We start from the raw sequence: 53,677 nt of genomic DNA on the forward strand, positions 1-53,677 counted from the left end.
CCTCTGGCTGAGTGTTGGCACAAACACCCAGCTCCTGGTCCTGGGACACTCAGGAAGCCTCTGCCCTGGGCATCTTCCCCTCGGCCACCCTCCTGATGGGGACTGTTCCTCTTCTCCTGTATCAGCCTCTTGTGGCTTGGCAGGAGCTTTGTCAGCACTTGCTGTGACCTGAAACTGGTCACACCAGCAGCGAGGTGCTCAGTTCTCTGCAGACGAGTTGCTGCAGTGTGGCTTGGCAGAGGGAGAGCTCTCTGCTCGCAGTCATAGCCTGGCGTGTCATTTCTTGCACAGCCATTTTATCTCCTACTCTTGCTAAATGTCCTCTTTTCCTCCCTGCTACCCTAAGTTGCATGCAAAGATTGCCCCGATTGTGCCCCAATTTCTTCATAGGCCCGTCCCTCAGACAAGTGGGACACCCTTTAGGGAGAGGTCCTTGACTCTCCAGGGCACTTCATCAGGATCCTCCCTGACCCCTAGAGCCGGTGTTCTGCAGGAATCCTGCATTCCTGGGCTCAGAGGGGTGGATTTGCAACCTGTGCAGGTAGAGCTGGGATCTGGAATGGGTGCTGTGGGCAGTGTTGCTCCTACAGGCAGGGCCACCTCTTGCCACTGTGACACGGGGTTGGTGCAGTTTGGACTGAGGGAAAGACTGGAACCCAAGAGGAGCCGTGTGGGAGATGCCCCAGCCCCCCGGCAGCCGGGGAGCACCGTTTCCTACCCAGACCCACTGAGCCTCACCCCGGACCCTGCGCAGGGACCACGTCCGTGCCCAGCCCTCGAGCCCCCACCTCGCCCACTCCCCACTGGCCCCTCCACGTGCCGCGGGCCCCGCGGGGCTGGGCAGGGGCTGGGGGAGGTCCGGGAGCTGCCCCGCAGCGGCGCGGGGGTGCCGGGGCTGGCGGGGAGCGCGTGGGTGTGTGCGGGCAGGGCTGTATATCCAGTCTGGCAGAGGGTGTGACTGCTCACACGCCGGGGAGCCGAGCTGCGAGCAGCAGCCCTGAGACACCCTGGGCCAGGGGACGTATGGCAAGGAGGGGTTTGGGGGACTAAGCCCAGCACAGACGGTGTTTGGCGGCCTCGTGTTGTCCGTGTGAGTGACGTGCAGCCCCTGTGCCCGCGCTCTCCAGCCATGCTCCACTCCCCGCTGAAAACCGCGCTGGCCTACGAGTGCTTCCAGGACCAGGCCAGCTCCACGCTGGCCCTGCCCTCGGACCACAAGCTGAAAACCAAGGGCACGGGGAAGCAGCGGGTCCAGGAGCAGGTGATGATGACGGTCAAGAGGCAGAAGCAAAAGTCGTCAGTGTCATCAAGCGTGGGCCACTCCAACCGAGGTAAAGTCCCACGGCGAGAGGGGCCCTCTGGGACAGGGTTGGTGCTCTGGGGTGCTGTGGTGGGGTTTGTGGGGAGGGGACAGACCGCTTTGCTTCTCTTCTGGGTCACCTCAGGCAGGCGGTGCCAAAATCTCTTGCACTGGATGGAAGGGTTTAGGACAGGACACAGAGCTGGATACATCAACTCCTTCCTGGCTGGAGCTGATGGCTGGGAGTGCTGCTCTGCTCCCCATCCCTGAGGCACTTGGACATTTCAGTGTGGTGCGATAACCAATTTTTCCCTGGCTCTAAAGCTGGAGTAGCTGTCTGGTTTTGCAGATCCTTCCTCTGCAAGTGCCCCCATGGCTGGAATTCCCCAGCACCCCCTCCCGTGCATGGGCAAAGCTGGCAGTGCTCCTCCTCCACCCTGCCATGGGCTGGAGCTGGGGCTTTGCTGCCTCCTGAGCGGTGGGCAGCTGCAGAGGAGGAGGCTGTGCCCGCACACAGGACACAGACCTCGGCTCGGGACTTGCCTCTGGAATCCCAGTGCATCTCCCATTTGCAGGCTGAGAAGTGTGGAGTCTCTGGGAGCCTGGTGGGAGTGGTAGGAAGGAGATGAGTTGGGAGAAGTGTCCCTGGTGTTGGTTGGTGGGGGTGTCTCACAGCCCCCTCCACTTTGCCACTGTTGGGGTGCAGGCGGCCGTTCCACCTCTGTGCACTGAGTCTGTGCCACGGAAAGGAGCAATCAGCTGAGCCCTGCAGCCTGGTGTCCCGCTGGAACCCCTTCCTCTTTGGATCAAGGCTTGGCAAATGGTTGTCTCTGCCATCCTTGTGTCTGGAGAAATCTGGGCTGGAGGTAAAGCCCAACTTTCCCCAGCTGGAATCTGCAAACCCAGAGGGTTGTGACAACCTCTGTGCAAAACCTCCTGGCTCTTGGAGGTTTCTCCAGCAGCCACAGACCTCTGGCCTGGCTGAGTCCGCCAGGGAGAGGAAATCCCGAGGCTGTGGGGGTCATGGGGGTGCTGGATCTGGGACTGAGCATTCAGAAGAGTCTGGAGTGAGCAGCGTGGAGAGGGGTGCTGGGTGAGCTGGGCCAGGCTCTGATACCTCCTCCAGGAGCTGTGCCTTGTCCAGCAGCTCTTCAAGCTGGATTGTGAAGCTGAATCCTGTGCTGGTGAGGTGCCATGGTCCAGGGACGTGTTTGGGGCTGGATTACCAAGAGGAGCTGGGTGGCTGTAGGCTGCTGGGGGAAGTGTGGAGGTGGTGCCTCCACGGGAGCCATCCCTGCTCTGGGAATTGCAGTTGCTGGAACAGAGAGAGTGGAGCAGCTCCACAGCAAGGGCAGGGGGGCTCTGCCAGGAGCAAATCCCTGCTTCCTCTGGTTTTGTGGACACAGACTCCAACGGGTGAGGGGGGACTGGGGCAAGGAGAGCTTTCCTCTGCCACCAAAGTGGAAGATGGGGATCTCCTCCCACCTCTGGAGGGTTTGTTGCTTAAGGTGTCACAGTACCAGACCTGACAAAATAAAATACACAGCAGGATGAGCTGAGGGGCTCTGGACGGAGAGGGAAGCGGGCAGAGGGATCCATACGCAGGAAGGAAGGGAGGCAGAGGGGGATTATCCTGCTTGGAGAGGAGCCCAGGCAAAACCTGGGGAAAGGGAAAAGGGAAAAAAAAAAGGCACATTCCCAAACTGCCTGTTTCTGCTCAGCAAGCTAAACCCCTCCTCCAGACTCTTTGGGGAATGTCTGGGAATGGGAATTGCGTGGAGATGTGCAGCTCTGGTTTCTGTGTCCCAGGGAAGCTGAGTCACATCCCACTCCCAGGAGTTGCCTCCAAGCACAGGGCCCAGGGCCCCCCTCCCCCAGTTCCCACTGGGGGGTGATTGGCCTGGGCTGATTCATCCCAGTGCATTCCTGGATGGAATCCCAGGAGGGTGAGAAGTTGCTGTTTGTTCCCAGGGTTGTCTCCTGCTTGGTGTTGGAGAGAGTCAGGCTCAGCTTTCAGGTGTTGGGTTTTACTGCTCTTGCCCAAAGATCAGCTGGGCAGCCCCGATGAGAAAAATTAGTTCTTCCTACAGAGAGGCTGTGTGGATTCTGCTTGTCCTAAACCCTCCTCCAGCTTGAGCTCCCTGCATTCCCTGGGATTCCTCAGGATGCTCCTCAGAGGCAGCACAAGCTGGGGAATTCCCAAAGCCCCCTGACAAGTGCCTGAGTGCTTCGTTCCCTCTGCTCCCAGACAGTCCCACAGTGGGGCTGGGCAGGGGTTGGGCCGGGTCCAGGTTTATTGCTGTGTTTAGAGCTGTGGTTTGAGCTGGAGCTGGAGCAGGGCCCAGAGCTTCCTCCAGCTGCAGAAACCATGTCCTGGTGTGTGTAGGATGGGGAACATGGACACGGAGCCCTCATGCACACAGCAGGGTGGGGGTGTTGTATCCCATCACTGGAGTTCCTTTAGGGGCTTGGCACACACTCCCTCAGTGTCCCAGGGATTGATGGAGCCATAAATGACTGGTGATTTGGAGTCCAGCAGGTCAAGGTGTTGTGGCCACTTTGGAGATCTGGTGTCCCCCAGGGCAAGGTGGCCAATCTGGGCCCAAACTGGTGTGCACTGGGCTGGGACAGTGAGCAGAAACCTGCTACCAGCACAATACTCTTGCACCCAGTGCAGCCTTGGCTCAGCACAGCAGCTTCAGCTGCTGCCAAGGGTGACTGGAGTCTGGCATCTGTGGGGTCTGTGGGGTCTGTGGGGTCTGTCCTCCTTGGGGGTTGGGTCTGTGGGCTCTGCTGCTGGGCTTATCTGTCCTTCTCCCGACGGCAATACCAAACTAGATGCCTCCCCCTGAATTTGTGAGTAATGCAAATTTCCAGGGAAAATTAATTTCAGTGGCATGGCAGAGGAAAAGGCCAGGCCAGGCTGAACCAGCTCCTCATAGCCAACAGCTCTGCTCTGCAAAGTCCCCTGGCTAAAGGAAAGTTCTGCCAGTGATTTGTCACTGAGGAGACACATCCAAGGAGTGTCAGATCCAACTGTCCTATGGCTGAGCTGGGATTGAGAAGCTTCTGTGCTGGCTGTGGCTAAGAGGAGAGAAATTGCACCAAGCTCTGGTGGGATCCCACCTGGCTTTGGTGGGGATCAGGACTCTGATGTGAAAGGAAGAGGAGATTTGGGGGATGAAAAATCTTTTGAAGACTTCTGTAACTTCCCCCAGCATGAGATGATTCAGTGAAAGGTTCCACTCTTCCACAAACCTCAGATTATTGGGATACAAAAAAATCCCCAAGCCCATTAGCTCATAGGCTGGAAGGCAGAACTGGAGTTTTGTCATTCCTGCAGGAATCTCAGTGTCTGGGATTTCACTGATACTTCTCTCCTAGAAGGCACCCAGGCTTTGCTTTGTGCCTCCCACAGGCCTCTGCTCTCCCTGTGTTTTTCCTATGTTTAATCATCCTTATTGTTTAAAGCCGTGCATAGTTTATGATTTAACTTGCCAAGCCTGCACTGCAGGTGCCTGGTTCTTGTCTTGCCGTTCCCTGCCACAGATTAATATTTATTAACAGGCATCCTTTTCCACAATCTCCACGTTGGCTCTGTGTGTCTGGCTGGCTTTGGGAAAATGGCGCTTTGAAGCCAGCTCTCCTCCTGCCATCAGTGCCAGCTCCAAGAGAGGAGAGTTGCCTTTGAGGAAAGGAAATAACTCATCAAGAACAGCTACACTGGGTTCGGTGGCAGCCTCAGTTTGCTCTGCAATGATGGATAACAGGGATGGAGAAGGGGATGAGGGCAGTGGGAGCAGCGTAGGGGGCTCACAGAGATGCACTGCAAGGTCTGGCACTTCTTATCTGCTGTAATTGGATTTTACCCTCATGATTTGTCCCACTGAAGAGAAAAGAGATTTTAAAGTGTCTAAGTTTTAAAGGAGATGCCATGGGGGAATGATAATTTGGGGAGGGGGGAATCTGAGCAGCCTTCAGGGGTATTCTCTGCCCACAGGGTCACTGAGAGGCTGCACCTCCTCTGTGGGGTTCTACCACATTTTTCTGGCTCTTTCCCAGCTGTTGAAGGTCCTCTGTCATGAGAAAAAGCTGAGGGAGCTGGGAAAGGGGCTCAGCCTGGAGCAAAGGAGGCTCAGGGGGGACCTTGTGGCTCTGCACAACTCCCTGACAGGAGGGGGCAGCTGGGGGGGTCGGGCTCTGCTCGCAGGGAACAGGGACAGGAGGAGAGGGAACAGCCTCAGGCTGTGCCAGGGGAGGGGCAGGTTGGATATTGGGGAAAATTCCTTCATGGAAAGGGTGGTCAGGCCCTGGCACAGCCACCCAGGGCAGTGGTGGAGTCACCATCCCTGGGAGTGTTCAAAAGATGTGTGGATGTGGCACCTCGGGCATGGGTTAGTGGTGAACATGGCAGTGCTGGGGGAATGGTTGGACTCTTTGATCTCAGAGGGCTTTTCCAACCTCAGTGACTCTGTGATTCCATGGTTCTGTGTTATCTGCTCTGAGTGCAGTGGTTTGAATTGGCTCTGTGCTTGCCCAAGTGCACGTGGGCCCTTCGGGGACCTAAACAGCTGCTTGGGTGACAGCAACTGGGACACAGCCATGGGGACATAGCCAGAAAAAAGCACGAGGGCGGCGTCTCCCACTAAGAGCATTTCCACCCTGGCCCAAATGGTTTTTTGAGATTTTCTGGGTTTATCCCGAATTCCAAGGACCTGTGACCAGGTTGTGTGGTCTTTACTCTTGAGGTGTTTGAAAAGAAGGATCTCCTTTCTGTCCGTGAGGGCTGGGGATACAGCTCCCAGCTGGCTGTCAAGATGAACCAGGCAGAGAAGTGTCCAAACCTGTACAAATAAAGATCAGGTTTTCTTCAGCCACCTCCACCAGAAAGTCCCCAGGTTCTTCCTGGCCTCAAGACTGAGCTCTCCAAGCAATAAATCCCAGTTGTGTGGTGGCAGGAGAAGCATCTTCTCCAACCAGCAGGGCGACTTCAAAATGCCTTGAACATTTGAGGTTCTGTGTAATTATGTGTTTATAAGCTCTTGTGTACAAGTTCTGGGAGGTGAAGGCAACCCTTCCACAGCTGGAGAACATAAACTTGAACCAACTGCCTAATCCCCTGAATTTGGCCACTTAGCGGTGAATTTATCGAAGAAAATTACAGATGTGCCTAAACTGGCGTATTTTGGGTGTCTCTTTGCTCTAACCCCAAAGTGTGGAGTGCATGGCAGGAACAGATCCTGAAAGGAAGAGTGTGGTCCCCAGGCAGGACTGGTGAGAGGGACCCGTGAGTCAGCCACAGAACCCCTTTTTACAGCTGCTCACCCAGGAAAATGCTCCAGGTGCTCCCACCTGCAGTTACAGGATGTTTACAGAGAACAAGAGGCTGATTCGAAGAAGGAATTCCCAGGAAATTACCATGGAATGGCTTTACCTTCGTGCTCAGATATATGGTTATCAGATAACTCTGTGTCCTGGGGAATCACCTGGCCCAAACTCGCCACTTCCAGCACAGCCTTGCTGCTGCTGAGGCCCAGCACTGATGTGGAGCTGAAGGGAGGCACCAGGGTGGAGAGGGAGCACAGGGTGAAGGACATGGCTGAATCTCCTGTTGCATTTCCATGGCCACTTCCTTGCCTTATCAGCAAGTTCTGTGCAACTTTATGTGCATGAGGCACTCGGGGCTGGGGAGATCAGGATGAGGAGCAGTGCCCCCCGAGTCTCCAGACTACGGAGAAGGAGCTCCTGTGGTTTCCTGCACAGGTGCAGGGCTGGGAGCTGGCCTGGCTGTTGCCTGTTCTCCATCCAGAGATGATCTCCAGGTGCAGTCCCACTCCTCTCCCGCTGACAATAGAAAGCAAATCTCATTATTTACACCACATCCACGGGAATCATCTTCCTGAGAAAATGCAAGAATTTTTAGCCACAAACCAAATCACCATAACAGGTTCTGGGTGCCTCAGGCAGGGCAATAAATTAGGTTTATTCCAAGGATCAGTGGCTGGAGGAGACCTGAGTGGCTCCGGGGCCTTTGTGGTCGAGCTTATCCAGTTTATCTCAGAGATGAGTCTTATCAAACAATCACAGAGATTAGGATATTTCTGACATTACCCACCAGTTTAGGTGCATAAGTTAGGACAGGTAAGTCCTGATTTTGTACTTTGTTAGACATTCAGAGTGTCCCCTGGAAGTTAATTGGGGTGTAGGGTTTGCACTTCCTCATAACGGGACCTGGGATGCCACAATTATTGAGCACTTCTGAAAATGAAACTGGAATCACCCTTAACTCCTTTGGACCATCCAAAGTGGGTTAAGGGAATTCCACTGTGGAAAGAGAATGATTCACTCCATTTGTCTTGTAGTGATGAACGTGGCATTGAGTAAAATACTTTTAGGAGGGATCCAAATGTTGCAGTGCCAGAGACTGCGGGGAGAGCTCTTGGAAGGGCTGGGATAGGTAAATCCAAACTGTGGTTAAAGCACTGAGAAATAGGAAAAATGGCTGATGGGTTCCTCCTGATCCAAGATATTTGCATCTTTAAAAAACATACCTGAGAGCCAGTCTCACTTATTCCTCCAGCATCCCCAAAATAATGATGGAGATCAATACATTTTCAGGAAAAGAAAGTATAGACACACGAAGTGATCTTTTAGAGACAAGATCAGAATTCAAAGAGTGCGATGAGGTTTTGTGGAGTTTGACTGGTTTAGATCCCCAGGTGTTAAATAGACTGGATTGTCCTTTGTCCGTGGTGGTTGTCAGTGACTGTTGATTGAGTTTAGCAAGCCTTGCTCAGGCTGCTCGTGCTGATGGGATTGGTGGGATTCAGTCATGGAGTGGACTGGTGAAAGGGCTGGGGTGGGTTCTGCCTTCAGAGAGGGAAATTCTATTTACTGCAAGTCTTCCATGGCCAGACATTCTGGGACATGCAGCACAAAATACCCTCAGGTTCTTTGGTACAACAGCGAGGAGGCCATCAAGTTAATCAGGGGAAAGGAACCCCTCACCTGTGAGGAAAGGCTGAGAGAACTGGGATTGCTCAGACTGGAGAAGAGAAGCTCAGGGTGACCTAATTGTGGCCTTCCAGTACCTGAAGGAACTGACAGGAAACATGGGGAGAGATTATTTACAAGGGCCTGGAGGGACAGGACACAGGGAATGGCTTCCCACTGCCAGAGAGCAGGGGTAAATGGGATATTGGGAAGGAATTCTTCCCTGTGAGTGTGCCGAGGCCCTGGCACAGGGTGCCCAGAGAAGCTGTGGCTGCCCCTGGATCCCTGGAAGTGTCCAAGGCCAGGTTGGACGGGGCTTGGAGCAACCTGGGCTAGTGGAAGGTGTGAACAGGATGAGCTTTAAGGTCCATTCCAACCCAAACCATTCTGGGCTTCTGTGATTCCATGACCTCAGACACTGGCCCCATCTCTGGCCCTTTCTGCTCCTCTGCTTTGGGTTTTATGGCACTTGGTCTTTTGTGCTGCAAACCTTTGGGTGGTTTGGGGGCTCTGTGGTCTGAGGGCTGGAGTTCCCAGCAGTGACAAGGGCTCCCCTTGCTGCCCGTGTTCCCTATGTTCCTGTTGAGATTTAGAACTCTGACACTTTTCCATAACTAAACTTGCTGTTAAAAAAGAGCTCTGTGCTCTGAAAGGGGCCTGCTGGGAATGCTTTCTCCTGGGAATGCTTTCTCCTGGGAATGCTTTCTTCTGCAAATGCTTTCTCCTGGGAATGCTTTCTCATGCTGACCATGCCTTTTCCATTTGCAGGTTCCATGTATGATGGTTTAGCCGATGGTTACGGCTACGGGACATCCCGGGGCAGCTACTACACCAAAACCCAGACAGGGAACAGCAACTGGGGATACCCGGTAAGACACTCCTTTATCTGGGAATTGTGCATGGTCTGAGGTGACCTGGACAGGAAGAACCTCTCACAGTCACGCAGGGAGGTCACAGTACTTCAGAAACTCGCCCAAGAGAGATCTTGGCTCTCTTAGCAAGGGATTCAGTGCAGTGGAGGAGGAGGATCGAGGGCCCCACAGCTGTTTCATGTGGGGATTTTAGAGTGGACAAGATTTAGTTTGGATTTGTGGGTTGATATCCAATGGCACAAGAGTTTGGAAGCTGCCCGAAGGATCAGGGTTGGGTTCAGACTATCACAGCTCAGTTCAAGCCTGGAGCACATCAGTGCTCACCTGGAGGAGTTCCCATCTTTGTTCCTGTGCACCAAAACATGGCTGTGAGTGACACAAATGTGGCTGGGGAATGTGGATCAGGGGATTTGCATCAGAACTGTGCTGCTGTTCCCAATCTCAATGCTACTGCAGACCCTTCCCAGATATAATCCATGCTCACAAAAAAGAGGGTCCAGTTCTTCCACAGTGATTTCCAGAGAAAGTATTGCACATTTCCAGAAAAAGCACAGGTGAGATGGTACTTGTCTTTGTGCAGTGTGAGTCTGGACATCCCACAGAGCTCCTGGTCCTTGGTGACAGACCCCTGGGACACAGGGAATCGCTCCAAACCACTCCACAGTCCACTGGGACAACTTGTGCTCATGTTGCCCCTCCACTTCAGACCTGTGTTCTGCTCTTCCCTGCTTTTCATCAGCTCTAAAGTAGAAAGGAGCAATTCACAGATCTGGGATTTGAATATGAGAAAAGCAAAGGGCTCCTTTCAACAACTCTGAGACTGCAAAGCAGCTCCGTGTCAGCCATCAAAGGCTTGAACCAGGAAAGGTTTTGGTGGCTCCAAGCACACAGACAGGGCTGCAGCTTTTCCTGATGATGGCCAGATCCTCTGCCTGTTCAGAGCACCAGCATTCCTCAGCTTCAGAAGGATTTATCTGGGTCTTTCCTAATGGCTTTGTTGTAGCATGATGGCTTCAAGGCAGTGGTGTCACTTGCTGGGTTTGCATCACTGGGTGTTCAGTAGGAAAACTGGGAGCACTGGAGTGTCTTTGAGATGTTTATTTCCAGCCTGTCTGTTGGCCCATTTCAGTGTCGTTTGCTGTGCTGGTTAAACCCCAGCCAAGGGGGCTTCTGTCACCAGAAGGGAAAAGCGAGTCCAGAGGAGGCACCAAGTTGATCAGGGGGATGGAGAGTTCTGCTGTGAGGAAAGACGGGGAGAGTTGGGACTGTTCAGCCTGGAGAAGAGAAGCTTTGGGGTGACTGTACTGTGGCCTTGCAGTACCTGAAGGAGGTACAGGAAAGATGAAGAGAGATTATTTTCAAGGGGTGGAGTGACAGGAGAAGGGGGAACGGCTTCCCACTGCCAGAGGGCACGGATAGATGGGATATTCTTTCCTGTGAGGGATGGAAGAAATTCTTCCCTGTGAGGGTGGGGAGGCCCTGGCACAGGGTGCCCAGAGCAGCTGTGGCTGCCCCATCCCTGGCAGTGTCCAAGGCCAGGTTGGATGGGGCTTGGAGCAGCCTGGGACAGTGGAAGGTGTCCCTGCCCATGGCAGGGGGTGGGACTGGATGGGCTTTGAGATCCCTTCCAACCCAAACCAGTCTGGGATTCTGTGACGGGTCAGAGCACAGCTCCATCCACCCAGCTGTCCTGTCTCCGTCCCTAAGACAGTGGTGGAGCCCTGCAGAGCGTCCAGCCATGGTAACAAGGCAGGGTTTTCGTGGCCACCAGAAAAGTACAACTGAGGCAGCTCCTGAAGCAGAGGCAGAGCATCTGAGCTTCACAAGTCAAACAATTGGGATGTTTTGTTTTGATGATATATTGCTGTTTGCCTACTGTGATTCCTGAATGGAGTTTGTTGTGCTTTGTCCAAGCAAAATTGCTCTGTTTCAGCCATTCCAAGGGTTTGTAGATGGGTTTTTTTGTTAAAGAGGGAGGAAGCCAAGGCCCAGCTCTGCTCATGCTGGCAAGGTGCTACTGCAGCTCCTGTTGCTGGTGTGAGAGTTATTGCTTCCTCTTGTTAATTCCTGATCTTGTTCCAAACCATTGTGGCAGCTGGACAAATGCTGGCTAGGTGGGAATGCCACTGGCTGCTGGGGGTTCCAGTCAGCAGCTTCGGTGTTCTGGGGAACAGCTGGAAGGTGGTGATGAAGGTGATGAAGGTCAGGACCTCCATTAGACACCAGAGTCCTGTGGACACAACAGTTCAGACCCTTCTGGCTCAGCTGGGATTTAGGCAGCTCTGTCTGTTCTCTGAGAGACTCCTCTGCACTTACTGAGGAGGGAAGGTCTTCCTCCAAATTTAAGTGTCATGCAAGCCTTTAATTCTAAATATTTTTTGTAAAGGTCTTCAGGATCATGGGTTACTTTAGCAAAAAGGACTGGGACATGTGAAGGATTCACAATAAAATTTGTGTTACCTAACTGAGTCTATCTGAGAATCAGCCATTTAGTCCTGACAAGTTGTTGACTCCTCCCCTGGCCAGCAAAGACAGAGGTAGGGGAGGTGATTCATCTCCTCTATCTGGGACATCTGTCAGGTCAGGATGAATCAGCCCCCCTGGATCCCTATCTCCTGCCACTGGAGCTGGATGGAGCAGGGAGATGAGTGCACAGGGAGATGACTGCACTCAGGGGCGAGCAGGCCCAGGTGCCACTGGCACTTCGGAACACATAACCTCAAGCCTAAATGTGCTTAACAAGCTCAACAGACAGCAGACACCCCAACCACACTGAGCAGCCTCCTCCGTTCTGCCTCTTCCAGACAGTGTTAAAGGTTCCACACATCCACCACCAGCCTCCAGCTTGGGATAACTTCAGCTTTTGTCTACAGACCTGTTTGAAGTCTGTGCAGATTCCAGGCTTCCTAAAAAATGTTTCCTGTTTGTAATTCCTGGGTTGTAAGACAAGAAACCAAAGATAAAGCAAATCTGCTTTTGAAGGCAAAGTTGCTGAACTTATTTCCAGCTGGAGCTCGTGCTATGAATGTGTCTGGAAAGTGGCAAAGTCCTTTGAGGTGCACAGGCAAACTCAGATACTTCAGGGAAGTGACCCAGTGTAATATTGAGGGGCATGGCTGACTCCCAGTCCCCCTGGAGTTAAAAAGGTGCAGCAGGGAATCCATGTCCAGGGTGTTGCTCCACAGCACCTGCACCTGAGACACTGCTCTTGAAGCACCTTAATCTAAGGCACTGCCTCAGATGGTGACCCTAAAGGTGTCCTGTTCCACCCACAGCTCCTAAAAGCTGCTGTCCCTGACTTCCTCCTTTTGTCCTGTTCTGTGTCTTCCTGGAAATTTCAAACTTCTCATTTCTGTGTTTTCTTTCCAACTTTGTGAGACTGATGTTCAAATATTAGAGCAAGAGAAATGATGAATCTGAAGGAAGAGCTCTTTCTGGATCAGTCAGTTTGGAACAGGCTGCCTGCCCAGAGTCCCCATCCCTGGAAGTGTTCAAAAACTTGTGGATGTGGCTCTTGAGGATATGGTTTTGGGTGAACGTGGCAGTGTTGGGTTAATGGTTGGACTCTTTGATCTTAGAGGGCTTTTCTAATTTAATGATTCCATGATTCTTTGTTTCTAACACTTTGGATTAAACCCTTTGGTTCACCCATTACTACAGATTATTTTCTATGAATTCCCCTTGTGGGGTGCCTCGTTTGCACCCTCGCTATCCCCAGTGAGCACCTTCTCACTGCCAGTGCAAGGAACACTGAGCCAGCGGGGCCACCCCAGAAACTTGGAGGCACTTGGAGGGCAGTGGGTTTGCTCTTGGCATTTCCTTGGCTCGTGTGTCACGGGCTGGCTCAGCCCTCCAGGATGTTCAGCCTTCGGGAATTCCTTTGCTCAGATACCACACTGGGATGCAGTAACAGGAGGATCTGTGACTGCAAAGCCCTCTGTGTCAGGGTGATACCTCAGCCCAGGTGCTGTGGAGCCTTAGAGACACTTGTTACCCTACTGCCACTGTGAGCTATGAGTGGCCAGCAGTTCCCAAAGCCCTCCAGCCTCAGGAACTGTGTCCTGGTATGAGCAACAGCTCAGGTCCCACAGGAGGGTCCGTGGTGACCACGATTTACACAGACAAACCTGGGGAAGGGTTAAGGAAGCTGGACTGGGCACCTAGAGCAGTGCAGTCATGGCAGAAGCCTCAGCATGAGCTGCACTCTTGTCTCTGACAGCTCAGTTCCATCCCCAAAATGGGGTCTCTCCAGCAGCGTCGCAAAGCCACAGCCACAGTCAGGTGGTCCATGGGCTGCAGGGACTGTGGTGCTCACCCCAACTGCAGGCACAGCTTTGGAGAGGCACAACCAAATCCCACACGCAGAGGGCAGCACGTGGGGTGCCACCAGCAAAGACCTCCGAGGTTCAATTCCCACCCTGCTCTTGCCTGGGTCATGGGTTGGCAGGTCCATCGCTGCCTGGGGGTTGGGGCATTCCCAGGTCCCACAGCATGACCAAGATGAGGCAGGACCAGGACAAGGTGCAGAACCCACCTGGCTCTCCGTGCTGCTGCTTCCACAAGAAGGAAATCCCCCACATGACATGGGTCTGTCCACGGCGTGTCCCCCCAGCACTGCCCCCAGCGAGAGCAAACAAACCCTGGATGTGCTGGGGAGGGAATCTCAGATGTGTCCTGTCTCCAGCAGATCCTCATCCCCACAGAGCTGAGCTGGGGCTTCCACAGAATCATGGGATCATTGAGGTTGGAAAAGGCCTCTGAGATCATCGAGTCCAGCCTTTGACCCATCACCACGGAGTGCCAGGTCCAGTCATTTCTTGCACATGTCCAGGGACAGTGACTCCACCACTGCCCTGGGCAGACCATTCCAGTGTTTAACAACCTTTTGCATGAAGAAATTCCTCCTGATGTCCAACCTGACCCTCCTCTGGCACAGCTTGAAGCCACTTCCTCTTGTCCTGTCCCTGTTCCTGGGAGCAGAGCCCGACCCCCACCTAGCTCCATCCTCCTGTCAGGGACTTGTGCAGAGCCACAAGGTGCCCCCTGAGCCTCCTTTTGTCCAGGCTGAGCCCCTTTCCCAGCTCCCTCAGCTGCTCCTGCTGCTCCAGCCCCTTCCCCAGCTCCATTCCCTTCCCTGGACACGCTCCAGCCTCTCAATGTCTCTCTTTTGGGGAGGCCCAGGTGTTACTTTAACAATGCCCCTGGGAGCAGCTGTGCTCCCAGACCAAGGAATATTTGGCTGGGCTGGTGGTGCTGGATTGAAGCAGTTACCTGCAGTAATTACATCCGTTATGGCACTAATGAGAAACACACACCGGTGATCCCTCTGCACCAGAGACTGTAGGAAAATTTTTAACCAAAAGTCCTCTGTGGGAGGAAGTGTCAGAGCTTTCTCTCCCAAGAGCGTTACCTGAACAAGAGGTGATCGCTGCTGTCCCTGCCTGTCTTTGCCTCTTTGGACAAAACCTCTCGTTGTCAATGGGAGCTTTGTTCATAAGGATTTCAGGTCAAAATTTGTCATTTGTTGTGACGACCTATCCAAGCTTAAAAGAACCCCAAAAGAGAGTGGTTTGGATAATCGTGCCAAAGAAAACAAAGGTTTATTAGAGTCACTGCACATCATTGCTTGGTCAGAGCCTGGTGTCCCTGGGAGGTTTGCACGAGGCTTTAGGCTTTGGAACAGCAAGTTGGACATTGCCTTCCTTGGCCAGAACAAACTGAACCAGCAAGACCTAAATCTCAGCAGAATGAAAAAAAACCAGATGAAAAATCATAGGGAAAGGCAGCTCCTGGGAGAGGTGGGAAGGAGCATTTCAGAAATAGATAAACAACGTATTTGCTGGTTTTGCAATTTTTCTCCCTGCCATGGAGGGAGCAGCAGTCGGAGGGTTTCGCAAGGAGCTTGAAGTGTTCTCCCCACCCAGCACTCAGGGTGGGACCTGCTCAGGTTGCATCTCCTGTGCTTTGCCCTCCAGCCTGGGAGAAACCTGCTCCTGACGTGTTTATACGGAGCCCTCACTTCTCTGTCTGCTGCTCTAGAAACAAACAAATTGCAAGGGAAAAAAATCCAGCAGGTAATGAACTGATGGCGTCCTCAGATGCAGAATCAGAGCCACCCAGTTCTCTGGGAGGGCTCTGACGTGGGAAGGCAGAGCTGGATCCAGGCACCATTCCCGGGCTGGTGCACCTTGCTCTGTGCTTCTGCTTCTCTGGAAAGCAGGGGCAGGACAGAGACTTTTCCTGCCAAGCAAAAGGGTTTATGGAAGAAAAAACCAGAAAAGGACTCATGGCTGATGGCTGGGAAAATGCCATTTTGACTTTCTCTCTAGAACCAGTTTTATTGCAGCTGAAATAAGAGGTTAAAGGTGTCTGTTTACCTGTCTTGTGTGTTGGATATTCCTCTTGTTGTTCCTAGAACATATTGCAGGCTGAGAACTGGAGATCCACAAATGCTCATTAATTTAAAGGGAGGTCTGTACTGCCAGGGAGGGAAACACTTCCTCCCTGGGCCTGACAGGAGCACCAGTGCCACCAGTGCCCATCTCCAGTGCCTTTCCTCCCTCCCTGCCTTCCCTGTCTGAGTATGAATAAACAGCTCCCGGAGCCTGGCCTCACACAGACTCATTGCACAGTGGGGAGGAGAAGTTCAGGCTAAAATCAGTATGTGAGGTGGCCTGGCTGCACCTGAGCATCTTCCTGCATCCTAAAGCGACAGGGGACTGCCAGGGCCTGATGGGATGGCTGGAATCAGAATCATAGGATTGCAGAAGGGTTTGGGTTGGAAGGGACCCTACAGATCTCATTCCACCCCCTGCCATGGGCAGGGACATCTTCCACTAGCCCAGGGTGTTCCTGACTGTGGACACTTCCAGGGATGGGGCAGCCACAGCTTCTCTGGGCACCCTGAGCCAGGGCCTCCCCCCCCTCCCAGGAAGGAACTTCTCCCCAGTATCCCATCTATCCCTGCCCTCTGGCAGTGGGAAGCCATTCCCCTTGTCCTGGCACTTCGGTTCCTGATGAAGGGTCCCTCTCTATCTTCTCTGTAGCCCCTTAAGGTCCTGGAAGGGGCTCTGAGGTCTCCACACAATCTTCTCTTCTCCAGGATAAACATTCCCAGCTCTCCCAGCCTGCCTCCACTGGGGAGGCGCTCCAGCCCCCTTATCAGCTTGGTGGCTTCCTCTGGATTTGCTCCAACAGTTCCATGTCCTCCTTATGTTTGGAGCACCAGAACTGTGCACAGTATTCCAGGTGGGGTGTCACAAGAGCAGAGGAGATGGGAGAATCCCCTCCCTCCCTGCAGCCCACGCTGGGGGATGAGCCCAGGACACGGATGGGTTTCTGGGCTGCCAGTGCACGTTGCCAAGGAGCTGTGTGCTGGAAAGAAACACCTTCCAAGCTGCCCTGGCTTCTCAGCTCTTGTGGGGAGAAGCCTCAGTGACAGTCTGAACCCTTCAAAATGCTTCCCAGATCCTGCAGTGCAGAGAGAATCACTGCCTTCTGTCTCTGCCGCACTTTGAGGCACTTCCTGGTCTTTCCCAGCATTTGCCCACACTCCTAAAGGGCAGAGGTGTGGATGGCACACCATGCACACACCCACGGGCAGTGGGCAGAGGCAATTCGGGGCATTCAGAAATCTGGGCACTGATGAGGTCTGAAGGCCAGAGATTGATTCTTTCCTTTCACTGCTGCTCTTCTGCACAGGGAGAACTCCCTGCACATGGAGTGGCATCAGCAGAAGTTGGGAGATGTTGTCAGGTGGCACTTTAAACCATAGACTGTGTGACAGCATCACCTTCACCCTCAGAGATGGCATCTCTCCAGACAGAGGGTGCTTCCCTTCTTCCTTGCTGGGCATGCTATCTCACTGATGGCTGCAGGGAGTCCCATTCTCTTGGCCACATTTGCTCCAGTGCTAGAAGTGACGGTCCCTGACTTAGCTGGGTCAGCATCCAACACAGGGATTTAGGTTTTAGTGTGGGGAAGCTGCTCTGTGGCATAGACAGGGCACTTTGCCAGGAACAGGAAGGGATCAGGTCAGCCCTGGCCATGCAGGGATTCATAGAGTCTTTGGCAAGGTCTGAGATCTGCCAGAGCTGGCAGGAGGATCCTCATCGATCTGGAGCCTTTGGATCAGGCTCCTGCTGCAAAAAGGAATTCTGAGATACCAATTAGGTCCGTGCCACTTGAAAGAGATTAAAATGGGCTCAGCCAAGCATCTGGTAGAATCAGCAATAAAAGTCGTGGACTGCCTTTGGTAATGAGCTTCACATCACACAGGAACGATTTTCCCATGAGTTTGCAAAAGGCTCCCCCGCCCTGCCGGGACCTGCTCGGACTTGCAGCCCAGGGCTCCTGTGTTGCAGAAGGGTGTCTTTGCAAACAGCTTCACCCATCTCGGGGCTGCCAAGGAGGAGGACAGTGCTACAGCCACTCTAAAACCCAGCAGGAAATCTAGAACCGATGATTCTGTTTCAGTAAACAGAGACACTCTCCCCCTCCCCTCGGTGAGAGCACTGCAGAGCAAACCCCAGCTTTAGATAAACAAGTTCCTCTTCCAGGCTTCCCTGAGTCAGTTTCAGCAGATGCCCAGGGGCTCCACAGCTCTGCCAAGCTTCTGACAGCCCTACAGAATAATCCCAGCTTAAACTGACTCATAAAGAAAACCAGCAGGGCTCACATCTAACAAGCTGCTTTCTGTCCTGCAGCCTCTGCCAGCAGCTCCACTGAGCACAAAGTCCACCCTGCACCTTCCCACTGCAGCCCTGTCCGTCCCTCACTGTCCCCAGGGTTTCTGATCCCAGGAAAATGAATTGAAGTGAGGATGATATCACCTCAGAAGGACATATACGGTAGATCATGACTTCATGGAAGGTCACTTTGCTGCTGCTGAGTGTGCACTGCATCCCAAGCAAACCTGGGATGGAGGGAGCCTGTGTATGTGGCCATCCTGGATTTTATCCTGGGCAGCACAAGGCTTGTCCCACTGCCAGAGAGCCCCTGAGACTCATCACATTCCACTCTGATGTGCCTCACCCTGGCTCTTCTTTTCACCTGCAACCTGTCCTTCCAAACCCCAGGAGCTCTGCAGGAGACTCCAAACCTGCCCCTGCCCCACTCAGGTTTGTTCTGTGTCCTCTGGGGAAGACACAGAGAGAATTTGCTCCCCTTTTGTCCCCTTGCAGCCATTCACCTGTCTAGGTGCACACCTGAAGGTCTGGAAACTACTCAAATAACAGTGATCTGGGCATCAGCAGAGCTGGGTTTAGTCCCACCTAGGTGCTGCCAGGCAGCCCCTTGGGAAGGGGTTCAGCCGTTACCTCTGCAGCTCTCTGGGACACAGCCGAGAGGATTCCCTGCATTCCTGAAGATCAGTTTGTTAATGGAAATATTTGGCTTAATTAATTAACATAATGACAATTCTGCAGAGTGTTGGAGGCAGGAATGATGCTGAGTGCTGGGGCTGGGATGGAGTTAGGGCAGAGCCGAGGGACTCGGGGTGAGCTGGCAGAGGATTCTCATTTCTCTGTCATGGAGTGTTTCTAGGTTAGGAAATACGGATTTTTTTTTAGTGACATGAACTATTACACCAGGCACAGGCTTTTCACACTTCCAAGGAAATGATTAGGAGCCAGTGTTGACTTTTGTCTCCCAGCCAAAGGGACCCTTGGGTGGCCTTTGCAGAAAGCAGCACCCAAAGTGCCAGCGCTTAGAGTTAGATGAGAAAAACCCACTTTGATCCAACAGGAAACCATGGATGAGCTTTCTCAGGACAACCAAAGGGGGATGGGGCAAGCAGTTTTATTCCTTAGTTCTTTTTATCCCTGTTTGCTGTATGTCTTGGAGCTCTCTTTGCCAGACTGCTGAGGGGATGCAGAGCACAAACTCAGCACCACGGGCCAAACAGCACTAAAACAGTGTAATTTATTTTCCTTTCTGGAGTACACACCTGAGTGAGTTGTCTCTCATTTGGACATAACCCTGCAGGCCAGCACTGACATCCCAAAGGTTTAACATTGCAGAAGAAGATTGAATTCAATTCTGGCGTGGCAAACTTGATGCAAATCTGGAGGACTTTGGTAGAGTGGTTAAGGCATTTTGAACTGACAGCAGGGCAGCTAAAGCCATCTTTTTGTTTTGCTAATTGTAGATGGTTTATTTTACCATCTTTTATCTTTTCTTTTTTACTTCCTGTCTTAGTCATCTCAGTTTTTATTGCACATTCCCCATTGTTCCCAGAGCATCCCATTATCTGAGCAGATACTACACACCTTGTAACTCATAAGCAGATATTCATTGTCTCCACTTGTTTCTTGGCACAGTTTGATTCCAGAATCCCTTCTTACTCATTTTTCACTCCCTTTACTCCCTTTCTAAGAAACTAATAGATGGGAGGGGAAGAAAAGAGCATAAGGAAATTAAAAATAAATGCAGGCACTGCTGGAAGGTCAGAATGGGGCATCAAGCTCCATGATGGTGAGAGATGTGCAGTGAGCTCCTGTAGTTACAGGGTGGGTTAGACCACGTGTGTTGGGAATAAAGCACTTTCTCTATTGCCCAGCTCACGTTTGAGCTTTCAGTTCTACTTTAAAGCTCCTGGATCCCACATCCTGATCCCTTCAGTATCCCTGATATCCAGGTGGGGTTTGGCTCCTTTGTATGGGCTGCAGGTTGGATAGCCTCCCATAAATTTTGGGCACGAAAATGCCTGAGAGGCCCAGGAAGGCCGTAACAGCCAGCCAGGGCAGGCCTGGCGGTGCCGAGCTGCAGCTCAGCCCTGACCCGCTGTGTTTGCTGTTTGCAGCTGTACAACGGGACGCTGAAGCGGGACGTGGAGAGCCGGCGCTACAGCTCCTACAGCCAGATGGAGGGCTGGGCCAGCCGGGCCCACGGCAAGGCCGTGTGCAGCCCCCGCGCCGGCAGCGACTACTGCTTCGTGCAGAACATCAAGAGCAGCCGCAGCGAGCCCGACCTCTACTGCGAGCCGCCCCGCGGCACCCTGCGCAAGGCCCAGGGCGGCGGCCGCGCCGAGCACAAGGCCACCCTCAACCGCCAGAGCATCTACAGCAGCTGCAGCACCCAGCAGGGAACCAGCAGGACCAGTAAAAAAATGCCAGCGCGGGCCCTGTCCTGCCCCTCGAGCAACAAGCCCGACGTGGTCTATGCCCAGCCCATGATGAGCTGCAAGCAGGACGGGGTCTATGGACAGGCCCAGTCCAGCTCCAAGTAAGTGCTCTGCCCCTGAGGGAGTGTGGACGGTGCTGGGGAGCTCTGGCCACCAGAGCCAGGCACCTGAGCTGCCTTAGAGCCGCTGCAGAGCCCTTACCGGTGCATCCTGCAGCAAAGTGGGTCAGATGAGTCACTCTTAAGGGCTTTATTTCGTTTCCTGGGCTGTGGAGGGGAACTGATAGGGCTGACTCGGTGCAGATATCTCTGCTGTAGCTCTGTGATGTTGGGCAACACAATCCCTCAGTGTCTGTGGTGGCATCAACCCACAGTGATATGAGGGTGGGGAGGTGAAGAGCAGAAGGCCTGGTGTGCAGTCAGGGTGTCTCTCCTGGCTGTCCTGCTGTTTCAGTCTGGCAGAAAACATACCCCAAAAAAAACCTGTCTTGGAAGGAATCAGTTCCTGAGGGTCTGACTCAGAGTGGAGCTGAGAGCCTGCTGAGCAGTGGTGTTTCCCTCTCTTCTCTCCACCCAGCCCCTTCTCTGTTTGCCCAAAAGGTCTGATTTGGGTTCCAGAAAACAACAGACTCATAAATTGAAATAAATATCCTAGTTGGAATAATCTGACTAATCAGGAAAGAGAAGCCAGTGGAAGGTGTTTAATTCCTTCCTGTCCAGAGCATCCAGTCCCATTTGAGGTAGGATTATATAAGGGTGGAGGATGGTCCATCATGTTTGAGCATCAGATCCCTTCTTGTAGATGTTGCCTACAAGCACAGGCCGTGTAAAACACAGCAGTGAGCTCAGAGCCTCCCAAGGACGTACCTGTGAGTGCAGCAGAGCTCCCACTGACAATCACCTCGTTTGGGTGGTGTTACAGGGGTGGGGGCTGAAAGCTGCCTCCAGCTCTGAAGCACCAACCATGCTCTGCTGCAGTCCTGGGAGAGACTTGGTCTGCACAAATCACAGTCCTGGAAGCCTTGGAAGACCATGTTTTGCATGTTTTGAACTGCAGAACCTATTGCAGTGAAAGCTGAAGAAGGAGGGGCTGCAGCTTCCAAAAGAGTCCCCAGGGCTGCTGCACTTCCCGTGCTGCATCACCATCACGCAGGACTTGCTCTGCACTAGCCCAGAAGCTCTCACAACTCCCTGAGAGAGGGGGAATTTTGTCACACAAACCCTAAAAGCTCCCAAACTCATTCCTGGTGGTCTCTGGTCCCAAGGAAAAATTTCACACTGCAGGATAAGTGTGAGGCTGTTTACCAGGACTCATAGACTTTGTCAAACTCCCACCAAAGGCCTGAAACTGTTGAGCTGTTTCCCCAAGGAATGATGGAGATACTGAGAAAATCCCCTTCCCTGTCAGCAGTGTGAGCCAAACCATGCCCTTTTCCACATCTGAATGTCCCAGGTTACTCTGGCTAAGCCTCCCTCCTTTAGGATTGAGCAGGAGGGTGTGTCCCAGAGCGTGGATGCCAAGAAATGTCAGTGCCCCATTAGAATGTTACCATGAACCCTTGGCTGCCCATGAGCCCAGTTACTCCATGTTTGACACACGCCAAACTAGCCCTGGCCAGCCTCGAGCACTGGTGGCCTTGGCTTGCTGCTGTCAGCAGCTCTGTAAATCCTCTGGAACAGGAACCAGAGACATTACACAAACTGGAAGTGACTTAGGGAATTTCTGACTGAAGAGCAGAAAGGTGCAGTGGGAGGGATGGCAGAATGCCCTTCTCCTAGGGAGGACAAAGCTTTGGAGCTATTAGTCCTGGCAGGCTCTGGCCAAAGCCACAGTCAGGGGCTTGGTCGTGGCTTTGGAGAGGTCACTTGAATGATGGCATTTTCTGAGAGGAGAGCTGCTGTTGTGAGAGGGATCCTCTCCAGCTCTGGCTGCCCTTGGTTAGGGAGTGGCTCCATTTACACACTCCTGGCTTGGGGCACGGCTCATCTGGCAGAACTGGTTCTGCTGTGGAAACGTCGGGCTCCAAGCTGGGCTTTGAATCGTGGGCTCAGTTGGGGCTGTGTCCCCTGGGTGAATCTGATGTGGCTGTGGCACAGCCCCTGCTCTGCCTGAAGCTCTGCAGAGCTGGACTGGTGCAGGGGGCACCTGGTGCAGGAGTTCTGCTCAGAGGGGAGAAGGTTGACAGTAGCTGTCCTTAAAGCTTTGGAGATGTACAAAGGAGATGTCCTCTTTGGAAAAATGACTCTTTTGGATGACTCTAAGCCCTCAGAAGTGTCTTGCAGGGCACCATTGGCCTTGCTCTCAGTGTGCTTTTGTTGGGGAGGGGCTTCAGAGGTGTGTCAGGACCAAGTCTGGGCTCTCCTTGCTGTGTAGGGCTGTTGTGTCTGGAGGATTCTCCACCTGGAGATCTCAATCTTCGCTTGGCTCCCCCGATGTTGGGTAAGGAGAGCTTTGCTTGTAGGTGCCCCATTATTAACCTCCACATGCAGGGACAGGGCTCAGCTGGGTCACAGCTGCTGCCAGTTCCCAGTTTGGGGCTCTGTTCTTCCATTCTGGTCATTCTCCAGGTGGAGTTTGTACCTTTGTGACATGGAGAATTATGTGTTCAGTTTTTGTGCTGCAGATCTCCTGTTTAGGGATGTGCTGGATATCTTGTCTGCAGGTTTGCAAACAGCCTGCAAGAGCCAGGGGAGGGCTGGATGCTTTCCATGCTTTCTGAGGTGATCCATGGGGTGATTTCCATTGCTGTGAGAGGGATTGCAGTGGGACCTGTGATCCAGTGGGTCTGTCTGTCGTACAAAACTCTGAAATGCCCATGGACAGTGTCAGTACCAGCTCAGGAGCAGTGCTTCTCAGGCCTCCTCTGCTGTGGATCTAATCTCCCCAGATGGTGTGAGAGGAAAAATGGGTCACTGGGTGTTCTCAGATGGTGAAAGTGGTGTGCAGGTATCAAAATTCTGAGTGTGCAAGAACTGTCAAACTGTCTGCGCTGAGCAGTCCCTCTGCATTTGGTGACAAAGTTATTTAATTTCTGCAGCTCTTCTTGATCATGTGATTGCTGCCGTTTATTGAACCGGCTTTGGCTGTGTGAGACAGGGAAGAGCTGCCCCTGATAACTGATATCCCTCACAGTCTCCCTCTTACAGCAGCAACTCTGACCAAAGCCCCTTTTCTGCCTGATGAGCAGTGTAACACTGAACTGTTGCTCAGGAAAAGCCATTCTGTGATTCCCTGATAAACTAAATCATGATGTAAGGGTTTGCTCACCCCATGCTGTTGGTTCTGGTGATGAAATCTGAGTTCTGCACTGTTTGCCAGATCAGGAGGTTGAACACTATTGAAAACTCCTCATGCAGTTTATTCTCCTCCCCAACCCTGTTGTCATGATCAGTGAGCAGAGAGCATGTCTCAGTGAGCGACCTTCTCATGTCCCTTCCAGTTCTTCCATGAAGAATTTCTTCACAGAAGGGGTTGTTAAACATTGGAGAGGGCTGCCCAGGGGGTGGTGGAGTCCCCATCCCTGGAGGTGCCCAAGGAGCACCTGGATGTGGCACTGAGTGCTCTGGGCTGGGTGACAAGGTGAGGATCCACAGGTGGACCCGATGGTCTCAGAGGTCTTTTCCAACCTCAGTGATTCTGGGATTCCAGACATACTTCTCTGAAACCACTCAGGGACTTGAGCCTTGGTAATCATTATGTCATATCTGGATTAACATTTCCAAGCTCAGCACCTTTGGCCTGGGCTCAGACGTTCAGGGTTGTCTCAGTGGCTCCTGCCCAAAGGCTGCTCTCGATAAGCAGCACTCATGTTTTGCCAAAATGCAGCTCTCTGGAGTCTGGTAGAGCTGGAGGAATCTTCTCGGTGTCCAGGACTCCCTCTCCTCCACAGAACCCTTCTCCTTCCTGATCTCTTGTGACATCCCTCAGAGCTGCAGCATTTCACCCTGGAAGCTGCAGCACCAGTGGTTTCAGCAGCTGGTGGAGACTACCATATTTTCCCACTTTTAGCCATTTCCTCTGCTGGGTGGCACTTGCAGCATGCTCCAGGTGAGAGGGTAGCACCCTGAGCAGGCAGCTTTTGGCTAAATTAATGTTGCAATGTTATTGGTGTTGTTATTGGTGTTATTTATGCCCACTCAGGATAAAAGTTTCTACATCCTGCTTGGTCATCAGGGAGCGATGATGAGAAGCAGTAACAAACAATGGGATGTTTAATTCTCCTGGGAAATTTGGAGTTTTGTGCCCCTCCAACTGGAACCCGAGGTACAAGAAAGCTGTGTCCACCAAGGACTGACATTGTATTAGTTCTGCTTAGAGCTGTCATACTTTGTGCTTCAGGTGCCACACGGGACAGACAGGGCTGGACAAGGTGGTGGCCGTGGTGTCTGTGGCCCTGCAGTGGCCTGAGCTGGTCACACCACTTCAGGGGATGCCTCTCTCTGAGCTGAGGTGCCCAGTGGCCACCAGGGCTGAATTCGGAGACAGGTCCCTGAGTTCCCCCCTAACAAAGCCAACACCTCTTGCTGATCTCAGGGAACCCCAGATGGCTGAGCTGGAGGCATGACTGAGAGCCCAGACTCATCCCACCCCTGGAGAAGGATTGGGGCTGTTCTCCTTCAGGAGCATGGAATGGGGAGCTGGGTGTCTGCAGACGGTCCCTGGCTGAGGGTTTGCTGATCTGGATCAGGAGCCTTTAATGGCCACCTGCAAACCCACACTTACCTTTGGCCCCATTGGGAGATGTGGATGCTCTTCCCTTTGGAGTTCTCTGTGTGTGGAGAAAGAGACTGAAACCCCTCATTAGAGACCACGTGGAAGCGAGTGTCTCTCCAGGCACCTGGGAATCCGTACCATCTCGGAGTTGCTCTCAGAGAGGTCTTGGATGCCTCAGTTGGCAGCTGTGGAGTGGGCAGTAAAGACTGGGGCAACCCTTTGGGATTTCTCAGTGTCACATGTGGCACTGCCCTGGCCCTGAGCTGCAGCAGTCTCTGTGCTGTGGCTGAAGCTCAGGGACAACGTGTCCCCTACAACCATTCCCTCCTGAGCTCAGCTTCCCTGGAAGTACTGCAAACAGAGAGAAGAGAGGAGTTATTGAAATAGTCAGGAAAGGTACCAGGTGTGTTTTCTGATCTATCTCTTGTCTTTTGGGATAATTAAACGTGATCAATCTCAAAACATTAATTCTTCAGGGCTAAGCCACGCAGTGAAAGCAGAGCCGAATACGATGAAAGGCACCTTCATTTTGGTTTGTTTTTATTTGGGATGAAATGCTGGGATGTGCTGAACACTGTTTTGAGAGTCTTTACTCTGATTCTATTAATGAACAGTAGAATTTGTTAAGAGTTTTCTCGCTCCCTCCTCTCTTGGAACTTGGAACTTGGAACAAGCAGGATGGAAACTTAGATGGGAATTAACACAAAACAATCTGCTCATGAAACGTGAGGGAATTTGCCTTTCTCTGATACTGATCGTCTTCAGTATTTGTTTCCCTTCCACTGCAGAATCTGATCATCTTTGTCTCCATTGAATCATTTCTAGCTGAGGTCTCTTCCTACCCTGCTGCTTTCCTGTGGAGCAACAACCTCTGGAGCTCTTCCTACCAGGCACATTGCCCAGGCTGGAGATGGCTCAGTCCAAGAGTTTGTCTTGAAGCAGGTTGTTGTTCCCACTGTGTGGATCTGGTCGGGAATATCCCTGACTGAGGAACAATCTCCCCTTTGCTGGGCTTTGCCAGGGTGATTTTATTCTCAGGTAGGAGAAATCCCTGCTGCTTCCTGGGCAGTGTGACTGAGCCTGTGAACTTCTGCTGAGGAGACAGCAGGGAAAAGGGAACCTTCCCCATCTTCTCCCACAGAACTATACCTGCATCCCCAGTTTTTCCCAGCTGAAGGAGGGATTGGCCCTCTGTGGAGTGGTTGTGAAGAAAATTGCCTTCCTTGAGCTGCTGGACCAAGTGGACATCCTTCTGTCTCAGAAAAAGTGCATCTGATTTAATAATTATAAAGAAAAAGAAATCACTATGATCATACAGCCACTGACCTGGTATTTTTACTAATCTGCCTCTCTCCCCACACTGCCAGTCCAGGTCCCAATTCCCAAAGGAGAAGCCTCTCCCTGGTGTGGGAACCATCAGGTCTCAGCTCAGTTATGTCTCAGAAGCATGAAAAAGACCTGAGAGAAAATCACATCCTGGATCCAACCCAAGGATTTCTGGGGCATAATTTCTAGTTTACTTTGTCTTTCCAGTTTCATGTCTTCTTGTTGCAAGTTTAATGGAAGTTCCTTGGTGCCAGGTTTTGACAGAGGTTCAAACTGATGAAAAGTCTTATGAGGAAGAGATGTTTTATTGCAGTGTAGAAATAAAAGGGGAATGAGGTTCACCCAGCCTTAGACATGGAATGCTTAAGGTCCAACCCCAGACTGTTGTCTCTCATTCCTGCATACCAAGAGAGGCAGAAGTGTCTCCAGAGGGCAGGGCTTCCTTTCCTAGGAAAAATGTCCAAGACACAAAAGGCAAGGTGGTTTTTGGAAGCACTGATTTCTCTCCACTGACTCCACAGGTGCTTGAATGAGTGATGCAGACTGGGTGTAACTTTATGCCGGTGAGGGCAGTGGAGACCAGAGTCCTTCATGCTGCCTTTTGTGTGAAATTCCCTGTGGAACTGTGCAAATTATTCACTGCTCTGTGCTGTGTGGAGGGGAACCCTTGGGTTCATGAGGATGAATGTTTTATGTCACTGTAAGTGCTGCTGGTGGTGACCAAGTGTCCTTTCAAGACCTTTATTCTTTACATTTCTTTGGCACAGTCAAAGCAACTGTCCATCCCATGCCTGGAAGTGCTACTGTCCTGTGGTGATATTTAACACTTCAAATGTAGTGGGTTCATTTAAAGAACTTATTAAAAATCACTATGCTGTTGGCCTGTGGCATTGTCTGAAGATGAGCAGCCCTTCTACAGAGTCACTCCCTGGTGTGACATGTAGCAAAAACGTGTATAAATAAATGTGGTTCAATCAGGGACTGATTTCCTGATCTCCAGGTAAAACTCCTTGTCAGTCCCAGGGGATAACATCAGCCAGGCATAGCCATGACCTGGGAAAGCCCTCACACTTTTGGATTCCATCCACTGCTGATGAAGCCTTTCCCATTTGTATCCCGTCACTGCTGACAGTAAAACCAAACAGGAGCTTGCGTTTGACTCTCAGTCCTGGACTTTGCAAATTAATGCAGCCACCACTGCCGTGAGCTGAGATCCCCATGCAGCCTCTGCAGGATTCAGCTGCAAGGGTGCTGAGAGGAGACAGGAACTTCCAATTACATTAATTTCTATAACTGGAAGCACAGACAAGCTTTGCAGTTCAGACCCCCTTCATCAGTCTGAAAGTTTGGATCCTTTTCTAATTTTATGTGGTTAAAACATCACAGATGGTACTGAATAAGAACAAGCCAAAAAGAGCAGGACCTTCACGTTTCTAAACAAGGGGAAGAACCTTCAGATGTTTGTATTTCTCCTGAGGAGTCCTGCCCCAAGCCAGAGGAATTCATATCCTTCCTCTGGAGTTGCAGGCACATTCTTTACCTCTAACAGGGGTGATGACAGTGGTCAGCTTTTATAAGAGCTTGGAGACAGCCAGTGTGAACATCCCCTGGGAGCAGGATGTCTCAGAGCTATTATTAGCATTTCATAAACTGCCTGTTTGTCCATCCCATCACTCCAGACAGGCCTTTTCCTGTGGGATCTGCTGGAGCTTCCCGAGACCATCAACTGCTGTCACATTTCTGCTTCCAGCACCTCTCACATCAAAGGATCCCATGCTGTGAGAAAATCACCTGCCTGTGTTACCTTGTCCTCATGACCTGGCAGATGGTTTCACTCCTGTCCATTCACTCCTTTATTTGGGGAAAAGTGAACTGGGTCTCTGTTCATTAAACTTCCCCTTTGGACATGACCAGACATCCACCACCTCAACCCAGCTTTCATTTTCTGTCTCCTTTGCTTGTGAATAGACTGGATCTGGAATTTATTACCCTTAGTGCTCTTCACTGTGTCTTTTCCATCATTTACCATCTCTTTTTTTGAGGCAGAGAGATCCACTAGAGGTGCACTGTGTGTGCTCTATGTGGCAATGTGATAATAGTTTATGTTTTATCATTGATTCCTCCGCAGTGACTCTCAGTCCTGACACAGCTGTTTTGGCTGAGCAGTCACCCAGTTCCATATTTCTCTTTGACACAGGATCTGTGGTGACGAGATTGACGCTGGCACCATGACCATCCAGAAGGCCATCCAGCTCCTGTGCTCCTCCGATGACAAGTACCAGGCCATGGGGGCTTACTACCTGCAGCACACCTGCTTCCAGGATGAGTCTGCCAAGCAGGAGGTGAGGAGACTCCTCCAGTGCTCTGCTGCCACACCTGATGGCACAAGAGAGGGGTGGGACTGGTTTTCCTAAGTGCCAGGGATCCATACATTCCCTTGGTTTTCATGAGGGTGATTTATACCTCATTAGTCAGGCTCGAGTATTAATTAAGTAGATTTTTCAGCTATTAATGGCCACTTTCTCACAGCAGCAGTTGGTCAGGATTTAACACCTGAATAATTTCTGGCTAGCAGAGAGAGTGTTCCTGTTGTCACCACGAGCTGCCGTGGCACAGGGTGATGGGGTTTGGCAGTGTGGAAGCTGCCATCCAGTGTCCTCTCCTGGGGGGCAACTGCACCCAGTTCCACATCAATCTTTCACTATCTCAGAGCTGCAGAGTCAGAGCCAGACAAAGCTGCCTCAAGTCCCACTGTGAGCTTTGTGGGGCATTGCTCGGTGAGTCTGCAGCCCTTTGCCAGCCTTTTTCACAGCCCTTTTCCAGACTATTTCAGCCACCTGAACCAATGGGTCAATTAATGATCGTGTACTAAGACGATTTTGCACATCTATAGTAGTGGCTGCCCTATCCTGGAAGTGTCCGAGGCCAGATTGGACGGGGCTTGGAGTAACCTGGGCTAGTGGAAGGTGTCCCTGCCCATGGCAGGGGGTGGTACAGGATGAGTTTTAAGGTCTCTTCCAACCCAAACCATTCTGTGATCCTGTGATGCTTGATCACAGAGAAGCCCTTCTTACAGCACAGGTTATTCTTCTGATGCTCTTACTCCTTAACTCCTTTGCCAACATGCAGCAAAGGAGGCAGCCTGAAGGATCTGCTGCAGCAAGGATGTCACCAAAGTTTATCCCCACCCTGGATTTATTGAGATGCCAACCCTTTGGAGGTGGCTTTCCCTGTCCTGACACAACAGTGGAGCTGGAAGTGCTAGCCCGGTGTGGGGCTGTGTCCCTGTGCCCTGGCTGCGCCTGGATGAGTGCAGGTGCCCAGCCCACGTTCACGTGGCCAACTGTGGGGTGGCCACACCCTTTGTTACCGTTGCAAGCCCTCTCTGAGCACTGGGCTGTCCCATCCTTCTCAGAAGGATGTGCCAGAGCAGTTCTGTGACTCATCCCAGCACACGCTTGTTTTCCTTCCCTCCTGAAAGCTGCTCATTCATTGTCCATTGTCAGCAAACCTCAGCCGAGGGGGTGTTTGTGCCAAGATGGGCTCGGGGCGGGATCACGGCCGGTGCAGAGCACGTCCCACAGCAGGAACACTCAGCATTTGGAGAGCTCAGCTGCAGGGATTTGCCTTCAAGGCTCCGTGTGCTGTGTGTGCTGTCCTGCAGGTCTGGGCTCCCTCCACTGCCTCTGGCTGACCTCGAGGGTGGTGACACTGGCCATGACCATCCCTCTGAGCTCAGCCTGTGATCTCAGGGTGCAGATAAATGACCACAGCATGTCACTAGGTGGATATAAATGGCCTCTGCGCATAGGCAGGGCAACATTTCCACCTGGTGCAAACTGTGGAGGTGGGTGAAAGTTTGCAGGAGCACATTTCCATCAGCAAAGGACTCTGTCCATGGCCATTATTCACGGACAGCCACTCCTGCTGTTTAAGCTTTTGGCTCCAACCTCCAGGCCAGAAGGAGGTTCTGGTTCAGGCCTCAGGTCATTTGTGCTTGTGACCTATGGCCTGAGCCAGACTTGTCGTCTCTGGCCGTCATTCCCTGGCAGCTCTGCTTCTCCAGCTCCCCCAGGATGGACTGTCTGACCCCTGGCACTGCTGGGGCAGTTCTGAGTGTCCCTGTCCCAGCAGTGCCCTGTGCCCTGTGCTGATGGTACATGTCTGTCCTGGTGCCGTGCTGGTGGCAGGTGTCTGTCCCCTGTCTGTCCCCTGTCTGTCCCCTGTCTGTCCTGTGTCTCTCCCGGTGCTCCATGCTCATGTCCCGTGTCTCTCCCATGTCTCTCCTGGCCAGGTCTATCGGCTGGGGGGCATTGCCAAGCTCGTGGAGCTGCTCCGCAGCCAGAACCAGAACGTGCAGCGGGCAGCAGCCGGAGCCCTCCGGAACCTGGTGTTCAAGAACCCCACCAACAAGATCGAAACCCGGCGGCAGAACGGGATCAGGGAGTGCGTGAGCCTCCTCCGCAGGACGGGGAACACTGAGATTCAGAAACAGCTCACAGGTACCCGGAGCCTGCTCAGCCCCGGCAGGGCCCGGGCTCCCCTTGCCTGGGGTCCGTAGCCCTGGTGATTGCCTAGCACAGAGAGGGGGGTTTATGCTCCTCTTGCACCTAAATCAGAAGGCAGAGGGGTCCTGGCCCTTCCATGTTGCATAAGGGTTCCTCACTTCCTAAGTGCCCACTGGGGAAGCCCCTGCCCCAGGTCCCCCCCCAGTTATGGTCACCCTGCCATTCCCATGCCTCCCTGCACCCTGGCCCCCGTGCTGTCCCCAGGGAGGGCCAGGGGAGCTGCCAACCCCAGTAGGGTGAGCTGGGTTCTCTCACTGGTGCCTCACCTTTGCCTGAGGAATCGATGGGAGGTTTTTGGTGCAGGTCACCCTCAGCTGTGTCCCGGGTTTTATGTGCAAGCCTTTCCAAGATCCCTGGAGAGATGCCAATAAACAAGGGCAATAAACAGCAATTTTGGGAGGAAGGAGGATGCTTAAATGCCCACCTCCACATGGACCCATCCTACCTGTCTCCCATAGGGGTGGACAGGGACTGGGGTTTCAGGCAGTCTCTGCACCCTCAGCTGAGAGGGGTGAAGGGAAGGAGGATTTTGGTGCTGGAATCACCCCGACCTAAACAAAGTCCCTCATGCACATGACCCTGTGCTTGAGCTTGTTTCCCACCTCCTTCCTAGGACTGCTCTGGAACCTCTCCTCCACTGATGAACTAAAAGAAGAGTTGATACAGGAGGCTCTGCCTGTGCTGACAGACTGTGTTATCATCCCTTTCTCGGGCTGGTCTGATGGCAGTTGCAACAGGACACGAGAAATTATCGACCCAGAAGTGTTCTTCAATGCCACAGGGTGTTTGAGGTGAGTCACCAGGGAGGGACTGACTGCAACTTGTGTCTGTGGGCAAAAGCTGAAGCCATCTAAATCCTCTTACAATGAGCTGAATTCATGCTCATTACAATTGTGTTAATGAAAAATTCTCCTTAAGAAAGTTTTCCTGACTAAGAGAAGGTGGAGAAAAAAATTACATGTAAAATACTTTTCTAGTAGCTTTTTATTTTTAATAATTTTATTCTTGCTAAGTCTCTTCTCAGATAATATGTAAGTTGTTTTGTGCACCACTGAAACCCATCAGTGTTAAGCTCAGACCAGGAAACTGGACAGATTTTGCCTTTAGAGTTTTGAGGCTTCCAGAGAAAACAAACTTCCAGAGAAAACTGGTTTAGGGTCTAGGTGTCAAAAAGACAGACTTCTCTATGTGGGGAAAACAAGCATTTTCCCACTTCTTTTGATAACTGTTTTAGCACAGAGCAGTCCCATTGTCCTGGACTTTTCCTGGCTCACTTCATCAGGAGACTCAGCTACAAAACAGGAGGTGCAGCTGAGCCCAGAGTAGTTTATTTTGTTCACGGGAAACCAGAGCCCTTTTATAGAGGATCTTCGTCCTGACTTGCTGTTTCTGCTACCTTCCTCCTCCACTTGGATGTGAGCTCCTTGTCTCAATGGAAACAAGTGGGGCCAAAAACCTGCCCTGTATAATGAGGTACTTTCATCAAGGGAAGCTCTCCCTGAGGGAAGCAGCGCCGGCCGCGCCCTTCCCAGACATGCAGCTCGCAGGAGCTGGGGCTGCTTATGAAACGAGAGGCTGATCATGGCAGGGCCTTTGGAGACCTGATACCATCGGCTTCAGTGGCTGGGAACCGTGTCTGGGAGATAGGGAGTGCTGCTCCCTCCTTCCCTGTCCTGGAAGGCAGGGATGTGTGGGGTACAGCAGGTATGAGTGCTCTGCTTTAAGGCCATCCCAACCTACCAACACCATAAAATATCCCATTAAAATGAGGGAAAGACAATGGCAACAGCTTGTAAAAACGCTGTGGAGTTTAACTGAAAGTAGGTTCTGCCTCCAGAGACTGATCCCAGCCTGTGGCAGCAGTGCCCAACACCCCCAAGAAGAGTGCGAGCTGCAGGTCAGCGAGGGAGCAGGACTGGGGAGCAGGCAGAGTGAGCGAAGCTGGGAGATGGATCCGGAGCCCCGGCTCCAAGGGCTGAGCCAGGACTGCTCTGAGTCACTGCCCTGCCACATCAGAACACAGGGATGAGAACAGCCCTGGGTTTGCCCTGGGCCCGAGCCATTGCTGCTCAAGCATTTCTGGATTGCAGATGAATCCATGTTAATGAGGAGGCTGCAAATCACAGTGAACATCAGATCCAGTTCTGGAACGCCTGCAGTGAATATCTCACAACCACTGCCAACCTCTCTTTGTTTTTCATTTGCAAGCTATAAGGCAATAAAATAGGGAAGAAAAAAAAAATCAGAACAAAACAACAAAACCCATATCCTGTTACTGGAAAAACTCCCCTGTCCTGGCAGCCGCAGGTGTCCAGGAACCCATTTCAGCCTCACAGATGGGTCAGTCCCTCTGGTCAGAGCCACTGCTCCTCTCCAGCCTCTCCACCCCATTTCCCACACAGGCGTTGCTGCTGACCATGGCTAGGTCTGTGCTTACAGCCCTGTGCACCTTCCTGATGATCACAACAACCCCAGATGGTCTTCGGCCAGTGTTCCCTTTGGAAACTCCTCTCAGGAGACAGAGTCTGTCTAGCGGCACATGCAGAGCCTCTGAGGCAACCTCCTGCTGGTGACTGTCCCTAGGAGGGTGTCTTCTATGCAGAGCTCCTTACACGACATGTTCCAGGTGAAACCAGTCCTAAAGAGCAACAAGAGAGCTGTGCACTGGTGCAGTCCCACCAAAGGCCTCCAGAATGGGAGCAGTTCTTCAGCCTTGCTGAACCTGCCAAAAAATCCCTGAATTCAGTGACAACCATAGCCAGAACAGAGCCCAACTCACCCTCTCTCCTCCTTGTCCCCTGTCATGCTCCTCGACGGCTTCCTCAGGAACCTGAGCTCTGCAGACATGGGGCGCCAGACCATGAGGAATTACCCCGGCCTGATCGACTCTGTCATGACTTATGCCCAGAACTGCGTGGCCTCCAGCCGCCCCGATGACAAGGTACCAGCTGCTGCCCTGGGCTGTCCAGCCCCACGGTTAACAACTGCAACCCTGGGAATGCCTCAAAATCCCTTTCCAACAAACACAAGAGGGGGCTGCACTCTCTGGCTGCTCTTGCCCTTCCAAGCCCCAGTGGGATCTGTTGGAAGGTTGCAAGTCCCTGGGGCTCTGGGCCTGAAGTAGAGCTGGGCTTTACAATTTCCCTGTAACAAACACAGAGGAACAGTAAAATACTTTGGCTCCTGAGTCCCCAGGATACTTCCCTTCCCTTCCCTTCCCTTCCCTTCCCTTCCCTTCCCTTCCCTTCCCTTCCCTTCCCTTCCCTTCCCTTCCCTTCCCTTCCCTTCCCTTCCCTTCCCTTCCCTTCCCTTCCCTTCCCTTCCCTTCCCTTCCCTTCCCTTCCCTTCCCTTCCCTTCCCTTCCCTTCCCTTCCCTTCCCTTCCCTTCCCTTCCCTTCCCTTCCCTTCCCTTCCCTTCCCTTCCCTTCCCTTCCCTTCCCTTCCCTTCCCTTCCCTTCCCTTCCCTTCCCTTCCCTTCCCTTCCCTTCCCTTCCCTTCCCTTCCCTTCCCTTCCCTTCCCTTCCCTTCCCTTCCCTTCCCTTCCCTTCCCTTCCCTTCCCTTCCCTTCCCTTCCCTTCCCTTCCCTTCCCTTCCCTTCCCTTCCCTTCCCTTCCCTTCCCTTCCCTGGAACATTCCAGCATCCTAATCTCCATCTCTTGCTCTTTACCCCCCACATCTCCTCATCTGGCAGGACTCAAGTGTACAATCCCCAGCTTGGCACCATGTTCAACAGGAAGCCAGGAGCTGGCATCTCTCTGCCAGTCCCCTGACTGTGACTGATGGCTGTGTGTGAACAGCACTGACAAAATAGTGTTTGTAGACACCTTTTGGGGAGTTCAACACCTTCAAAGCTACCAAAGTTATTTTGAATTCTCTCCGGATTGAGCAAACCCTCTTTTGGGAATGGCTTTTGCAGGAAGCCCCTTTCCAGCAGCACACACACAACACAGCTCTTTGGAAATGTAACCACAGGTTCTGGTGTTGGTTATGGGTATCCAGCCAAAATTCTCCCTTGCTTTTCCCATTGGGCACTCTGACATCCAGGGAAAGGAGGCTTAAGGCCTCTTCTTGGTGCAAAGTGTCACCTGATCTGTACCTGTGACTCAGAGTCACTGGAAGTTGACTCTGGCAAGAGGGGGATTTCAAGATTTGGAATTTCATCATTTGATGCAACCACTCTCTCTTTTCCTGTTTGCCAGCTTGTCTGTGGCAGTGAGACCTCCCAAAGTTCTCTGGGTCAGCAGCTCACTGAGACCCTTCCTTCACACCTATTCCAGCTCCTCCCCTCCCATCCCTCGCTCCCTGAACCAGGCTCAGGAGCATCTGTGGTGCTAAAAAAGCTGATTATGGCCCAGTCCATGTCCTCTCTGGTACTGCTCCATAGTTTTCTGCCTAATGTGATGTTTGTGTTTTTCTTCTGGGGGTGATGCAGTCTGTGGAGAACTGCATCTGCATCCTGCACAACCTCTCCTACCGCCTGGATGCTGAAGTTCCCAACAGATACACCCAGCTCAACCACATGGCCCGGAGCGTTTACATGGACAAAACTCTCACGGGCTGCTTCAACAGCAGGAGTGGGAAAATGGAGGTAGGATGTGCCACAGAGGGATTGGGAATGTGATGCTCTGCCCCACGCAGGGGCTGCAAGGGAAGAGCAGGATCTGAGCTCCCCGTTTCTCATGTCTTTGTAGAATGATGAGTACGGGGTCCCCCTTCCCGAGGAGGATTTCAAACCCAAAGGCCCCAGCTGGCTCTACCACTCAGATGCCATCCGCACCTACCTGTCCCTGATGGATCAGAGCAAGAAGGATGCCACCCTGGAAGCTTGTGCTGGAGCTCTGCAGAACCTCACTGCGAGCCGAGGGCTGGTAAGAGCTTCCCTCCCCTCCACATGTGTGCACCCAAATGTGTCAGCACTTCCATGAATCAGAGAGTCAGTAAGGTTGGGAAGACCTCTAAGGTCGCTGATCATCATCACTTCTCAGCCATGAAAAAGGAAAATGTCCTTCTTAAACCTCAGGGCACCACAGCCAGTCTTTCCGCAGTGTTTGATCCAGTGGGGTGTTTATTAACTCCAAACTCAGGGTCTCCTGGGGGGCTATAATCAGCATCCCAAGGATCTGTTCCAGACCCATACACTTCCAAGCTCCAAGTTTGTTGGGTTTCCAAGTTCCCTCAGTCTGTTGGTCGCCCTTCCCCAGGGAAGCAGTGAGGGTGAACCCAGATGTGCACCCGTAGCCAGATGTGATGAGAGGCGGGAGAAGGGCTGAGCCACTGCCTGTGCGTGTGCTCCAAGGGGAGGTGGCTCTAATGACAGGGTGGGTTGTGCTGTGGATTGTGGCTTGTCCACACCCCAGAGCTGCCTGTAAAATAGCTGTGACAGATGTCCTGACCCGTGGGCATGGCAGTGTGGCGGTGCCAGGGGCTGGGTGATGCTGTGGCACCGTGAGGGACACGTCACAACCACGGCCCCGTGGGCCCACGTTGCTGCCCTGGGCAGGTCCTCGCAGGCTGCCTCCACTGGGACAGCCCCTGACTTGTCTGTTTGTGCCCAGCTCCATCAATCCCAATTTAAATAAGATGGATGGGGAGATAAAGCGATAATGATTCCAGAGGTAGGAGAGGCGTGTCACGTGTGGGGAGTGTCCCACCCAGAGACACAGGTGACTCACACAGAGCCTTCCCTGCTGGGATGGCATTAACCTGCCAGCTCTGATCTCCTTTTGTCACAACGATTTCCATGCAAAATAATTGTGCACCTTGACTTTTGGCAATTAAACTAAGCAGTGCCACAAACCAGAAGGTGGAGAGAGGCTGTCACGTATGGGTAGAGCTGGTCAGAGAAATGGGGCTGGAGTTTTGTGCTCCAGGGAAAAGAAAATTTTAGCAATCAACATTGCACAAGAGAAAAACAACCAAACCCAGCTCTGACAGTGCTGGAGCAACTTAATTCAGCCTCCTGGAATGGAATGGCTGAAATTTGGATGTGCAGAAGTGGCTCCTCCCTTCAAGGGTCTCATTCCAGCTCAGAGCTGGAGCTGGAGTTGCTGGGTTTGCTGTCATTTGATGGAAGGGGAATCTGGGGAAGAACTTAAGGAGCTTGCTGTGATCCTTTAGCTCTAGAGGATGGCTCTGAATGTCCTTCAGCTTCACTTTACACACCCCAGTCCTGCTGGTGTCAACGTGGAACAGGGCACATTCCAGCCCCTTCTCTCCATTCCCATGTCACTGTTGCTGGACATGTGTCTCCAGCAGCCTTTCTGCTGGGCAGTAGCTGAGAAGTTCAGTTCAAGCTCTGTCAATAAGGGCAGTTTATTCAGGGGATGTGCTTGAACTCTGTGCTTGAACATCTGCCCTGGCTGCGTCCTGGGACTTTCTACATTTACAGGCACGAGATCACATCCAAGATGAGTATTTTTAGTCCTCAGATTGTTTTTTAAAGGCATCCATTGTCTGTTCCTGCTCCCCAAAAGCCCACTGTGGCGTGGCAGGGAGCTGTGAAGGGCCAGGGCAGGGAGCTGCCAGGGGGTTGTGAAGGGTGAGGGCAACGTGGACATGAAAGCAAAACTTCTCCTGCTTTTGGAATGTCAGTTGAGTGATCAGCTGCTCCACTGGGGCTCCAAAGGACAGCAGAACCAGCTGCATCACAGCAGATGAGAGGCTGACTTTTCAAATGCCACAGAATCATGGAATCATTAAGCTTGGAAAAGCCCTCTAAGATCACTGAGTCCAACTGTTCACCCATGTTCACCACTAATCCATGTCCCCAAGTGCCCCATCCACGTATTTTTGGAACATTCCCAGGGATGGTGACTCCACCGCTGCCCTGGACAGCTGTGCCACTGCTCGGCAACTGCTTTGGTGAAGAATTTTCCCCAATATCCAATCTAAACCTTCCCTGGGGCAGCTTGAGGCCATTTCCCCATGTCCTGTCCCTTGTTCCCTGGGAGCAGAGCCTGACCCCCTGCTGGCTGCACCCTCCTGTCAGGGAGTTGAGGAGAGCCAGAAGGTGCTTCCTGAGCCTCCTTTGCTCCAGGCTCCCGTAAATGTGGGGAAGAGAGGTAAAACTGACAAAGTGGGATTATGGCAGCAGGAGAAAGGATTGTACAGTGCTCATTTTATGGTATAGTCACATTCCTCCAGCCCTCACCATCATCCCAGCTGTTTGCCGCTGGCACTGGAGGTCATGGACATCTCTGCTCTCCCTCAGATGTCCAATGCCATGAGCCAGTTGATTGGGCTGAAGGAGAAGGGGTTGCCCCGCATCGCTCGGCTGCTCCAGTCCAACAGCTCCGAGGTCGTCCGGTCCGGGGCCTCTCTGCTGAGCAACATGTCCAGGCATCCTGTGCTCCACAAAACCATGGGTAAGTCCTTCCCCCATGCTGGATCCCAGCTTTCAGCTTTGTGGGGTCTGCCCAGTTCGCTTTGTAAGCCCCATAAGGAGACTTAGCCAAGCTCCAGAACTGGGCAGAGCAGTGTCATTTCCTCTGGCCCCAAGGACAGTCCCCAGTGCTGTGTGACACGGGCCATGCTTTACAGACAGTGACAAACCTGCAGGACCTCGAGGGTGGCAGTGTTTTGGGAACTGAGTTGGACTTGAGTGCACATGGCCAGCAGCACTGCCCTTCCAAAGGCCTGCAGTCCTCGTTTTGTCTTGGAAAAACCCACTGATGACATTGATGCCATTGCTGTCCAACACTTGGATGCCTCCCTGCAGAGATAACTCTGCTTGCTGTTAACACAAATAGCATCGTTCACTTGTGCCAGATTGTGTTTGATTGTTGATTGGAACATTCCTCCACCTCTTTAGCTCACCAGGTGCTCCCAGATGTGTCCCGTCTCCTGTCGTTCCAGTCTGGAAACACCAGCAGCTATGGGGAGATCATGACATCAGCTTGTTACACTCTGAGGAACCTCATCATGTCCAACCCTCACCTGGGAAAGTCTTACCTGTCCAGCAACTTGCTAAATAATGTAGTGAGCCTGTGCCGGAACGGGTGAGTGTGGGGCATGAGGCAGGGGCAGCGACAGACTGACCTCAGAGCCTTCCCAACACCCTTTGGAGCCAGAGTAGAGCATTATTCCTTCCTAATAAAGGAACTGGGCATGGTGGTGGGCAGAAATCCTCAGCACTGGTTTCTTGGAAACAGGCAGGAGCCATCCAGGGTGGGATTTGCAAAGGGGCCTCTGGAAATTTTCTGATTGAATTTTAGGAAATTCTAAAAAGAACTTAAGCAGCAATATCTTAAAATCTTTTAAAAATAGTACTTACAGAGGTTATAAAAAAGAGGAGGAGTGACTTTTTACACAAGCAGATAGTGACAGGACAAGGGGGAATGGTTTCAAACGAAAAGAGGAGAGATTTATACTGGATATGAGGAATAAATTCTTCCCTGTGAGGGTGGAGAGGCCCTGGCACAGGGTACCCAGAGAAGCTGTGGCTGTCCCATGCCTGGAAGTGTCCAAGGCCAGGTTGGATGGGACTTGGAGCAACCTGGGCTAGTGGAAGGTGTCCCTGCCCGTGGCAGGGGGTAGGACTGGATGAGCTTTAAGGTCCCTGCCAGCCCAAACCACTCTGGGATTCTGTGATCTATGAAAAATTCCAGCCCTCAGAACAGGGGATGTCAGTGACTTCCTGGCTCCTGGGCTTCCCTCAAACCTTGTCATGAAGGTCAGGTCTGAGGTTCAGCACTGCAGGTACACAAGGATTGTCCTTAACTTTTATGTGCAAATCTCTTACTCTTTTTGTTGAATCATCCTCCTCAAGACGCAGCTCTGAGGGAACATAGACAGGAATTATTTTAAGTACCTCCCTGGTCTACTCCTGTATTTTACACCAGCTGAGCAATCTCATCATATTTTACCACTTTCTATTTTAGGACTTGGTTTGGGGTTTGGTGGTAGGAATTCTGTCCTGTTTGTTATCCATATTCCCTGCAGCACAAGCCTGTCAAGCCTTGCCAAGTTCTGCGTTCATTTCTGGCCAAACTGGTGTTATACTTCCATTATCTTTGACCATGTTCTCTCCTTCCTAGGCTTTCATCTCTCCTGCCATCTGTCTTTGTTTTAAAATGCCTTAGACAAGTAACCCATTGTTTTCTGTTGTGAAAAGCCATTTGCATGCCTTCATCATCCTTTGATAAAGTTCTTCCAATCCACCTCTTGTTCCATGGCAGAGACACTCTCAGTCATTACACGGGGCCTCCTTGTTTAGTTTGGGCCTGGGCCAAGGAGCATCACTCTATTTGCTGCTTTTATTTGCTTCCACTCTTCAACGAGCCCAATTACCATGAAACCCAGCCCTGTCCTAAGCCCTCGTTGTTTTGAATGGCATTTACTCCTGCTGAAGTCCCACTGTGGCTCCCTCAGAGCAGTGCTCAGTAATTTGCTGCTCCAGCACAGCCTTGCACAACGCGGGCTGGGAACACTTTAATTGCCTTGGCTGCTGGGGATGAGCTTTGTTGGAAGTGACTCACTGAGCTGTCAGGAGTTACCAAACTCTGGAGATGTCTCCAGTCCTGCCTGGATCACAAAGTCCTCCCGAGAAACTCCCCAGTTCCTACAAAGTCCAAAACTTGAGTTGTTCCTTTTCCTTCATTATTCATTTTTGTCCCAGAAGATTTTTATGCTGTTCAGTTCTTAGGAAAAAAGAAAAGAGAACAATTTCCACCCAGGACTAATCTTACTTGTTCAAGCTGTATTATTTCAGGCTGTTCCAGTAGAGCAGATGTTGGAGAGACTTTGGACTCTTGCTGGGTCACAAGGTGAAATTTTCCCACTGTCACGTGTTGCCTGTGAAGATAAACAAGAAAAATGAGGGTGAGATTTGTCCAGTCCTACATCAGAAGGAGCCTCCCCCCTCCCCAGTTAGCAAATCAATAAGTACCCCACCTCTCCTGGGGGCTGGCTGAGGCCCCCAGGTCCCCACTGGGGTTCTGCATGTGGTGAGTCCCACATCATCAACCTCCTCCTCCTCAGCACCGCAGGCAGCAGAGAGAGGGGGGACGGGGGCTCAGGGGTGACCCAGTCACCAGGGAGGACACAGGGACACCCTGCACCCTGTCAGGATTTTGCAGTTTTCTCTCTGAATCTGCCTCAGTTCCCTGTGGACGTTCCCTGGCCCCCAGGCTGGGGTTGGTGTCTGGGGCTCCCTCCCTGTGTCTCCTCTGCCCCCCACAGATCCTGCCCTGTTTCTGAGCTGGGCTCTCACTGCGTTACCAGGAGCAAACCAGGAGCTCAACCTGCTCAAACAGCTGTAGAGTCATAGCTTAGTAAGAGACTCCAGGTTCTAGACCAGTGAGTTATGGATCTTACCCTTTCCCATGTCCTCCTCTCTTCCCAGGTTTCTTTCTCCTCATGTTTCTCAAAGCTGGATTCTGACTGAGAGGCAGAAAGGGTTCAGCAGTTTATCTGATGGATGTGGTTTCTTCTTCTTCTTCCTGGAGCATCCCAATTCAGTAATTGTGTCTCCTGCAGATGCTCCCATCTATGGTATGGGGTTCATGGTCATGTGGGGTTCCTTCACTCTTCATTATTTTTAATCCAAGTTGCCAAAATATTGAATATTTCCTTCAAATTTTGGTGGTGTTTCTGAAAATCAAGCCACTGGACCTGATTTATTGGGGTGTTTGGTTTCCTTTTCATTTTTCTTCTCCAACTGTCTGAAAAACGTTTCTCTGCTCATTTTCAAGCAACATTATTTCACTAATTAAATTTAAATTCTCCTCATTAATTCTACTGACTGCACGCAAAGCTTTGTCCAAAACCTCTCCCTGTATTTAGAGCATCACATTTGGAGTTCATCCCTTTACCGTGGATTTATTGCTGTTTCTCTTTGTTCCTTCACTTTTCACACCTTTGCTATTGCAGTTTTATTTTGCAGTTGAATTCCACCACAGCATTTCACCAAAATTAATCTTTCGAGAAACTCAGGTCTTCCTTTGATTATTCCCTGTGCCAGAGGGTTCTTCTCATCCACACATTTCCAATTTCCCATTTCTTCCGAAGACTGCACCTTGATATCAATCTTATAATTTTCTCACATCCTGGAGAAATCCTCGTTCTGGGAACTCCTTGGCATTCTCTGTGACACACATAAAGTTCTTTGTACTTTTGTCCTTTGAGGAAGGATTCTTTCTCCCCATTATTTGATATTTATGGACAAAATTCTTGTCTTTCTTGCCGCCATTCTGTTTCTCCCCATTCCCCACCATCTCCTTCTGATTGTGTCTTGTTTTTGTTGAGTCTGTAGCTTTTTGGATGACTCCTCCCACTGCCACCAAGGGGACATCTCCCTCATTGCCTTTCCACATTTTTTCATGAATAATTCTGTTTGTAAAAAACAGACTGTCCTTAAAATCAACTTTAATTTTCAGGCAATTTATTGTCAAGGAATTTTTTCCCCAAATCAGCTGTCCTTGATATTCTGCTCCGTGTTATCCACTGCTATATTCACACTATTTTGTTTGGGATATGCTGTTTGCCTACTGAAGTTGGCATCACAGCTCCACCAGTTCATAATGAGCTTTTTATACCTAAATTCTAGCAGTCAATGCTGTATGAAACAGTCAGTGCCAGTCCTTCAAATGAAGAGTTTAGAAATTCTGCCTGAATTCATAAATGACTCAGGTACCAATGCTGGTAATTTTGGCTTGAAAATACAAAACTTTTGAGGTGTTCTCTGGAGACAGTCACAAAAAGTACATATTTAGCATCATTAGAAGTAAATTATTTCTAAAATAAGAGAAAATTACTCTAGTTTAGAAAGAGAGAAACAACTTGAAACTACAAATCCTTGAAAGAGAGAGTCCAGTTCATGTTCTGCCTGTCTGGTCACAGCTACCCTTGGGTTTGTAGGGCTTGAATGGCTTTTCAGCCACAGACAACATTTCAGCCAAAAAATGTTTTACAGCATTGTCATTCTGGTGACAGAGCGTGGGGTGGTTATAACTAGAGAAGAGATTGGGCAATAAAACCTGTTTTTTCTGTCCCAAAGCATTGCTCAGGAATTTCTGGCTCTCCTCCAGCCAGGAGCTGCACAACCCCTTTGAAGTTTATGACCAAGTTAAACTCGATCATTTCTTTGGTAACAGCTGCTGTGTATGTCAGAAAAATGCCCCAAAATTTACTGGATGTGGTTCCATCCCTGTCCTGCCACACTCAAAGTGCGGAGTTGATGTCCCAGGTTCCTCACGACCTATTGGTCCCATTTCTTGTAGGCTTTTGGGGACTGTTTTGAGGAATGTTTTGGGGACTATTTTTGAGGACATGAGGTTTTGTAGAGCTGTATTAGACAGGGAGGGTCATGAGCTTGGTCCTGTTCCTCTCCATCACCCTGGGTGGGACAGGCTGGGGCTGCTGCCCTGAACCCAGAGCAGGAGTCTCCCACAGCCAGGAGGAGGCCCAGGAGATCGGGAGCAGCGATGGGAGCCAGCAGGGAGGGGATATCTGGGTATGAAATGTTCCAAAATTATAAAAGGTCCTGCGATGACTCACGGTTTCGAGCTGTTACATGAGCAGGTATCTGTTCCCTTGTGCTGAGTAAGGGCTCTGGGCTGCTTGCAGATGTTGTTATTGCAAAGGCTCCCATCCCTTGTCCTCTCCAGGCAGCTCCGAGCCCGCTCCTCTGCCCCCTCCCAGGAGATCCACCCACGCTGTCCCTGCAGACTCCAGCGAAGGGTTGGCACCGTTTTCCTTCTCTTTCCCTCTCTCAAATTTCACACTCAGCTCAGTTTCATTTCATTCAGCTCATTTTCCCACTCAGATCCTCCCCTCTCCTTCATTTGCCCTGCTCTGGTCACAGTTGTTGTCCCACAATATTGCTGAGAGAGCAGGGAGTGACAGTCCTGCTCGTGGCTGGCCAGGCTCCCAGCTGGAGCTGGGTTTGTCCAGGCGGTCAGCAGTGTCCATGGGGTGCTGCTCTGCTCCTGCCATAATCCTCCTGTTGCTTTCATCTTCCCAGCTCCTGTCCAAAAGCGGCCGAAGCTGCTCGACTCCTCCTGACAGACCTTTGGTCCAACAGGGAGCTCCAGAGTGTGCTCAAGCAGGTGAGGACAACACTCCTGCTTCTGGGAGTCAGGAACAGCCCCGGGCTGCTCACTTGCTGAAGTGGGGAGCTGGTAAAGGCCCTGAGTAGGGCAGGGCCCAGGAGGAGCCCGGGGCACTTGGGGACCCGCCTGGGATCTGAGCAGTGGCAGGGGGTCGCTGCTGGGACTCGCTGTGGGGATGGAGCAGATGGTGACGTGCCTGTGTCAGGCACCTTCCTCACTGGGGATGGTGCTGGAATGCTCCCCAGCACAGCCCTTGCTCGGGGCTGGGACACGCTGGGCGTCTCCCCCTCGTTTAGGGGATTCCCTTCATTGCAGTCCATCGGGTCCCAACAGGTGCCTGTCAAGGTCCCTCCTCTCTTTCTCCCCATTTTCTTCTGTGTCCACGGCCCTGCCCTGTGGTTACAGCCCCCCTGCAGTCAGGGTAAGCTTTCAAACCAAGAGGAGGAGTAGCTGGAATTTGTTTTGCTCCCTGCAACAGAAGCTGGGAAAGTGCAGAGCCAGACAGGCACTGAGCCAGCTCCAGCTCCCACTCCCAACTCCCAGCTCCTGCTCCCAGTGGCTTTCTTTGAACAAGCTGGGTTTTTCCAACTCAAGAGCAGCAGCACCTGCAGAGAGTAAAGGGCCAAATTAAAGAGAAGGAGGAATGCCTACAAAGGGGAGCACCTGGGGGCAGGAGCAGAGCATCCAAACTGTTCCCATATTAACAGTGAGGGACTCTCTGCACAGGAGCTGGGGCAGTTTTGTGCCAGGCTCTGCTCGCAGCCTGTGCCAGCTCATTTTGGTGTGACTCAGTCACTCTGGCGTTCACACAGAGGCTTATTGCATAGCTAAACATCAGGGGAGGAGGGTGGCAGTCTACAGGGGCACATCCAGCATGCAAAGACTTCTGCTCCTGTTTCAGGATGAGGAGCTAAATGAAACAATACTCAGCAAATGATTAAATAAAAGTTCCCTCCAAAAACCTGGAGTCCAGCTCTGGGTTGATGGAAAGCAATGCAAGGAAAGGCAACCTGGGCTAGTGGAAGGTGTCCCCTGGGGACATGGCAGGGGAGAGGGGAATGAGATGAGCTTTAAGGTCCCTTTAACCCAAACCATTCCGTGGTTCTATGATTCTATGAAGTTCATCAACAAGGGTGACAAAGGCACCCAGAGGGCTGACAGAGGAGGTTGGCTGAGAGTGAAGCACACTTTGCTCAGTAACTGCTCTCAGTGTAGAAACTGATATGCACTCACTGCACTTCCTGTGTTTCTGCTTTTTCAGCAAGGGTTTGATAAGAACATGATGGGATCTTTAGCTGGAACGACCTTCAGGACCCTCTCCTCCAGATTTTAGAGCCTCTCCATGCACGTTCAGGCTGCAGGTGAGAACATGGCCCTCGTGGTGGATTTGGGGCACAGGAATCCTTTGAGATTGTTGCTACTTTTGATCACCCCAAAAGTGTGTTTGTGAGATTTTCATCCCAAATCTTCCCAGCCCAATCTGTGAGAGGTTGGGGGCTGTGCTGTCCCCAGGCCCAGGGCAGATGTTGCCCCCACTGCCCAGCTGTGCATTTTGGAGATGCTCAGCACAGATGGCACAGGACAGACAAAGCTGCTGGGCTTGGCTGTGCCTCTCACTTCCTTTGCCAAGCAATCACTGATTCAGTGCATTTTTCCAAACCCTCAGAGGTGAGGCTCTTCCTGGGATTCTCCCTGGCAGTGCCCTCTTTCCTGAACTTTGAGCGGTGTTATCCAGCCAGTGCCAGTAATGTTGCAGTGAATCCCAGCACAGCCATGCCTTCAGCCATTAGCCTTAGCAATTGGTTGAGCCCTTAATCCAGCTGTCAGCCTCAGGTCAGAATTGAGAACCACATTCTGTCAACTGAAAATTCCAATAGAGAATCCAGGGAAGAGGAACCATGGGCAGAATTTCCAGGGCATTGTTATGGGTTTATATTCAGCGTGAAATGAGGATTGAAGCCATCAGGCACTTTTCACTCAAGATTCCCACTGAAGGGAAAAGCTTTAAACACTTTGCAAATACCAGAGGTCTCGTGGGTGGTGTCTGAGATTATGCAGAGGGAATGATTTGCTCCCTTCCCCAGCATGAGCCTTCTGATCAAACCAAGAGGAAACAGTGCCAAAGCCCCTTCCTCCCCTCTGCCCAGGAATGGATTTCACTTCCTGCTCTGTTGGGATGTTTTCACTGGGACTCTGAGGAACATGGAAGTCCAGGGTGAAAAACTGTGGGCACCCAAGAAACTGCAGCCAGGCTTGGAGAAAAGATTAAAAGCTGGGGTTTGCTGTAATGAAAAGATCTCTTGAATGCTTTAATTATCTGGGGGGTTGCTTTTTCTTTGTTTTATTTTTTTTTTCCCATTTCAGAATTTGGAGTTGGTTCATGTCCAGGAAGAACAACCCTTCCACGATTCCTTAGGATGTTAAACATGTAGAGAGTTTCTGAGTTCAACTCAACTGTAAAGCAAACCAAACACGTGGATTTCATGTGGATGACACTGATATTTTTAAGCATTTTCTTCTTTTTAGGGGGGAGAAGGGACTTTGATATACTTTCTCGATGTCAATAATTATTTTTTTGCCAAGAGTGTGTCTGTGTAACTCTGGGTGTGATGTGGAGGTGTGTGCAGGCAGCACACACAGAGCACATGTGAGGAGCAGGATCTTCCTCCAGCTTAGTCCCCTGTTTTCCACCCAAAGTTGGGGTGATTGTGCAGTTTAACCCCTTGCAGGGTTTTATTCCAATTCCACCCTATCCATGCATCAAACACTGCCATGCTAAAAATTTGTCACAGCATATTTTTATGCACAAACACAAGAAAAAGTCAATTTTAGGTCAAGTTGCCCCTTTGCATCTGGCCATAATTAACAGATACACACAAGGATGCTCTTCTTTCCAAGGCTGGTTATTCCTAACAGTTATGAACAAGGGCTTCTTCTCTGCTTAGGATTTTTCTCTGATAATTGTTAGCATTTTCTTTCCTGTCACATGAACTCTTTATCTCAAGAAGCAAATTGACACCTGCAGATTCTCTCCCAGGCCTCGGTCACCCTTCCCTGAAGCTCTTTGTGAGGGTACAGTCGGGACACAGCTGCAGAGCTCGAACATTCCCAGGTTCTGATCCATTCTGAGCACCAGAACAATTCCAGTTCCTGACTGTACCTGGACAGAGGTGGCGTTTGAGAAGCTGAGCAGGACAAGCCAAGTGCTTTTCCACTGGAATCATTGACTGCCACAGGAATGAAAGAAGGGGGGATGTGGCCTCTTTAATCCTGTTTTGTTTTTACTGATCAATGTAAAGAACTGGTATTAATGTGCAAAGGAATGTGAGCACTTGTGTGATGTCAGGTTTGGAAATGTTTTATTTCTTGGGATCTTGAATTGCATTAATCTGCCTGTGATGCTGAGGCTGTGATGAGGGCCTGCTGAGCTCATTTCAGGGCAGCTCAATTCTTACAACCTTCTTCTCTCCAGAAGAAAAATATCCTCCCCGTGGAGGGGACACAGCTCAGACTCATGGGGAGGGAGCAGCTGAGGCTGTGTTTGCTGCCTGTCCCATACACAGGATTGTTGTGCTGGTTATTATTCCTCAAAGGGGGCAGGGGCACAGGGCCGTTTTTCAGACATTGGGGGTTAAGGAGGTGCTTGGGAAGGATGGATTATGAGCCTGGAAATGGAAAAGCAGTCTCACTTCAAGTGTCAGGCTCCTAAATTGGTGGGACTCAGGATGTTCAGTTCACATCCATGGGGTGATTTGTGCCCACTAAAGAACCGCCTGTGAAGTTTGGGTTTGCTCTGCTGCAGCTCCAGGTTGCCCTTGTTGGTCCCCATTTGGAGCACAGGGAGCTCTGCCCACAGAGGGAGATCATTTCCAGCTGTTTTTCCTCTTGGGCTACAAAGGGTGGCTTCATCCTTTGCACTTTAATGAGCAGCCACTCTTTGCCCACGTTCAGTTGGGAGCTCTCTGTGCTGAGCTGCAGCCAAATGGGAGAGGGGGAAAAAGCCCCTTTGAAATGGAGAGGCAGAACCAGGAGAATCCAGTAGCACAGAAGTGTTTCAGGAGGATTTAAACAGAGCAAAGAGCCCCAGCCCGTGGGCAGAGCCCTTCCACCCCCCAGCAGTTCCCTTGCTGGATGTGGATTCCCAGATGCAAAATGTTCCAAGTGCTTTGGGCAGGACCCATCTGTGGATGTCCCCCAGGGCTGCAGCATCCACAGAGTTGGCTCCGTTTGGGTGTGAAGTGCTCGGTGCAATTTTGCATTCAGGTTTGTTTTGTAATGGCACGTCCAGCACAAGTCCTGGGAGCGAATGCTTTTCCCTGGAAAACTAATCGGGGAAACAACTACAAAATGGAATGACGGAATGTTTAGGAAATTCACTCTAATTGGCTGTGATTTAGGCTGTATTTAAAACACTGCAGCTGCTTTCACCCCCAGTGCAGTTACTGAGTCACGGTACAAGGCACAAAGAGCCGTAGCTTTATGATCATCTGCTCACAATTAAATTTACAGATACTGGAGATTTCATTAGTGAGTATTGGACTCCAGGAGACAGATCCATCATTCACATAAATTTTATTACAAAAACCATTGTTACAGTTGTTTTTATTACAGTTTTTTTTTTCAAAGCTAACAAAATGATAAAAATAAAATCTGTCTCCATGCTCAGAGCTCTTCCAAACGTGACTGGGCACAGCCCTGAGCAATCTCACCTGGCTGGGATGTTGTCCCTGCCCTGAGCTCAGAGGTTCCTCCCATGGAGCTGTTTTTAGGATGCTGTTTGTCACTGCTTGCAAACCTCAGGGCAGAGCTCACTCAGGAGACCTGTGGGCTGCAGGAACCACAGCCATTCTGCCATCCCAGGGCTGTTCTGCAGCTGCATCTTCCCTGGGAAGTTCTCTGGCAGCCTCTATTTTCCTCTCAGTCTCTCTTTAAAATCTGGACACCAGACTCCACTCAAGTCAGTGAAGTGGCTTTGATGCCCAGCTGTGAGAAGCGAAGGGAAAATCAGACTTACTGGAATAAGTGGTGTTGCTCATAACCAGCAATTCTGGGAGCTCAGTGAGGTTCCCTCCAACATAAATTAATGCTGTTTTCACCTCCAGTATAATTTTTTTTGCATTCTGGGGAGGTATTTTTTTTAAGGCGTGATTTTAACTGTGCCATCCTCTCTGATGAGCTGGTTTCCTGTTCCTTGCTCCTTGAAGAGCCAGGGTAGGGCACACCCCCAGGACAGGGACAGGGCAGGTCTGTGGCACAGGGATGGAGAATTCCTGAGGGGGAAGAAGGAGCGTGGCCAGCAGCAGCAGGAACAGGAGCAATGGGACACCCAGCCGTGTAAATAAACACCACCCTCATTGTCCTGGGTGCAGCAGAGCTTTTTTGGTCTATTTTCTTACAAATGCTTTGTTTATTCTGTGTGTGTACAATCCCACCCCGGCATTTCAGAAGCCTCATGGATGAGTCGAAGGCAGTTTTATTCCTCTCTGAACACACACCACTGTGAGACCAACTCAGCCTTACCAGTCTGTAGCTCTACAGTGTATTCTGTAAGATATAGGTATGTGAGAAAAACGTCTCAGAGTTTTGTTTTGGCTGCACTGTACGTATTTGCTTCATTGGAAAAGCTGAAATCAATAAAAATTGCTGGAATTTCTTCAAGCTTCCTGGTTTGGATGATTTTATTTTGGTTGTTTTGCCAGTGGTAGGAAATAAGAAAGGTCTGAAAGGTCTGAAAAAACCCTGTTACCCTGCAGCAGGAATCAGCTTGGACTGCTCTGCCTTATCCAACAGGAGTAAGGAAGCTGTAAATCCCATTTCCTCCAGCTGGGCACTGCCCAGGCTCCCCAGGGAACGAATGGGCACAGCCCCGAGGCTGCCAGAGCTCCAGGAGCTCCCAGGATGGCGCTCCCAGGACAGCGCTCCCAGGGATGCCCAGGGTGGGGTTGCTGGGGTCTCTGGGCAGGGCCAGGGCTTGGATCAGTGATCCCTGTGGGTCCCTTTCAGCCCAGGATCTTCTGTGACTCCATGATTTTGTCCTCGGTGGGTTTCTCTCCCAGCAGCTTTCCCAGCCATCACTTCAGTCCATGAAGAAGTTAATTACCATTGCTGTCATTTGTGTCACTGCTGAAGGGATCCAAGGCTGTGGCAGGGAAAACTGACACTGAACCGTGCCATAAATCAAATCCCTCCTGATGGGAGAGAATTTTCTACAAGTCCTTGCAAGGAGTTTCAAAGATAAACTGAGACTTTTCCCGGAGTTTCAATGCTGCCAGATAGTTGTTTATTAAGTTTTATCAGAGGAACAGAGCCACCAGTGTGACCCAGGTACAGCATAGAGCACAGAAGGCAGGAGTGAGGGCTCTCATTATCAAGATTTACATGGCCTTTTAAAGATAATTTAACTAATGGTTTCTAAAAACGTACATTATTTTCACTTTCCTACCAATTATTCAGTAACACGGGCAGGAACTGTGGAATTCTCTATCCAATCATTCCAAACTACTTTTACTGCAGAACGTGGAGTGGTAGAAGAAGGAGAAGAAGGTTTAGAGAACAACAACAATCCTCCATTTTGATATTTTTTACTCTTAATCTATGTACTACAAAGAGAAGCCCAAAACCTCTAAATTTTTCATCCTGTGACAATCTTACATCGTAGTCTATCACCTAATTCACACCACTGTATTTTCTAGTTCTTGTCTGATCGTTGGTAGTTTTTTCCAAGGTTGGAGGCTAAAACAGTGTTGTTCAGGGGGGTAAGAACCCTTAAAAACAGGCAGAGAAATATTCTCAGCACTCTGGGTTCCTACAAAAACCCCTCTGTTTCTTCCGGACCTGCCCCACCTGAGCTGTGTTTGAAGCTCCCTGGTTCTGCTATTTCAGAGGTGTGGTGAGGGCGAGGGGATCCTCCCCAGCTTCTCTCTGGGCCAGGTTGGAGAAGTTCCTCACACGAAGCCAGCAGCTCATGACCCTCAGTGACCTCCTCTGGCCCCTGCCCCATGGAATGATTTCCTTCCTGGGCTGAGGAGCCCAGAACAGCACAGGGCAGAGGGCGTGTGAGCCTGGGCTTGTGCTGGGACATCACAGCCCTTCCTGATCTCTGCTCCATCCCTGTCCATACCTGATGTTCCCTTGGAGTCTTTTTTGAGCCGTCACTGGGATGGGCTGTCCATGAATGGTCCATGGAGTCACCTCTATGCCCATCTCACAAAAGGTAAGATTATTTCACGCCATATGTATCACTTAACATTTCACTGTGCTGATGTTTGTCTGTCATTTATCTCCCTTTCCTTACTGGTCTCTAGTTCCCCAAAATTCCTCCATCCTCAGGAATGTCACTGATGTGTCAGGTACAGGAGCTTGTAGGAATCCTCCCCCTTTCTCACAGGCATCACAAAATGGAAAAGGCAAATACCTGCTCATCTACTCTGCTCCTTCCTGAGTGCTCCTTCTTCCGATACCCCCTGACCCCCCAGTCTCCTGGCAGGTTGTTCCCCTCTACTGGGAGATGCTCTGACTTTTTGGCTCATTCTTCTGGCTCCAGCTGGTTGTTCCTTCAACTGCTTTTGGCAGCTTTGGTGTAGTTTATGTTGAACTTGGAAGAGGTTGTGAAGCCTTTCCTATTTTTGTCTTCAAAAAAGAAATAAAAACAGCTGTTTGAAAACCACCCGCTGGTACCTTTTCCTCCTGCTGCTTACCCAGGCCAGCTGCCTTCTGCCCTTCCTCAGGGAATTCCTCACTGCTGGGGTGTGCTGGGATTGGGCTTCAGGATGATGAATGCAGCCCACATTGCCTGGAAACTTCAACTCTCCCTTTCCTTTTCCCTTTAAAAGCATCTCCGTCTCAGTTGCTGTTTTGGAGGATGAGCCTGTGGTGGTGGATATGAAGGCTTTTGTTGAGCCCAGGCTTTTCTGCTAGTCAGGACCAAATTGGAGGCTGCATCTGCGCCCTGTGGGGACTCCCAGCCTGCTCCATGGAATTGCTGTTGACAACATCAAAGGATTTGGTCTCTCCATTAGACCCTGCAGGAACAGGAGCCCAGGGGAGAGCTGAAGTGCAGGATGAACAAAGGGCTTTGGATTCCCAGTGCTGGGGAACACTGGGGTGTGCAAGCACTGCAGCAGCCTCACAGAGGGATTTAGGAAGCAGCACCACTTGATCTCCTTCAGAAGACTCTTCAAAGCACACACCTGGCAAAGGGGAATGAGCTCAGCTCCGAGCTGTGTTTGGTATTTACTCGAGGCAAGGCTGAGGAATAATCCTGTACCACTGCCAGGATCTCATGAACAGAGGATCTGCAGCCCATCAGACAGGCTGGGCATGGTCTGTGAGCCCGTGCAAGGGACAAGGGACAGGGGCCACCCCCTGCACGTGGCTCAGAGCTGCTTTCCAGGAGCAGCCTCTGCTGCTCTGCTCAGGCTGCTGAAGGGTGGGTGAGCGCTAAAGGATTAAGCACAAAGGCAAAGCACCCAAGCTCAAATGTCTAAACCAGCTTTGGGTGGACCCAACAGCCCTTCAAAACCTAACTGCATTTCAGCTGTGATCACTCCTTCCTCAGACTGCTCCTGGGCCCTGGCACAGCAGGAGTGTTTGTGACTGGCTTTGAATGTGGTACATCAGTAATTGTTTTATAAAAGCTCTTTAGGGAGCATCACATCCAGCAGTCCTTGGGAGGATTAAATTTGACATCACAAACGTCACCAGCTGGGGATGTCCAGTCTGCAGCTTCTTCAGGCATGAATGCCACCTGAAGTCACATCTAAGGAAGGTCATATCAGTGACAGGCTGGAAGAGTGAGTTGCCTTCTACCCAGTCAGGAGTGTCTACAAGGGATGCAGGTGAGTCCTCCTGTCCATTCCTGAGTAGCTCCCTGGACACTGGAGAAGGGCAGGACGTGGCACTGTGGCTCAGCACACACCTCCAGCTGGGAAATGAATTCTTGCTCACCAGTGGAGCCAACAGACGACCACATGCTTGGATCTCTGTCCGTGTGCCGGAGGTGAAATGAATCCCAAGAAACCACTGGGTCTTTTGGGGGTTGTATCCTGTGTGTAGACACATGACAAAAGCCATTTTTGGATAGGGAGCTCTGTGGACATGCACAAAGACCACGGGGAGGTTGCAAGAAAAAGACAACCGAGGTGTGATTCAGCCGTGCTGTGGAACGTGTCCCTCCAGAGCCCGGCTCCGACACTCACAGATGCACTGATTCAGCTCAGGTGTAACGGGACTTGCAGCAGGATTCAAGGGAACGAAGTGGGTGCTACAGGGTGCAGAGCACCCCCAGAAGCACTCGTTGTCCCAAAGACAGCAAGCACTAAATCGTTGGACACCGTACAGGTCTTACAGCCCCTGTGATCTGCAATAATCCACAGGGCTCCACCTGCAAAACCTCATCCCACCAGCCAGGCAGCCCCAGGCACGGCCCCTTCCTATCCCACAGCACAATGTCTGAGTCCTCTTGCTCTGCCTGTGATACTTCAGGGCACACCCCACGCTTCATTTTGAGGTCCATGGGATTCAGGTCCATGGGATTCCGTCCCACACGTCCCAGGCACCGGAACTTCCCGACTTTCCCAGACCACACCACTTCCCATCCAAGAGAATTCCATGGCCCAGATTCCACCCTGACCTGTGCAGGGCACCTGCAGGAAGCACCAAGCCCAGGCCAGAAACCTCAACAGCCCCAAGGACCCCACAGCACCAGCACCTCCTGCAGGGACACATGAGGCTCC

The 53,677-nt window shown here is 51.4% G+C and overlaps 1 protein-coding gene across 1 annotated transcript; it reads left to right on the forward strand.

The window, feature by feature from the left end:
* Window positions 1-951: 951 nt before the first annotated feature.
* On the forward strand, window positions 952-49,601 carry PKP1 (plakophilin 1). The gene is made up of 14 exons (XM_032133006.1): window positions 952-1,331; window positions 9,062-9,162; window positions 19,967-20,388; window positions 28,524-28,668; window positions 30,621-30,828; window positions 31,508-31,685; window positions 33,721-33,835; window positions 35,327-35,482; window positions 35,586-35,762; window positions 38,105-38,258; window positions 38,705-38,891; window positions 43,856-43,940; window positions 45,205-45,304; window positions 46,308-49,601. Exons 1-13 carry the CDS (start codon window positions 1,130-1,132, stop codon window positions 45,274-45,276), a joined length of 2,202 nt encoding a protein of 733 aa, XP_031988897.1. The 5' UTR covers window positions 952-1,129; the 3' UTR covers window positions 45,277-45,304; window positions 46,308-49,601.
* The last annotated feature ends 4,076 nt before the right edge of the window (window positions 49,602-53,677 follow it).

Source organism: Corvus moneduloides, chromosome 24 (assembly GCF_009650955.1).
Source record: "Corvus moneduloides isolate bCorMon1 chromosome 24, bCorMon1.pri, whole genome shotgun sequence".
Lineage (NCBI taxonomy): Eukaryota > Metazoa > Chordata > Aves > Passeriformes > Corvidae > Corvus > Corvus moneduloides.

What these genes read in the sequence shown, in the direction of transcription:
- PKP1 (XM_032133006.1), top strand. Translation starts at nt 1,130, where the DNA reads ATGCTCCACTCCCCGCTGAAAACCGCGCTGGCCTACGAGTGCTTCCAG. An exon ending in ACAGCAACTGGGGATACCCG is followed by an intron (nt 9,163 to 19,966) that starts GTAAGACACTCC and finishes TGCTGTTTGCAG; the next exon opens with CTGTACAACGGGACGCTGAA. An exon ending in CAGGCCCAGTCCAGCTCCAA is followed by an intron (nt 20,389 to 28,523) that starts GTAAGTGCTCTG and finishes TCTTTGACACAG; the next exon opens with GATCTGTGGTGACGAGATTG.